This window comes from Lampetra planeri, chromosome 5, assembly GCF_965212315.1.
Source record: "Lampetra planeri chromosome 5, kcLamPlan1.2.h2, whole genome shotgun sequence".
Classification (NCBI taxonomy): Eukaryota; Metazoa; Chordata; class Hyperoartia; order Petromyzontiformes; family Petromyzontidae; genus Lampetra; species Lampetra planeri.
In genome coordinates, this window is record NC_136111.1 from 17,520,054 (window position 1) to 17,592,142 (window position 72,089).

The 72,089-nt window shown below is 50.1% G+C and overlaps 1 protein-coding gene across 1 annotated transcript; it reads left to right on the plus strand.

Annotated features, from left to right (window-relative positions):
• The first annotated feature begins 871 nt into the window (after window positions 1-871).
• On the plus strand, window positions 872-17,668 carry TAB1 (TGF-beta activated kinase 1 (MAP3K7) binding protein 1). Its single transcript, XM_078594807.1, is given in 12 exon segments — window positions 872-989; window positions 3,031-3,167; window positions 3,508-3,658; window positions 4,295-4,381; window positions 4,898-5,036; window positions 5,543-5,659; window positions 6,460-6,571; window positions 13,986-14,130; window positions 14,456-14,750; window positions 15,121-15,406; window positions 17,420-17,621; window positions 17,623-17,668. Coding segments are annotated over 12 exon segments (1,734 nt in total). The 5' UTR covers window positions 872-950; the 3' UTR covers window positions 17,647-17,668.
• The last annotated feature ends 54,421 nt before the right edge of the window (window positions 17,669-72,089 follow it).

The window sequence follows — 72,089 nt, forward strand, 5'->3', positions numbered from 1 at the left end:
TAATCAATGAACTTGAACTTAAGAGCCACATGGCTCACAGGGCTATACCTAACAAATGAACTTGAACTTAAGAGCCACACGGCTCACAGGGCTATACCTAATCAATGCACTTGAACTTAAGAGCCGAATGGCTCACAGGGCTATACCTAATAAATGAACTTGAACTTAAGAGCCACATGGCTCACAGGGCTATACCTAATCAATGAACTTGAACTTAAGAGCCACATGGCTCACAGGGCTATACCTAATCAATGAACTTGAACTTAAGAGCCACATGGCTCACAGGGCTATACCTAATCAATGAACTTGAACGACCAAGAAGCAAATGGGGAGGCTGCGGCAAGGGTGCAGAGCTACCGATCTAAAACAAACTCCGAATAACGAATCGATTACCGTTGCATGGAATCGATAGCGACAATCGATTACCGTTGCGTTCAATCCAAAACCAATCGATTACCGTTGCGTCGAATCGATAGCGGCAATCGATTACCGTTGCTTTACATCGAAAACGAATCGATTACAGTGCGTCGAATCGATAGCGGCAATCGATTTCCGTAGCGGTGCCATTGAAAACGAATCGATTACCAGTGCGTCGAACCTATCGCGGCAACCGATTTCCGTTGCGGTTCCATCCAAAACAAATCGATTACCGACACGAAGAATCGATCGCAATAATCGAATCGTCGCGTGACCTCACAATTCGGGTCTCCGAAATCCCTCCGCCGGCTGCTTCCGCTTTCCGGTTCGCCGCGGTCCCTTAAGCCCGAGCGGCTGGAGGCGCTTGTGGTTGATGTGTGTGTAGGGGGGGGGGTCTCTTATTATGAAGGGGGTCCCTTAAGCCGGGGGGCGGGGGGGGGGGCGTTCACCCGCCCACTGCATCTCCCCCCAGAACGGGGCAGGGTGGGAGGGACTTTTATTTCTGCAAAGGCTCCGCCCGGTGAAGGCGGCTCATGGCGTTGGCACGGGACCGCGCACGGCAAGGCTCGCAGGTCGGTGTGAGAGGCGGGGTCCCTGGTCTCACGTGGGGTAACTGCCCCCCCAAGACCCCCATGAGAGTGGAGCCGTGGGGTGGGGGTGGGGGGGGGGTAACCGAAGTTACCCCCCGAAGTTACCCCCCGAAGTTACCCCCCCCCCCCCCCGCCCCCCGCGGGATCAAACGTGATCCCTTGTATAAAGGTGTCAGTTTTTGTACCAGTTGAAAGGGTAAAAAAACCTATTACCAGAGGTGTGGACTCGAGTCATGTGACTTGGACTCGAGTCAGACTCGAGTCATGAATTTGATGACTTGCGACTCGACTTGGACTTGCATAACAATGACTTTGTCCCACCTCTGCCTATTACCATATGTTGCCACCGGTAAAGGAGATGTCTCTTAGTGTGTTACCCCCTCCGTTAGAAAGCAGGCCCCCGGTTGGAGCTAGCCGTGGGAGAGTTACGGAGCAAGTCGTCTGTGTTAGTGGCAGTGCTCTTAGCGGTGCGCGGTTATCATTGCTCCTTCACATCTCCGATGCGTCTGTGATTGCCCCCCACTCCCCCCCCCCCCCCATTACTGCCAATCCGTGGTGCGTGTGGACGTGTTGGGGGGCGCTGGGTGAAGGATGAGACGACACTTGCATCCTGCAGTGGATGTCACAGCGGTGTTCAATCACAGAGGTGTGGACTCGAGTCATGTGACTTGGACTCGAGTCAGACTCGAGTCATGAATTTGATGACTTGCGACTCGACTTGGACTTGCATAACAATGACTTTGTCCCACCTATGAGATGTGGACTCGAGTCATGTGACTTGGACTCGAGTCAGACTCGAGTCATGAATTTGATGACTTGCGACTCGACTTGGACTTGCATAACAATGACTTTGTCCCACCTCTGGTTCAATGCGACAAGGAACTGAGACCCCCCCCCCCCCACCACGATAATTGATGTGCGGTTCGATTCCTGACCACGACCCTTTGGGCTTTGCTCGAATTGCTAACCCCAAAGCTCCTCTCTTTGACCCCATTAATTGTTTGAATACAGCGGCTTGCCCGAAACTCCACGCGGCCAGCGATAAACCCCGACTGTTGGTGTAATCGATAATAATGTATAGGTTTCTCGAAATGAGAAATGTTGTGAGAACTTGGGGGGGGGAAGGAAACGATGGGGGGGGGGGGGGGAGTTACACATTCAAGCGGTGCGAGCGAATTGACCGACAGAGTTGTGTGTGTGATCTGAAGCGCGGTGAATCTATATACTGTATGTTGAACTTCTTTCGCACCGTACGTAGCCGACCGTGTATAATGGAGGTAGTGTATAGGTGAATGTGTACACAATATGCATTGGGGCTGAGTGACGGATATTCGTTATTCGTTCTTTGAATGAATGAAGAATTAATCATTCTGCATTATTCCATAGCTGTCAACCCATACGGTTTAACCGTATTCTTGTACAGGGAAATGTAGTTTTCAGGTCTATACGATGTACAGCCATTTCAATACATTTTGTTTGTCTTTGTTTTGTGTTTCTCCCTTGTGATGTGACTTTGTAGTATGAGCGTTGAGATTTATAAGGGTACGTGGTGCACCAATAAGGTCTGAATTGGTCTGTAATTAGATAGGCACTCATAAGTGGTTGACAGGTATCGATAACTGAAAGCCCTCTCTCGTGGCAAACAGACCTCAGCATTGGCACTTAGCTCCTGAACACGTTGCCATCGTACACAACAGTAGCATAGTGGGTGGGTGTGTTGTTGTGACCTGCATTGTGGTGGTTGAATACAGGTGTGCATGAGACGAAACGGTGGTGGACAAAGTTCCTCAACATTGATGGAGAAATCGCTGCGGGAAGTTCACCGGAGCAGTGTCCATGTTGTAGTAGTTGCGATAGAAGAGGGATTAGGAGGCGACTGAACACGATTTTCAGCGTGTGAGTAAAGGAGGGAATTTCAAAGTGGAGCAATGCGTGATAAGACCGCGACGGTGAAGCAACTCCTGGCCTTAGCCTAAACTTTTTTTCAAGCTTGACTATTTGACCTTGATTGTGACCCCCGCAGGGCCCGGAGCACAGCTGGACTGATGACCTCCCGGCGTGCCACCTCTCTGGAGTCGGGGTCATTCCCAACCGCGTGTACGGGGCCGACGGCGCTGCGAGGGAGACACATCCTTACCAGGACTGCAGCCTTCGGCTCAGGTCCGTTGTGGGGGCTGCAACAGCGATTGTGTGACATTCGCAGCAGAGGTTGACACCAGCGTCAGAAGCAGCAATCGTTGCACGAGCTGTAGTGGCACTTGGAGCAGTAGTACTGGCTGCAGCAGCATTAGTGCCAGCAGCAGCTGTCTCAAAGGTTATGGATACCAACAGAAGCGGGAGTATCAACATTGACACCAGTCGTGGCAGCAGTAGCAGTGACATCGGTACAAGAAGCAGCACATGAATGTCACGTGTGTACCATGCCTCGTGTATCATGCCGTGTGTACCGTTGCCGTATGTGCCGTGACACGCACGACATCACGTGCGCTGTGTGTACCAGGAGCGAGGAGTGCTGTCTGTATGGCGTGTGCCGTGGCTTTGAGGGCGCCCGCGTCTCGGCATTTGTGTCTCAGCGACTGGCGGCCGAGCTGCTGCTGGGACAGCTGAGTTCCAGCGACTCCGACTCCAAGGTGAAGACGGTGCTGCTGCAGGTAAGATAGTGCCACCGACACTACCACCGCCACCGGCCTTGCCGAACCCTACCTGTCAGTACCATCGCCGCCACCGCAACCGCTATCTAACCCACCAGCACCACTGTCACTGCCGCCAGCGACAACCACCGCCACAAGTCACGACTGGAATTTTCACAACCAGTTTGGGGTTCTTAACAAAGACAAAGCACCATTCCACGCTCGGTTGAGGAGGGAAACATGCATGGTGACACCAACCACAGCTCTTCCCATCACAAGCAAAGGCACCAACTCGACCATTAACAAGTCCACCACAGCCACCATATCCACTACCCAATCGAATCCGCCGGTGCCGTCATCAGGACCATTATCCAGCCGCACCTGCCAGCAGAACCACCACCAACTCTTAAGATAAACACCACCCCCATCACAACTACTACTACCGTCAGGCACATTGCCACTACATCCACTGCCACCTCCCCACCTTCTCCAGCATCACCACTTGCAAGACTACAATCAACCCCACAACTTTCATCCAAACAAAAGTCAGTTGTTGACATCTCAAGACAATAATAATAATAGACCGACAATCTCACCAGGGCAGCACTGTCTGTGAAACGAACACGTGTGCCCATGCGTGCCCATGTGTGCGTGCAGGCGTTCGATGTGGTCGAGCGGAGCTACTTTGAGTCGATTGACGACAGCCTGGCAGAGAGGGCTGACTTGCAGTCACGGCTGCCCGAGGTTTGTGACCTTTGATCTGTGACCTGCTCATGGCTGTTTAGGGTAGCCATATTCTCCAGCGCACGCACACGTGTCTTCGTGCGCACACACGTTTTCATACACACGCGTTTGCGTGTTCAAGTGTGCTGCTGTGTTAACGTGCTCACGTGCATGTCTGTGAACTCGTGCGTACATGTGCTTGTGTGTAAATATGCGTGTGCGTACATTTCTTTGCGCAAGTGCGTATATGTGTAAAATAAGCGGTTCAGTAGTTCCCGCACTACACTACAATCGCAGTTACCTGGATTTGATTCCCAGCCATGGCCAACATCTAGACCGGTCCTGCACCTCCCCTAGGTCAAATAAAGCTTAAACGCATACATGATGCAGTATGTGACCATCACCACTGTGTAAACAAATTCGACCTGGCGTGGTAATACCCACATGATCCCCCTTTGTGTGTGCCGTGCCGGCTTTCATAGGTGCTCGCTAACTGCACTTGCCCCCCAACAGTCTTTGCTTTGTTTTTGCTTGCAGGGTCTCAGCTCGTTCCAGGCAGCGCAGCAGTACCCGCAGCTGGTGGAGCGGCTGGCGGCGGTGGAGCGCGAGGTGGCGGGCGGCGCCACGGCCGTGGTGGCGTTAATCCTCAACGGCAAGCTGTACATCGCCAACGTTGGTGCGTGCGCCGTGGTGGAAAAATAACTGGATCTGATAAAGCGCCCATAAAACGAGCTTCCGGGGGCCCTCACTAAATACAGCTGCGCGTAGATGGACTCTGGGAATTTCACATCACGGCAGGACAGTTGTGAGGAAATTCGTAGATTTGAAAGAGAGCAGAGCAGGAAAGTTCTTGAGGCGTTTTCATGAAGAGAAAGTCACGGTGGGTGGGACGCGCGTGCGAGATGGAAGAGGGCAGGTTATTGAGACGGGCACTGGAGTGGCCTCCTGAGCTTGGTCACCAAGGGGAACAGACGTATGTTGAAATTCTTTCGCACCGTACCTAAGGACGTCCCTTGGAGGGTGAGTCAATCGTATCACCAAAGGAAGACCGAAAGCCCGATGTTACTGATGACAAGCATGTAAGCGCAGACCTCGGAGGTCAGGTGCCCACCGTCTTAAAGATGCAGGATCTGGCATAAGCGAGGAAGTGATGGCGCCGTGACTTGTTTTTTGTTGTTTCAGGTACCAACCGGGCTCTGCTGTGCCGCTTAGGAGGAGATTCCACACTGCAGGTGACGCAGCTGAGCATGGACCACCACGCGCAGAATGAGGCGGAGCTGCAACGGCTCGCCCAGCTAGGTGAAAACACAAACATTTGTCTCACGCGGTGGGTGACCTGTTGGATTTGGTTCATGGCATTATGCATCAGCGAGACTTCAACTGTCCAATCACTGCACCTGGGCTTATCCTCCCCATGACCCCCTCTTCTTGTCAGTGTGGCATAACCTCTCCACATGGTCTCATTAAAGTGCACCATTACAATATGATTATTACACTTGTTTACCCAGGAACGCCTAAGTCCTCCATTTTAACAGCAGGGGGCGACCTTTGCTTTGTGTTTCCCCAATCAAGTCATTTGTGGTGTAAGTTTTCAAACTTGGAATATTTAGACCATGGCGCCAGCACGCAATGGCCTGCTCTTTCTATTGACGTCAGGTGATCTTTAACGCGTCCACAGTGAAGCAGACGGCACGGTTATTACACCTGCAGTGTTAATGAGGGCGACTGCTATGGATATTGGAACTGTGAACCTGAACTATGTACCTCTGCAACAAGCGATGAACACACTTCCCTTGGGCCATGTCACCGTGCCTAGCTTGGCACAAGTACGAGTGGCATCATATTACTTAGTGGTCAGTTGTGGCTGTTGTTGTGTGTTTTGGCCGTGTGCATATCTGCATGTACATGTGTGGAGGCGTATGCGTCAAAGTTAGTACATGTGTGTACGACCCCATGCACACTCACGTGCGCATGTTAAGTGTATATAGTATGTACATGTGTGTAAACATCAGTGCTTCGAAAGACAAAGGCTAACGGCACTGGCCATAATGGTGTATGAGGCTGAACGAGATGTTTGCGTGCGTGTGGATGTGCGTTAGGCCTGGATGTCGATCGTATCCGTCGCGAGGGGCGACTGGGACACCTGGACAGCGCGCGGTGCATCGGAGACTACAGGATCAAGCTCGGTTATAAGGACATCGAGGTGCTCAGGTGAGACGGCGACATCGACACCCCCGCACACATCAACGACATCCGTCCTCGGCGCACCGACGTCATCATCGTCAGTCAACTCGACACTGTCAACAGGGGCCATCGGCAATGAATGCCGACGAATAGACATCATCGACGTCAATACGAACATCTAAACCGAAGCCATCTCCACCATCAACAACATCAACACCAAGGTCAATGTTTACATGCCAAAGCCATGGACACTGATATTGAGAGCCATAAATTATTGACACATCGTCAATATCAAAAGAAAAAGATCCCCCGTGTATAGCCTTAACAGAGTGTTGTGGAAAACGTTGTTAGCGAACAGCTATGAAGCCAGGAATGCCACACGAGGGAGTGGGTGGCTAGCACAGACGCCTTTGTCTCCCGAGTGGCGATGTTTACACACCGCACTAGGTACAGGTAGTCCCCGAGTTACGATGGTCCGACTTACGATATTTAGATCTTACGATGGCAATAGCGATACGACAAAATTGTCATCAACAACCTAACATCGTTCAAGTATGCAGACGACAGACAGAATCTTGGTGAGTACAGTACAATATGATACGTTACGATACGTTCAATGCATGTATGATTTCGATTTAAAGCTTTCGTGACTGCAGGGATTCATCTTCTTGGTTCTTTCGGTGAAGTCACGTAGAATGGAAATAATAAAATAATAAAAATAAAACATAATAAAATAATTCTCACGACGTTTCGGCCACAACGCAAGCAGCCGTCCTCAGGTGAAGAACAGGTCTGTCAGAAAGACAGCGTCTGAATGAACACCACCAGGCTTGGCAGCGTATATTTAAGCTGGGTTGGAGGGGGAAGAGCGCCTTGACAAAGGAATTTGCATATCAAGAGGAATTTGGCATATTTATGGAAAATGCAGGTATGTGATTAGTACTACTTATGCCCGTGCATTATGCAGGATTAGCAGCATCAAAGGGAGGGGATATGGGAAATGCAGGTATGTGATTAGTACTACTTATGCCCGTGCATTATGCAGGATTAGCAGCATCAAAGGGAGGGGATATGGGAAATGCAGGTATGTGATTAGTACTACTTATGCCCGTGCATTATGCAGGATTAGCAGCATCAAAGGTAGGGGGATATGGGAAATACAGGTATGTGATTAGTACTACTTATGCCCGTGCATTATGCAGGATTAGCAGCATCAAAGGGAGGGGATATGGGAAATGCAGGTATGTGATTAGTACTACTTATGCCCGTGCATTATGCAGGATTAGCAGCATCAAAGGGAGGGGATAGGGGTAGCATTAATAAAGGGAAGGAGTGTTAATAGTATGTAGCTGCAGTAACTAAAACCACCACGTAAACAACTAAAGTATAAACTACATAGTATCATCAGTATACTAAATATACTCTACAATAAGCTGAGTTACTAACAGTAAGTAATACATTACAATTCTACGTCGTAAAAAATATAATGTGCTTCCATCTAAACTTTATTCTCTTACATCACACGAGTCTACACCGTACTATATACTGCCATAGACAAACCCAACATTAAATTATATACTGTATTGCTATAAACCACCCTAAACCTTATACATTGTAATATTACACTATGTATTATTCTACCCACCCTAATGTATATCACACTGCTGTATATTCACAATACAATTACGATACTATATATTACGTTGTACATTGTATTAAGCATATAAATTTTATACTATTTGTTATTATACACTGTACCATTGACTGTCGTGTGAAAGATATTAAGAGGAAGCAACGAAATATGTCAATGGGAGAGTAGTAGGGGAAACTTAAAGCGGAGCAAACAATCCATTCCCTGCAAAGAATACAATGCCAGTGAGTGGAACGCGGTCTGAAAGTCACCGTAAACGTGAACACAATCAGTTAAGATCCGAAATGGTTTATTACGTCCTTCCAATGATTGCTAAGCCGGAATCCATCTTCTCGGTTGAAATTGTCTCTGTGTTTGTATATGTGGATCGCCTCATGAACGAATCTCTCATGGTAGCCAGATGGCTTGCAGAGAACCTTTGTCTTGGAGAAGTCAATATCATGTGAGCCCACTGAATTGTAACAGTGATCTGCCACGGCTGAGGTGTTTGTCCTACCATGTTTCAAGTCTGCTTTATGTTCACTGATGCGGTCCGAGACATGTCGTTTGGTTTCTCCAATGTAACTGCTACCACAGAGGCAACTTAGTTTGTAGACGCCAGGGTATTGTATGTCTGGAACCACATCTTTTACAGACGGGACCAGATCACGGATTTTATGTACTGTGTTGAATCGGACCTGGATCTTGTGTTTTATCAGGATTTTGGAGATATTTTTTGTGACCCCAGCAATGTAGGGTAAGGTGATGGTCTTGAAAGGCTCCTCCACAGGATCCTTCTTGATCGTTGGAGTGATGGCTTTGCGGATTGTGTAGTCGGAGTAACCATTAGCCTTAAGAGCTTGGCGTACGTGTTTGAGTTCACAGGCAATGTGTTCCTGGTCAGAGATGCATTGGGCTCTATGGTATAGAGTCTTGATGAGGGAATTCTTCTGGGATGGATGGTGGTGGGAATCCGGTTTTAGGTAAGCATCCGTATGAGTGGCTTTCCTGTAGACAGAGTGGCTCATTGAACCATCAGGTCTCCTTTTAATTAGGACATCCAAAAAGGGTAGCTTGCCATCTTTTTCGACTTCCATGGTGAATCTGATGGCTGGGTGTATGGAATTGGTGTGGTCGAGAAATTGGTCTAGAGCAGGCCGGCCATGTGGCCAGATGACAAAAGTGTCATATACGTGCCTCTTCCATAAGGTCGGGCGTAGAGTGGCAGTCTGGATGGCGTCAGTCTCAAATTTCTCCATGAAAACATTGGCTACAACCGGAGATAGGGGGGAGCCCATTGGGGTGCCCTCAGTTTGTTTGTAGAAAGTTCCATTCCAGGTGAAGTATGTATTGGTTAAGCAGTGTCTCACCAGGGGTGGTACCCCAGTATTCAGTCCTTGATGAACCAAGTCTTCAATGATTGCGATGGTGTCAGGTACAGGAACTTTGGTGAATAAGGAAACCACATCAAAACTGACAAGCAGGTCGTCTGGGGACAGGGAAATCCCCTTGATTGTCGATACCAGGTCAGTAGAGTTTAGTACCGCAGAGGTGGTTTTTCCAGTTAAAGGCCGTAGGATTTCAGACAAAAAACGAGCCAGTTTGTAGGTGGGGGATTTGATAGTAGAGACAATGGGACGAAGAGGTGTATCTTCTTTATGTATCTTTGGCAAGCCGTATAATCTTGGTGGCCTGGCTGCAGAAGGTTTCAACGAGAACTGTTTGGTCTAACCACCACTACGGGGTGGGATTCCACAAAACTTTAAGATCTTTCAACAAGCTCCGGGATAAGAAGGCTCAGCTAATCGAGTCTCTCACCTTTCTGAAGAGATGCCGCGACTCTAAGGTAATTCCAAACGCATTTACACTAACATCTGCTGTTGTAACTTCTTCTAATGCTAAACGATTCTGTCTAGAACTAGCTTAGCTCTTATCTCAGAGAAAATCAGACTTACGCGCACCGATCTAGATCGGTTAGACAAGACACTCTACAAATCACACTTATCTTTGAGTGCAACAATGTCCACATCGGATTGGGAACATGTAGACAAAATGACTGCCTCTTCAGCTGCCGCTATGTCGACCAAATGTAAGGACAACTTGATTTCCAAATTCAACCGCCTCTCAAACAAGAGACCGGACCCACACATTGAAAAGCTAGATGTTAACAAAGTCGTAATTAATCGCAGTAACAGTCTATTTCTGAAGGTCTGAAATCCGTTTAGCTAAAGGACTAAACTTTACAGTCACACCTAGGCACATACCAGTTAATGATATAATTGCCCGAGTAGATGTGGCTCTCAAGGGCCTGAGTCACATCGCTGCAGACGTAGCAAGATCTGAAATCTCTGCAACCCTCAAAAACGCTAAGATGCCAGCTAGCAACATCAGCAAAGATGAGCGTTTTGAATGAGCTCAATTAAAAAAAAAGGGATGACATTGTCATCCTCTCAGCCGACAAAGGCAATGCCACTGTCATCATGGACAAAATAGAATACAACAACAAAATTCAAGAACTACTCAACGATGGCAGCTATACAAAAATAAAAAGAGACCCCACCAACAGCCTCGTCACTAAAACCAACAAAATAATTGCTGATTCAACCGCATTAATTGATCAGACCAAACAGTTCTCGTTGAAACCTTCTGCAGCCAGGCCACCAAGATTATACGGCTTGCCAAAGATACATAAAGAAGATACACCTCTTCGTCCCATTGTCTCTACTATCAACTCCCCCACCTACAAACTGGCTCGTTTTTTGTCTGAAATCCTACGGCCTTTCACTGGAAAAACCACCTCTGCGGTACTAAACTCTACTGACCTGGTATCGACAATCAAGGGGATTTCCCTGTCCCCAGACGACCTGCTTGTCAGTTTTGATGTGGTTTCCTTATTCACCAAAGTTCCTGTACCTGACACCATCGCAATCATTGAAGACTTGGTTCATCAAGGACTGAATACTGGGGTACCCCCCCTGGTGAGACACTGCTTAACCAATACATACTTCACCTGGAATGGAACTTTCTACAAACAAACTGAGGGCACCCCAATGGGCTCCCCCCTATCTCCGGTTGTAGCCAACGTTTTCATGGAGAAATTTGAGACTGACGCCATCCAGACTGCCACTCTACGCCCGACCTTATGGAAGAGGTATGTAGATGACACTTTTGTCATCTGGCCACATGGCCGGCCAGCTCTAGACCAATTTCTCGACCACATGAATTCCATACACCCAGCCATCAGATTCACCATGGAAGTCGAAAAAGATGACAAGCTACCCTTTTTGGATGTCCTAATTAAAAGGAGACCTGATGGTTCAATGAGCCACTCTGTCTACAGGAAAGCCACTCATACGGATGCTTACCTAAAACCGGATTCCCACCACCATCCATCCCAGAAGAATTCCCTCATCAAGACTCTATACCATAGAGCCCAATGCATCTCCGACCAGGAACACATTGCCTGTGAACTCAAACACGTACGCCAAGCTCTTAAGGCTAATGGTTACTCCGACTACACAATCCGCAAAGCCATCACTCCAACCATCAAGATGGATCCTGTTGAGGACCCTTTCAAGACCATCACCTTACCCTACATTGCTGGGGTCACAAAAAAGATCTCCAAAATCCTCATAAAACACAAGATCCAGGTCCGATTCAACACTGTACATATAATCCGTGATCTGGTCCCATCTGTAAAATATGTGGTTCCAGACATACAGTACCCTGGCGTCTACAAACTAAGTTGCCTCTGTGGTAGCAGTTACATTGGAGAAACCAAACGACATGTCTCGGACCGCATCCGTGAACATAGAGCAGACTTGAAACACGGTAGGACAAACACCTCAGCCGTGGCAGATCACTGTTACAATTCAGTGGGCTCACATGATATTGACTTCTCCAAGACAGAGGTTCTCTGCAAGCCATCTGGCTACCATGAGAGATTCGTTCATGAGGCGATCCACATATACAAACACAGAGACAATTTCAACCGAGAAGATGGCTTCTGACTTAGCAATCATTGGAAGGACGTAATAAACCATTTCGGATCTTAACTGATTGTGTTCACGTTTACGGTGACTTTCAGACCGCGTTCCACTCACTGGCATTGTATTCTTTGCAGGGAATGGATTCTTTGCACCTCCGCAAGTTTCCCTCTTCTACTCTCCCATTGACATATTTCGTTGCTTCCTCTTAGTATCTTTCACACGATGGTCAATGGTACAGTGTATAATAACAAATAGTATAAAATTGATATGCTGAATACAATGTACAACGTAATATATAGTATCGTAATTGTATAGTGAATATACAGCAGTGTGATATACATTAGGGTGGGTAGAATAATACATAGTGTAATATTACAATGTGTAAGGTTTAGGGTGGTTTATAGCAATACAGTATACAATTTAATGTTGGGTTTGTCTATGGCAGTATATAGTACGGTGTAGACTCGTGTGATGTAAGAGAATAAAGTTTAGATGGAAGCATATTATATTTTTTAGGACGTAGAATTGTAATGTATTACTTACTGTTAGTAACTCAGCTTATTGTAGAGTATATTTAGTATACTGATGATACTGTGTAGTTTATACTTTAGTTGTTTACGTGGTGGTTTTAGTTACTGCAGCTACATACTATTAACACTCCTTCCCTTTATTAATGCTACCCCTATCCCCTCCCTTTGATGCTGCTAATCCTGCATAATGCACGGGCATAAGTAGTACTAATCACATACCTGCATTTCCCATATCCCCTCCCTTTGATGCTGCTAATCCTGCATAATGCACGGGCATAAGTAGTACTAATCACATACCTGCATTTCCCATAAATATGCCAAATTCCTCTTGATATGCAAATTCCTTTGTCAAGGCGCTCTTCCCCCTCCAACCCAGCTTAAATATACGCTGCCAAGCCTGGTGGTGTTCATTCAGACGCTGTCTTTCTGACAGACCTGTTCTTCACCTGAGGACGACTGCTTGCGTTGTGGCCGGAACGTCGTGAGAATTATTTTATTATGTTTTCTTTTTATTATTTTATTATTTCCATTCTATATGATATGTAGCTTTAGCGATTTCATTTTTTGGGTTACCACGATACGATACGTTCAATGCATGTTAAACGTTTTTATGCAGATAGGATTGTTTCCTGAAAAAACTTTCTATTAAATAGCTGTTCTTCATATAGGTAGGCTAAGAATTTACCTTGTTTTTTTATTTTACATTTTACTGTGCAATACAGTATTGTAATTAATAAATACATATGGTATATAGTTTATACAGTACGGTACTGTAAATTGCTCTGTTTTCATAAATTATCACATTCTTTAAGACTCCTGGGTAGGCTAGGCCATCTTCGACTTACCATATTTTTGACTTACGATGGGGTCGTTGTAACGCATCTCCATCGTAAGTAGAAGACTACCTGTACTCATTTGAGGCTGAGTCGACTTTGGGGAGGCCTGAGACCAGTTCAAATAATTGTTACTGATGTTGGCCGTGAGCGGGAATCGATCTCGGGTAGCCGGGTTCGCAGCGCAGCGCGCTAACCGCTACACTACCACTCCCACATCATCAACACCACCAACAGTGACACCAACAACACACATATCAACATCAACGCTGACATTATCACCAAAATCACTAACACTTAGATCAATGCCACCGATATCACACAACGAACATCCTCGTCAACAAACGCTGACAGTGGCAGACACTGACACGCCACCATTTACCACAAACAACAACAACAACCACAACGTCCTCTGCCACCACCGACGTCACTCCCCGCGCTTGCGGTTTTGTGCGTCAGCGCGGCAACATCGGAGCCAGTGACGGCAGAGCCCGAGATTCACGGCGGCACGTCGCTCGACGCCACCGTGGGCTTCCTGTTGCTCGTGTCGGATGGGCTGTATCGCGCGCTTGACGCCACGCTCGGCCCGGGCCATGCCAACCAGGTGCCTGCTCACTCAACTGCTCGCCCGCTCGCCCGCTCACCCGCTCGCGGAACGTGTAAACGCACGCTCACTTGTGTACACACTGGCATGCGCACTTGCTCGTACGTTCGTGCGTACGTGCTTGCACTGGCACTCGTGTACGCACGGACAAACACGCGCTTGCTCGTACACTCGTGCACACACCAGCGATGAGCCACTGCCTCCACAATGCTCATTTGAGTAGGAAATCAATGACTTTGAACAACAAAATTACACTCAGAAGCGAAGTCCTTAATTGTCTCCGCTGTGGTGTTTATGCATCTCCCGCCTTTGCGTGCGTGTGCAGGAGCTGGCGCTGATGGTGGCGCGTGAGCTGGGCGCACGCACCTCGGTGGACGTGGCGGCGCAGGCTGTGGTGAAGCGCGTGGCCTGGCTTCACCAGGAGGCGTGGGCGAGCCACGGGGAGCGAGCGCACGCTTGCGAGCATCACGACGACATGACGTTGCTCGTGCGCAACCTCGGCTTCCCGCTCGGCGGCGCTGGTGGGGCCGGCGCTGTCACCGGCGCTGCCGCGGCTGTGGCCACGGCACTGGGCACTGGGAGCCCTGGTGTTGGTGCTACGGTGAACCCACTGTCGCCAGGTACACAGTGCGGGCACATGTACGCACAGAGGAGCGGGAGCGTGTGTCTGCATGAGGGCTAATGCTATGGAAAGCGGAAGTGTATTGGTTAGTGCGCTATGAACTTGACGACCTGAGTTTGATTCCCACTCATGACCAACACCAGTGACGATTATCTGAACCGGTCCTGGACCTCCGCTAGGTGAACTCAGTTTCAAATGACTACCAGGTGCTATGCCTAAACTTCGCCACTTGGGAGACAAAGAAGGCCGGGCGTGGTGCTGGCCACCCACCCACCCACCCCGTCGTGCACCGTGTTGGCCTTCATAGGTGCTACTCGCGAATGGCACTTGCCCCTAAAAACGGGGGATCTTTGTCTTTGTGTGTGCAGGTACCCGCGTGTACCCGGTCTCCGTGCCGTACAGCAGCACCGCCCACGACGCCGCAGCCGCCACCGCCGCGGCCGCCGCTGCCGCCGCCGCCGCAGCCGCCACGGGCAAAACGAGCGTAACGCTGTCACTCGTCATGCCATCGCAGGGGCAGCTCGTGAACGGGAGCGCTGGGGGCGCGGGGGGTCTGGCCGGCGGCGTTGCCGCGGGCGGAGCCTTGGCGGCAGCCGATGTCAGCGCCGAGGGCTCCGGCAGCGACGACCTCGCGCACGGCACGCTCACCAACAGGTTGCTGCTTCGTGCCGGGATGCCTGGCCGACGACTCTCGCCACAGCGGTTTTAACGCTCGCCACACTTGTTCTACTTTCACCGCACCTTGTCGTGGAGGCCACCCGCTCAACAAAACACTTGCTTGACGCTGTTACTGTTAATTTTTTTTATTGCTGTATTGAAATTGTTGGTTACGTTCTTATTGTGTCAGTTTTGTGCTGTTAGTGTGCTTTTGTCTTTTTGTTTTCAGGTCTGTTTTCATTGTTGTGTTATTCTATTACTGTTATGCGTTATTGCTGCGTTTGTCTTCTTGGTTGTGTTGTTATTGTGTCGGTTTTGTGTTAGTATGTTATTTCTGTATTGTTCTCAGCTGTGTTGTTATTGTGGGTTGTGTTATTACTGTGTGTGTTTTGTGTTATTTGTTGGCTACTCCACACCTCCGATTAACATGATGGCTACGGACGATGCGAAAGAAGTTCAACATACGTACGTTTGCCAACACCTGTCGTGTCCACTTACACATACAGCTCACGTAATACCAACACCTTTCTGACACGCACGCATGCACCCAACAGGCGCTCGCTATACGCACACCAGAAGGTGATTCCCGATCGTGCATTGACACGTATTCGACACGCACAAGGACGCACACGCCGTGACGCTGGCTACGGAAACACATTCCCAACACCTGTGAAACTAGTATTCGGCGCACACCAACGTCCGTTCTACGCTCGGGTAATTTCGTCTGCTCGAGTATTTGAGCAATTGCGCACGGTGGTGAGATGTTAACTACCTCACCTGGTATGCAGGAGGTCGTGGGTTCGATCCTGACCCTGACGCCTGTATATTTGGAGTTTGCGTGTTCTCTCCGTTGTCCCATGGATTTTTATCCCGAGTCCCCCAATTTTTCACTCCACATTTAGAAACATGTGTTTAGAGCATTTGACTGATATCAATTTCCACGTAAAACGTCACTTAGTTGAGCAAAAAGTCACTTCTGAAAAAGAGCTATATAGTTCTTACCTGGTAAAACAAAAATGATTTAGTTTTATAGTTTAGCTCATACGCTCAACACACCAACATCCATGGAACCTGTGAGTCGGAATCGAACTCGGATCGCCAGGCTCGTAGCGCAGTGCAGACGTCTCCCACTACACCACTGCTCACCACGTACACACCTGAGCTCCCAGACTTGCTGCGAGCGTAAAAAAAATTCCACATTTAATTCCCCGGTAGCAGCGCAGATTAGCGGTCGCGGCCGCAACGAACGTGGTAACGCGGGGGGGGAGGGGTGGAATTGGGGAAGCGCCGCCTCTCTAAATGAATCGCCCTCTCGCCGCGCTGGAAGCACTGTTCACGGTTGTTTGCGTTAATACAACCGCGACGCTCGCGCGCGGCGACTCGGCGTATGGGTTTCAAAACAATCACACGGATCCTTTCAGGTGTAGAGTAACAGCTCCGGAAGCGGGACTGATTGTGGCATGAGCCTCTCCAGTTTAAAGCGGATGTCCCGCATGAATTAAATGATTAAATAATGCAGAATTTCAAGCTAATATTCACTCAGAAGACGCAATTAACACCGAATGCATGCCCGTGCCCTCCTGCGTGCATGGCCGTGCGTTCCCAAAAAGTCTTGCATCCTCCTTAAGGCGAGCTCTCCACCTTTGACCCGAAGGATGTGGCCTCAGGGGTGTGACCTCGTGTGTGGCTTCAGCCGGAGGACTTCGAGGACTCGTTTCAAACTAGTCACCTACTTGTTCTCTCTCAAAAAGACGACTTTCGTAGCATGTCCAAACTGCGACTGATTGCAAAATGTAATTGATAAAAGTCTAATGTTTTCCTACAATTAGATTCTGAGGCTCCGGCCCTTGACTTGGCCTTTCCACTGGCCTCAGCCTTGTGGCTCCCGGCCTCGACCTCAACCCCGTGGGTCGACGCCTTGAACCCACGACTGTTTCCCGTTCCTTCCCGTGCGTCTCACCGCCGCCCTGTCTTCCCTTCCCCTCTCTCTCCTCCCCTGTGGCCTCCCAGCCCCCACACGACCCTGCGCTCGGGGGGCAGCACCACCCGCACGCGCAGCTCCAGCTCCAGCTCTGGCGGCGAGGGGACGCTGTTCCAGCGGCCGCGCGCCTCCCTCGCGGCGCCCCCGGACCTGGACGGGCGCGTGGAGCCCTACGTGGACTTCTCCAACTTCTACCGACTGTGGGGTGCTGAGCACGTGGACAGCGCCACCCCCGCTCGCCACTCCCACCCCCTGAGAAAGCTCTTCACCACCACCCACCACCCACCTCCCCACCCTCACCCCACCCCACCCCCCTCACCCCCCTCCCCCTCACCCCACCCTCACCCCACCCCCCTCACCCTACCCCACCCCACCCCCCTCACCCCCCTCACCCCTCACCCCCCTCACCCTCACCCCACCCACCCCAGGCGGCGGGGGAGGGCAGTTCAGAATCAGAATATTTATTGACACTGGATGAATATCAGATGAGCCGTGAAGCTGTTTTCCCACAGTTGTCCAGTAGGTGGCGGGTGAGAACGTTACGGCAACACACCATACAAAAACACGATAGGGGTGCAAAAGTGTCGGAAAGGTAAACAAATCGCTGAACAAAAATATACAAATATAACTTTTTTATTTTACCACGTAAAGACCACCGAGCTATTAGTTTTTTTTCCGAAGCGTACTGGTTATCACTAATTATAGTTGTTGGGGGGGGGGGCGGTGGAACACCCAGAGTATCACGGGTGAGCCCTGAAACCTTGGCGAGGTCCCTGGGGAACGCTTAAGCCTGGCCTAGCAAGTCTGCCCCACGTAGACCCCTCTTTTGGTTTAGCACTTGCTTCATCGACCTCGAAGGGATGGGTGATAGGACTGTTGTAAAAACCCAGCCGCGATTTAGACTCCCACTCGTCTGATGACAAGGACAAAACACTCTGCTACGGACACGAGCCGTGCCAAGCAGGACTGTCACTGCCACCAGAGCGAGTGGTAGTGGGGGGGGGGCAAATCACCCGATTTAACCCCCCCCCCCCATTGATACGAGGTCAGAAACCAATTGAGTTGGATTCTGCAGTAAAACAGCTTACAGGCACTCGTGAAGTTTAACCGCTCGATAGGTCTCGTGTGGTTGAGTCTAGTGTCGGCGCGCCAACCTCTTAAAAAATGCCTGGCCATCATGGAAGAGTAGGCCATGTGTAATCAGCGTCTCCGACACGGGTTAACTTCTGTTGTATGTATTCTTAAGTTGCAGTACAGCACGCGTCTCTCCCTCTCTCTCTCCATCGCGGCCTGCTTCTCTCTCCTCCCCGCTGCCGGCTGACCGCGTGTCGGAGAGAGGAGAGGCTCTGCTGGTGGCGCCCGCCACGTGGCTGATGGAGCGCAGGCGGTGACGACGTTCAGACCCAGGCTCTTCACACCGACGACCTCGAGTCCTCGATTGCTTCGGCTTATAGCAGAGGTCGCAAACGGGTTTTGATTCCTTACCCGTAACCGTACCCGGCCACACCAGGGTCGCAAACGGGTACCCGTACCCGGCCGTACCCTACCCGTACCCGGCCGGGTAGGGTACGGGTATCGGGTACCTGATTGCGACCTCTGGGATGAAGCCATGTTGCAGGCGCGGGTGGGTTGATTCTAGGAACTTGAATTGTGAGAAGAGACAAGACGTTGGGAAATGAGTGACAAACGGTTAGTCACCAGTGACTCATGGTCTACCCGTACCCGTACCCGGCCGCACCAGAGTCGCAAACGGGTACCCGTACCCGGCCGAGTAGCCGGGTAGGGTACGGGTATCGGGTACCCGGTTGCGACCTCTGGCTTATATCCCTCTCGGCGGACTAAGCCCCGCCTCTAGCCACGCCCATCTCGGAACCTTCCAGAGGGCTCTCCAGGCTTCCAGCTAGCTCTGCCCATTTACCTTTCACCCAGATGGAATCCCTCTTACTGATTGGATGTGAGACAACGCAACACGTATCTGCAATAACCACCCGGTCGTCCTGTAGGTGGCGTACTCTCATTACACGCGCACTCGAGAGGGACACTTTTGCGCTCATGAAGATCCTTCTTGCTTGCAGTCGTGTGAGCAAGCAAGTGCAGGTCTGCGCCCTTTAGTAGTAAAGTAGTACGTCACAAACTTGAACATACTGTCGATGCCTCTGGTTAAAAATGGCGTCTGGACGCTGCAGCCTAAGGGATGTGTAAAATTACAATCGCTTTAAATCTGGTAAAACTTAAGCCGACGCGTGCTTTATTGCCTCGACTATCGCTCCTCCATGCAGCAGACGCTGATTCTCTTAAGTTAGAGCAGCGATGGTCAATACACCAAGCACTGTGCTGCTTTTTGGTGGATCTCAACGGGCTCTGCGATCCACCAGAAAGCTTTGACCAAAATTGACCACTCTATTCACAAAGTACCAGCGCTATCTGTTGGTGTGAACTCTTTTTTTTTTAAAACGTATGTTTTAGTTGGGGATTTTTATTTGCAATCAGGTGTCTGCTTGTGGGAGTGTTTTAATTTTGTGTTTAGATCCACAAAAAATATTTTGCGATCCATGTATTGAATCATTTTTTTACGATTAAACCTTTCCCATTCTGATGACGTATGTGTACGTCATCGGTTTTTATTTCGATTCCATTCCGATTATGTACGTTTACCTCATCGGAACGGAATCCATGCCAATTGGAATCGAATCTACTTCGAACGGAATTGGAGCTGATTTTGATTGGATCCGAATTGATTTCGAATGGAATCGGAAGTAAAACTACTGCGGGAGGGCATGTGGCACAGTTTAGCGCTAGCTATCAGAGAGTGCGGTCGTGTCACTACAGTTCTCTGTGGAGAGCAGAGTACATTGTATTTAAAAACAGCAGCGCTATGCCTCTAAATAAAATGTACCGCTTGCGCGTTTCGAGATTCAGCAGTGAACAGGACCCACCCTGCAACTTGCAGGCATCTCGGATCGGGAAAGAGTTGAGAGAAGTGGGCTAGGGCAGGAAAACGTCGCTCGATGCAAATATGGCAGATGGTCGAAAACTACGGACAAAATGTCAGCCAAAGGGGAGAAAAGTTCCTGAGAGGACGCCCACGTACACTTGACACTTGAGAAGACGGAGCAATGAATTCGGCTCTTGTAGAAATACTCGATTAAGTAGTCGATCATTAATGACAGTGGCCTTTAACCAGCAGCCGATAGCTGATGCCTGATAAAGCTTTGCAGCGTCGTCTCAACAACATCCTAACCACACACCCCACCCCATTGTGCCCCCCCACCCCCCTCTCTCCGCACTGAAATCCTTGCAAATGGTGTCATTTGCACCCCTGCTCAGCCAATTGTAACATCGCAGCATCGCCTATGAACGGACACTGTCTCAATAAATTGGCCAGTGTCTTTTATTGAACCATATCGGAGTCCTTTGTGATTGCTGTTTCGTCTCACAATGGACATATGGAAAACCTTGTGTGACGTAATTGTAAAATAGAGCGCGGCTTTGCAACTCCTGCTTTTCCAGCCGCGTAATATTTGAACGAAGCCTTGAATGCGCGCAATCTAGTCAGATATCCCAAGTTGAGCAGAATTCAGCCTGTGTCGTGCTTGCAACGGGCGCATTACTGTGGGTAAGCAGGCAGCATTGGCTGTTGCGTGGCAACTTGGAAGGCAATGCGGGAAAAGTCAATAACGTGCAGCAGAATCCTTGTCCATCGCGTTAGAGGTGACGCTCTTGAAAATAGCCGCAGTCGGCAAATCCGTGATCCGCAAACTTAAAAAGGCAAATGGAAAAACGAGGGGGTTTGGTTGACGGTCAACTGTGAATGATGAATTATACCTCAATAATAAAAATAAAAATAATTGAGAATTATTTTATTATGTTTTATTTTTATTATTTTATTACTTCCCTTCTACGTGACTTTACCGAAAGAACCAAGAAGATGAATCCCTGCAGTCACGAAAGCTTTAAATCGAAATATACCTCAATAATACATCATGGGACCTCCTTTGCCAGTACCGAAATATGAGAATAGGTTTTCCCCTTTTGTCTGGCAACAAAACAGGTGTTAAGATGTTAAAACACCAAACTGAAACCTTTTTGGCGTCCTCTGGTCTAACACCATTTGAGACAAGGCTCCAAAGAAAGCTGTCTCTGGTGTGGACCAATCAGTTTCAAAGACAATGCATATTTTATACTCTTTTGGTTTTTTCGGTAAAGTCACGTAGGTAAAACAATAAAATAAAATTAATGAAAATAACTAAATTAAATCACGACGTTTCGGAGGCAACACAAGCCTCCCTCATCAGGTGTAAAAAGGCACCGCAAAATAACTGTAGCGAGAGTTATTTGTAATGAGTGAGAATCCTTGCAGTCACGAAAGCTTCAAATCTAGAATTAATGCACTATATTATCGGAGTATGTTTTTTTGTTTGCATTCTGACCACAATCATTGTGGTTAATGCAGACATGATTCCTTGTAAAAGGTTTCAGTTTGCTGTTTTAACATCTTAACACGTGTTTTGTTGCCAGCAAAAAGGGGTAACACCTATTCTCATATATATACCTCAATAAATTTGGCGCAAAACTGCGAAAGCTAAACCCCGTGAGAGGGAAGGGTTTGCTGTACTGTACTGCTATGCTCCCATGTCTGTTCTCCCCGCCTTCAAGCCGCGCTGGACCAATGTGCAGCACAGCAAATTCAACCCCAGTAAAATGCCACGTTGTATATTTAAACGAAACTAAACTTTTTTATTTTACCAGGTAAGGCCCGCTGAGCTATATGGCTCTTTTTCAGAAGTGACCTGGCCACGTGATAGCTGAACGAGGTGGTTAACTACGTGGAAAGTTTCATCAGCCAAGTACTCTAATCGCATGTTTCTAAATGTAAAGGGGGAAAAACCGGGGGACCTGGAGAAAAATCCACACGACCAACTCAGGCGTCAGGGTCAGGATGGAACCCACGGCCTGTACACCAGGCAAAGGAGATGACATCAGATACAGACCCAACACCTTTTTTCCTTCTGCCTACGATCGTCTGGCTCTAAAATAAACATGCCTACTGCTTGTTTACGGCGTCTTCAGATGCGGTCACATTTGACAAAAAGAAATCTGTGCATGTACAAAATACAATCGGGTTTACGGAGATGCTCACCTCTTAGTTACTGACATATATTGCTGCTGCTTTGTGTTTAAGGCCTGTGACAAACCCCCAGTTGTGTCATTGCTTTGAAAAGAATGTTCGTATAATTTAAAATGTGGGATGTGGGTCGCGACGCAAATGAGAAATTGGAGTATTGACAATAACCACCATTGCCATCGTATCATCACCATCACCGCTGCCTCCAGCATCAGCAACACATATATACTGTATATAAACTACCACGATGCATCGGCGTCATATATATTTAACTTCTTTTGCACTGTGCATAGGGGCCGTCCATAAATGACGTCACGCGATTTAGGACGATTTTGGACCCCTCCCCCCCCCGTCGTCATACGGCGTCACAAAAACTCAGACCCACCCTCAAATATGACGTCACAAAGCTCTGCCCCCCCCCCCAAAAAAAAAACATGCTTCAAATCGCTTTAAACTATTGTCATTGTAGTGCGTATTTAATATGGCGCTGCACCCTGATGTTGTAGTAGAAAACATTTATTAAAAAGTCTATTTAATTTACTAGAACGTGTTGTCTACATTTATTTAAAGTTGCGCATTTTGATGTGACGTTACATTTCTCAAACCCCACCCCCCCCTTCGTCACACATCGTCACAAATGTCTGACCCCCCCCCCCACCCTAGGTGCGTGACGTCATTTATGGACGGCCCCTCAGTACTGCGTTTAGTGTTCTGCACTCTGCATCTGATGACCTGAATCCGATTCCTGGCCAAGGCTAACAGCCGTGGCAGAACCTGGGGCCACTTCTGCCCAATTCACCATGCGCCCGCAACTAACCAGTGTGGTGAACCTCGGTCAGACAACCAACTCGTGTCTATGATAGTGTTTCCCCCTCGCGCAACTTGTGTTTTCTCCAGCAGTTTCCGGTTTTCTCTCACTTGTATAATAAGCACTCAATAATTAGCTGAAAACAAAACATAAACGCCCGATGTGGCAGCAGGACCCTCCTGAAAAGTTTCCCACGACTTAGTGTGGCTCGCCTGGATAAATACGTAAATTATCATCATAAGCGACATGCCTTCTTCATCCAAAAGCGTTTTGACAACCATGCGGTAAGTTTCGATTTAAAGCTTTCGTGACTGCAGGGATTCATCTTCTTGGTTCTTTCGGTAAAGTCACGTAGAAGGGAAGTAATAAAATAATAAAAATAAAACATAATAAAACAATTCTCACGACGTTTCGGCCACAACGCAAGCAGCCATCCTCAGGCGAAGAATGAAACACCCCAAGCTTGGAGCGTATATTTAAGCTGGGTTAGAGGGGGGGGAGGTGGGAAGAAGAGCGCCTAAACAAAATAATTTGCATATCAAGAGGAATTCAGCATATGGAAAATGCGTAGGAGGTGGGCGGGGGGGGTTCCAAATCAATACTATGCCCGTGCATTATGCAGGATTAGCAGCATCAAAGGGGGGGGGGGAAGGGGGGGAGCATTAACAAAGGAAAGGAATGTTAATAGTATGTAGCTGTAGTTACTAAACAACAACGTAAAAAACTACAGTATAAACTGCATGACAAACTAAAGTATAAACTACATAGCATCATCAGTAAACTTACTATACTCTACAATAAGCTGAGTTACTAACAGTAAGTAATACATGAAAAATTCTACGTTGTAAAAAATTATATAATATGCTTCCATCTAAACTTTATTCTCTTACATCACACGCGTCTATACCGTACTATATACTTCCATAGGCAAAACCAACATTAAATTACATACTGTATTGCTATAAACCACCCTATACCTTATACATTTTTAATATAACACTATGTATTATTCTACCCACCCTAATGTGTATCAAAATGGTTTATTACGTCCTTCCAGTGATTGCTATGGATTCTGGCTTAGCAATCACTGGAAGGACGTAATAAACCATTTTGATACACATTAGGGTGGGTAGAATAATACATAGTGTTATATTAAAAATGTATAAGGTATAGGGTGGTTTATAGCAATACAGTATGTAATTTAATGTTGGTTTTGCCTATGGAAGTATATAGTACGGTATAGACGCGTGTGATGTAAGAGAATAAAGTTTAGATGGAAGCATATTATATAATTTTTTACAACGTAGAATTTTTCATGTATTACTTACTGTTAGTAACTCAGCTTATTGTAGAGTATAGTAAGTTTACTGATGATGCTATGTAGTTTATACTTTAGTTTGTCATGCAGTTTATACTGTAGTTTTTTACGTTGTTGTTTAGTAACTACAGCTACATACTATTAACATTCCTTTCCTTTGTTAATGCTCCCCCCCTTCCCCCCCCCCCTTTGATGCTGCTAATCCTGCATAATGCACGGGCATAGTATTGATTTGGAACCCCCCCCGCCCACCTCCTACGCATTTTCCATATGCTGAATTCCTCTTGATATGCAAATTATTTTGTTTAGGCGCTCTTCTTCCCACCTCCCCCCCCTCTAACCCAGCTTAAATATACGCTCCAAGCTTGGGGTGTTTCATTCTTCGCCTGAGGATGGCTGCTTGCGTTGTGGCCGAAACGTCGTGAGAATTGTTTTATTATGTTTTATTTTTATTATTTTATTACTTCCCTTCTACGTGACTTTACCGAAAGAACCAAGAACATGCGGTAAGTTATTCGTGTGATTGTTAATATTTAGTTGCTGAAAATGTTCAGTTCTGCATCGAGGAAAGCTATTCATTAACGTAAGTCATTCGCATTTTGTATTTTCGTGTGCAGGCGATTGGATTGGCTATTAACCCCGACCGTGAGTAAAAATAAAACACGTGGAGAAGGGTACGAGAAAGATCCCGTTGTATTCCACGCCATGTGACTACTGCCCTTTGCGCGTGATTATAGTAATTTCAATGTATACTATCAGTAATCAGCCCATTAGAACTAACGTGCTATTCAGCAACGTATAGTCACACACACATAACAATCCTACACACACACTGACGAACAATTTACACAAATGTAGTGGCATAGAATCGGTCACGTAGCAGCATAGCGCTGGCTGCTGGCAGGGAAGGGGATCTGCAGCTTACAGCAGCTCTGACTGACAGCAGGTCACGTGATAGAGCAGAGAGGGATCTAGGGGAAAGGTCACGGAAGGGGCACACCGAGAACCCGCTGGTAGGTTCCAGAAGGGGGGCGTGGCCGGGGGCGGAGCCAGGCCACGCTGGCAGTATATGAGGGGCCCCAGGAGATGCAGATGCCACTGGTTCTTCGTGTTCTACAGATGTAGATGCCACTGGTGGTTCATGTTCTGCAGATGTAGATGCCACCGGTTCCTCACATGGCATCTATAATACATACGGACAGGTTTGTTCGTATCTCTGAACATTCATAAGTCGAACATTCGTAAGTTGAGGAGTCCCTGCAATGGCATTTTCTTTGACACATTGAGGCAGGCATCTGGCACGATCTGGAATAAGGTTCCGTCTGATCTCAACACACCAACATGCACACATGCCCTCCCACTCCTGTCAACTCCCACTGGCTATATTGGTGAAATATGGTCATACAAACTGCCGGCGTTAGACTGAAAAATAGGTCTGTCAATAATTCGTATGTATGCACGATGATGTGACGTTGATGCGCAGTGTGGCGGCAGTGGTGTGGAGTTTGCGAGTAGAGCTACGGTGCCGGTGTGAAGATGTGACGAGACGGTTCCACGATTTACCCAGTTCCCTAGGCGACGGCTGTTCACGTTTTACTGCTAACAGGCGCAACACGCTCCATCTCGGGGCTAATGTGGGGAAACCGTGGAGCCATTCACGCGGTGAAGCATGGCGGACGGTGCCACATTTAACCGAGGTAGCAGCACTCGCTCCACGGGCGCTGCAAACGGCAGCAGTGAGAAGTTGGCAGAAACGTTTTCGTTTATTTTACCAGGTAAGGCCCCCACTGAGCTACATTGCTCTTATTCGGAAGCGACGCTGGCTATCACAAATGATAGCTCAGCGAAGTGTGGAAATGTATAGCAGCCAAATACTCTAAACGCACGTTGATTCTGAACGTGGAGGGAAAAAACGGAAGGACCCGGAGAAAATTCCATGCGACCACGGGGAGAGACACGCAAGCTCCAAATATATAGAAAGGCGTCAGGGTCGGGATAGAACCTACGACTTCCTCTATACCAGGCGAGGTAGTTAACATCTCGCCACCGCGGCACCGATCACCAGCATATTCGCCAAACGAAGTGATCCATTTAAAGTTTGGTCCAGCATGACTGGGGTAGATAGAAAAAGTATAATGCGCGTGGTAATGCACATGAGTTCCGTAACTGTTATCCACCAAACACTAAAGCGCAGAGGTGTGGACTCGAGTCATGTGACTTGGACTCGAGTCAGACTCGAGTCATGAATTTGATGACTTGCGACTCGACTTGGACTTGCATAACAATGACTTTGTCCCACCTCTGCTAAAGCGTGACTGAAGAGATGTGTAGTGACAGAGAAAGGTCACTACTGTGTCGGCCCGTACGAAGGCTGGGGGCCCCAAGGGGGTGCCTGGGGGGTCGCGTGGTGGAGGGATCCGGACCCTCCCAGAGGTGGGGGAAGTGAGGCGTGTCCTGGGAAGGGAGGCGTGGCCTGAAGAGAGCCAGCCACGCCGGGGCGGAGCCAGCCACGCGAAACCAAATATAAGCGTGGTGTGAACGCAGAGCGAGGCTGCTGTTGTACTGTACTCCAAGGTGAAGACATCTTCGGTCGTCAAGTCCCGAGTCGTCGTCCTGGGCCAGGCAGGCCGTTGCCTGCCTGGTCCAGTCTGTGTCGTGTTCCAGAGTGTTAGTGAGTTGAGGAAGGTGGTCACCACCTCATGTAGAGTGTTATATTATTTACCGTTTAATAAATAGTGTTGCCTCCAAGTTACGTGTGTGTGCACCTAATTTGAACCTACTACATTTGGCGTCAGAAGTTGTGGAAATATAAATATTGCTAGGTGTTATCCTAGGGAAGTAAAATGGGCACACGAAAAACAAAGACAAAACTCATCTGGACGCCTTCGTACGACGGGGATGGTGTGACGACCATCCTTCGGACAGCCCCGGGGATGGCAGCCCCGGTGACAGAGGGAGAGAGATGGCGCTGCACGCGGAGCGGCGGGACTGTCATCGCACCGCTGCTTCGCCGCCATCGTGAACGGAGCGATGGAGCCGCGGGGAGAGGACACCGTCGTCTCTGCGGGGGCTGGCGGGGGGAGGCCCAGGCATGCGGGCCACGCGGTGGGGCCGCCAACTCGGTGGCTGATCGTGGCGCGGTTCCCGCCAAAACGCCGCTCCCGCCAACTCGAGGGCTGGTCGGGGCGCGGTTCCCGCCAACTCGAGGGCTGGTCGGGGCGCGGTTCCCGCCAAAACGCCGCTCCTGCTGCCGAAATGCCGCTCCCGCCGACATCAACGCCTGCAGAGGGGGAGTTCCAGCCTTCTGCTCGAGCGCGAGAGGTGGATGGGTTTGCAAGAGCAGGCCGTGTTCACCATGAAAGATTCTTCGGGCCGTTCCAGTGCTCCACCTTGCCGCCCTCCGCTATTCACAGTTTGCCAGGCGAGTCGTGACATGACAAGCACCCGGCCCCAAGAAAAATAATAATAATCTTCACCCATCTTACGTGCGCCGGGTTGCGATCGCGTGTGTGTTTTTTTTAACTCGCTGGTTTGCGGAGCGTGTTCGTCCGGTTGTGTGCGTGATAAAGTGACGCGGCGACCATGCGGGTTTCTGCTTGTAACAAGTGTTGTTGTTAAATACGGCGTCGAGATCGGTATCTTCTGGGTGTAGTTAATGATTAATTCGTGTTGGTGTCCCGAGCTCCGTTGATATCCTGTATGTTGCCGTGTTAATGACTCGTGTTGTTACATCGTTTTGTTGCGAAATCGCCGTTGTTATCGTGTATACTGTATGGAGTTTCGCTCGTGATTGCCACGTGTAACTGTAAGAAACTTTGATCGTCATTGTTGCCAAGGTACAGACCGTATGGAGCTTTGCTTGGAATTGTTAACAGTGTATGGAATGTTGGGTACTTGCTTGTGATTATTTACTATGTACGGATTGTCTGGAGTATTGATTGTGTGTGTTGCCATGTGGGGACTGGATGGAGCATTGCGCCAAATGATTAACTGTACGAATTTCATATACTGCATATACTGTATTAATCAATTTGGCGATTCTTGGGGTTTGTGTATAGTTTTTTTGCTCTCAAAATTCGAATGCCCTGAGTCCCATGGTTAATGTTGAAGGAGATTTTGAAATGACAGGTTCGATTCGTTTCAAACTCACTGGTTGGTTCCTGTCCGTTGTTGCACAGATGATGTCTTTTGTGCGAGAATGCTCCTTGTGTTCTACATGGATCGGGGGTCCGTTTCCGTTAATTGCCGTCAAATTGCGTTGCTCTCCACTCGGTTGGTACAGCTGCAGGCTGCAATGCGAGTCTCGGAGATGATGTGTACGGATACGGGATGTGAGGTGTATTGTTGTGACCCATTGAATATTCGGGATCGTCACAAATTGTGCGTACCTGTTCGGCATTGGATCAGTTCTGTGGGGGATCATAATTCAAATTGTATGTGTTGTGATGGTGTTAAATTGTGATGGTGACATGCGGCCAGGGATTTGGAATTGTGCTGCTGGCTGTCACCTATCTTGGGGCGCAGGTCCTGACCAGGATGGCCCAGTGAGTGTTGCGTGTCTAACATGAACGTTGTGGTCCCGTCATGCAATGGCTGACGGCTTGACCTGACAGCCCGGAGATTGAAACACTCCGTGGCATGTCTAGCCTAGTGGGCTGTGCGCTCACAGGGCTCGGAGAGTGTGGTCCCGTCATGCAATGGCTGACGGCTTGACCTGACAGCCCGGAGATCGAGACACTCCGTGGCTTGTCTAGCCTAGTGGGCTGTGCGCTCACATGGCTCAGAGAGTGTGGTCCCGTCATGCTGTCTGACAGCTTGACCTGACAGCCCGGAGATCGAGACACTCCGTGGCTTGTCTAGCCTAGTGGGCTGTGCGCTCACATGGCTCAGAGAGTGTGGTCCCGTCATGCTGTCTGACAGCTTGACCTGACAGCCCGGAGATCGAGACACTCCGTGGCTTGTCTAGCCAAGTGGGCTGTGCGCTCACATGGCTCAGAGAGTGTGGTCCCATCATGCTGTGTCTGATGGCTTGACCTGACGGCCCGGAGAGTGAGACACTCCGAGGTGCGTTGAAACAGTGGGCTGGAGATTCGTAAGGTTCAGGTGGAGTTGTCCTGTTACGTTGAGACTGTATCCCTCAGTTGTTAGGGTGCATGTTGTGCAGTGAGTGAACGATGGGTCGTCTCGGCTTGGTCGGTACAGCTATATGCTGCGATGCGAGTCTTGGAGAGAGACTGGGTTAAAATCCCACCGATATGGCCGACGCGTGCTGCTGGTTGTGACGCCGCGTCGGAAAGGCGGTGGGGTGGTAACATGGAAATTCCCCCCCCGATATGGCCGACGTGTGCTACTGGTTGTGACGCCGCGTCGGAAAGGCGGTGGGGTGGTAACATGGAAATTCCCCCCCCGATATGGCCGACGCGTGCTACTGGTTGTGACGCCACGTCGGAAAGGCGGGGGGTGCTAACGGATGACTGTCATTGCATGCGTGATTCTAACGGGGGGGGGGGCTGTGCTGGAGCGTAAGTGGGTTAGCCAGTTTTCATGTATATTTGTTGTTAATTCCCCGTTTTCTATGCAGTTCCCTTTTACCCTCGTCGATTCTGTATATATTACGTGATTGTATTTCTTATCGGTCGCCGGTCATTTATTGATGTTGTTGGTTCGGAGGCACACCTTTTCGATGTTTCACAGTTGTGTTACAGCCGGGGACGGCTGTGTGTTTATACAGGAGGGGGTGATGTAGTGACAGAGAATGGTCACTACTGTGTCGGCCCGTACGAAGGCTGGGGGCCCCAAGGGGGTGCCTGGGGGGTCGCGTGGTGGAGGGATCCGGACCCTCCCAGAGGTGGGGGAAGTGAGGCGTGTCCTGGGAAGGGAGGCGTGGCCTGAAGAGAGCCAGCCACGCCGGGGCGGAGCCAGCCACGCGAAACCAAATATAAGCGTGGTGTGAACGCAGAGCGAGGCTGTTGTACTGTACTCCAAGGTGAAGACATCTTCGGTCGTCAAGTCCCGAGTCGTCGTCCTGGGCCAGGCAGGCCGTTGCCTGCCTGGTCCAGTCTGTGTCGTGTTCCAGAGTGTTAGTGAGTTGAGGAAGGTGGTCACCACCTCATGTAGAGTGTTATATTATTTACCGTTTAATAAATAGTGTTGCCTCCAAGTTACGTGTGTGTGCACCTAATTTGAACCTACTACAGATGTAACTCTTGAATTAAGACGGCGACTTTAAGGTTGAATTTTGACTAAGCAGGTGGTCTATGCAAACATGACTCCTTGTAAAAAAGGTGTCAGTTTTGTTGCCAGATAAAAGGGTAAAAAAACAATTATCATATTTTTTCTTCTGGCAAATGAGGTTCCAATGGTGTAAATGCTTACCCCGAGTTCTCATACTCTGATGGTACATTGTCTTTGAGTTGTGCACCTTTTGGCGTCATCTGGTCCAACACCATGTGAGGCTAGGCTCTTAGGAAAGCTGTCTCGGGTGTGGACCAATCAACTTCAAGGACAGTGCATACATTATCAGTTATGTTTTTTTGTTTGCTTACGACTGCAGGTATTGTGGTCTATGCAAACATGACTCCTTGTAAAAAAGGTGTCAGTTTTGTTGCCAGATAAAAGGGTAAAAAAACAATTATCAGGTGAGAGATCTCAAAAGAAACCCAGGACAGAGTCACAATTTGCAAGAACGACCCGCCGTAGGGCATCACTCCGCCTGGCCAACAGGGCGTGACGATTGCTGCCACGCTGTGCGTACCGTGATCGCAATCGAGTAACCCTCGGTGTGTAATCGTCGACGCGGAGCGCACAATGAATATTAACTCTTGCGAATTTCGTCCCGAAGATCTTGAACGCCAGTTCACCTGTTGTCACTGCACCCGATGTTGTGCCCTCTCCTCAAATTTCACGCCGCTTTGAGCCTCTTTATTACCATGTATACAATACATGGTAATTTAGTTTTTTGCTGTGGTTGTCCCACCTGATGACGGAAGCTTGTGTTGCTTCCGAAACTTCGTGATTTAATTTAGTTATTTTTATTTTATTCTTTATTTTTTTCTTTTTTTTCTTTTTTCTTTTCACGTACGTGACTTTACCGAAAGAACCAAAGAGTATGGATCCTTGCAGTCACGAAAACTTCAAATCTAGAATGTACACAGTAATGAACTACTGTGTACATTTTTAAATGCGCTTAAAAACGTATACGCTTCCGCTTATTAAACTTTGAGTTAATTTAGTAAATTATTCTTAAAATGTATCGATTATTTTATTTTTATGTTGAGTGTCTTCTGCTGCTGCTGTGTCCTGTACAGCGCTTTGAGATCCCTGATGAAAAGCACAAGATGAATGTAATTACAGCATTATAATTATTACAGCGAGTCCTCGATTAACGCGGTAGTAAGACGCGTTCCTGAAAAGTTCCGTGTAAATCGAAAAACAATTCCACCCCCCTCCCCTCCCCACCGTAAATAATGTAACGATAAAGTTTGGCGAGATACGATGTACTACGACTGTACTATGCACACGTGCAGTGAGATGGCGGGACAAAATAACCGGGGGTATTGCCGGTCGCGTTGCTGTATCATTCCGCGTACTGTTACCACCCGTAGCCGCTCAGCCGTGCAGCTCAAGAAAGTAGTTCGTCGTCGACCGCTCTCGGGAACCGCGTTATAACAGGGGCGCGTGTCCCGCGTTATAACAGAGGTGCGCGTCCCGCGTTATAACAGGGGCGCGTGTCCCGCGTTATAACAGAGGTGCGCATCCCGCGTTATAACAGGGGCGCGTGTCCCGCGTTATAACAGAGGTGCGCGTCCCGCGTTATAACAGGGGCGCGTGTCCCGCGTTATAACAGGGGCGCGTGTCCCGCGTTATAACAGAGGTGCGCGTCCCGCGTTATAACAGAAGTGCGTGTCCCGCGTTATGACAGAGGTGCGTGTCCCGCGTTATAACAGAGGCACGCGTCCCGCGTTATAACAGAGGCACGCGTCCCGCGTTGAATGCGAAAAGTGTCCCCCTCGTGGAAGAACCGCGTTTTCGTGAGAAAAAAAATTAACCCGTAAAAACAAAGTTTTTCACTATAAATCCTTTATATGCGTGGCATCGGTTTTATTTTATTATTCATTTCTGTTTTTCTTGAGTAAGAGTTTCATTTTTATCACATTGGTATTTTAAATTAAATATGAATTTTTTTCTTCCTAAAAAGTGGAAAATTTGGGAAAAAAATTTTCACCAAAATAAATTGTCACGCACGACGAGTCTGTGTGCAAAATGTCAGCTCGATTGGATCAGGGGAAGTGGGTTAAAAAAAACGACCGAAAGATTTGCACGGTCGTAAGCGTGCAAGCAATTGAACTTAATATAAAGGATTTTAAAAAACCGAGGCCTTACCAGAACGGTATCATTACGTCGATTTATGTTGCTGTACTGCCCTCTGCTGACCCCCACGCTGTGAGAGTAGGACGTGCGGTCGTCGTCCAAACCTCAAACCCTGCTAAGCAGAGGTGGGACAAAGTCATTGTTATGCAAGTCCAAGTCGAGTCGCAAGTCATCAAATTCATGACTCGAGTCTGACTCGAGTCCAAGTCACATGACTCGAGTCCACATCTCATAGGTGGGACAAAGTCATTGTTATGCAAGTCCAAGTCGAGTCGCAAGTCATCAAATTCATGACTCGAGTCTGACTCGAGTCCAAGTCACATGACTCGAGTCCACACCTCATAGGTGGGACAAAGTCATTGTTATGCAAGTCCAAGTCGAGTCGCAAGTCATCAAATTCATGACTCGAGTCTGACTCGAGTCCAAGTCACATGACTCGAGTCCACACCTCATAGGTGGGACAAAGTCATTGTTATGCAAGTCCAAGTCGAGTCGCAAGTCATCAAATTCATGACTCGAGTCTGACTCGAGTCCAAGTCACATGACTCGAGTCCACATCTCAGAGGTGGGACAAAGTCATTGTTATGCAAGTCCAAGTCGAGTCGCAAGTCATCAAATTCATGACTCGAGTCTGACTCGAGTCCAAGTCACATGACTCGAGTCCACATCTCATAGGTGGGACAAAGTCATTGTTATGCAAGTCCAAGTCGAGTCGCAAGTCATCAAATTCATGACTCGAGTCTGACTCGAGTCCAAGTCACATGACTCGAGTCCACATCTCATAGGTGGGACAAAGTCATTGTTATGCAAGTCCAAGTCGAGTCGCAAGTCATCAAATTCATGACTCGAGTCTGACTCGAGTCCAAGTCACATGACTCGAGTCCACATCTCATAGGTGGGACAAAGTCATTGTTATGCAAGTCCAAGTCGAGTCGCAAGTCATCAAATTCATGACTCGAGTCTGACTCGAGTCCAAGTCACATGACTCGAGTCCACACCTCTGCTGCTAAGTGTCCGAGATCTCACGGGATCCGGCGCGTTCTGGGAGCAGGTACTCAAAAGTATGGCATATATATATGTAAAAGGGAAATTTGTGAATTTGTGTGTCTGTTCGAAATGTTTAGCATACTTCCCAACATTAACTACCATCATCACCACTAACTACCATCATCACCACCACTACCATCATCACCACCACTACCATCATCACCACTAACTACCATCATCACCACCACTACCATCATCACCACCATCACCATCATCACCACTAACTACCATCATCACCACCACTACCATCATCACCACCACTACCATCATCACCACCATCACCATCATCACCACTAACTACCATCATCACCACCACTACCATCATCACCACCACTACCATCATCACCACCACCATCACCATCATCACCACTAACTAACATCATCACCACCATTACCATCATCACCACCACTACCATCATCACCACCACCATCACCATCATCACCACTAACTACCATCATCACCACCACTACCATCATCACCACCATCACCATCATCACCACTAACTACCATCATCACCACCACTACCATCATCACCACCACTACCATCATCACCACCACCATCACCATCATCACCACTAACTAACATCATCACCACCATTACCATCATCACCACCACTACCATCATCACCACCACCATCACCATCATCACCACTAACTAACATCATCACCACCACTACCATCATCACCACCATCACCATCATCACCACTAACTACCATCATCACCACCACTACCATCATCACCACCATCACCATCATCACCACTAACTACCATCATCACCACCACTACCATCATCACCACCACTACCATCATCACCACCACCACCATCACCATCATCACCACTAACTAACATCATCACCACCACTACCATCATCACCACCACTACCATCATCACCACCACCATCACCATCATCACCACTAACTACCATCATCACCACCACTACCATCATCACCACCATCACCATCATCACCACTAACTACCATCATCACCACCACTACCATCATCACCACCACTACCATCATCACCACCACCATCACCATCATCACCACTAACTAACATCATCACCACCACTACCATCATCACCACCACTACCATCATCACCACCACCATCACCATCATCACCACTAACTAACATCATCACCACCATTACCATCATCACCACCACCACCATCACCATCATCACCACTAACTACCATCATCACCACCACTACCATCATCACCGTTGTCATCCCCACCTTCTTCGACGACACCCACACCGCAACCATCACCACGACCATCGCCACAACGATGACTACACTGCCACTATACCACCACTACCATCGACACCATCACCGCCATCAACTTCTTTCACAGCCACGACCATTCACTTGCCACCATCACCGCCGCCACCACTGGAGGCCGCTGCTGACCGTCGTTTAACGATCGCTTTTCACGACTCACGAATCGATTGTTTATCGTGACAGCAGGGAAACACCGAGAAACCATTGCGAAGTCGGGCACCCCACGGTGGCTAGGAGATGTTAACAACCTCGCCTGGTATACAGGAGGTCGTGGGTTCGATCCCGACCCTGATGCCTGCTGCTGTGTATGTGTATAAGATGTTTTTATAAGATGTTTTTTTGTTCATGTTTTTGTTTTTTGTTTGTTGCGGTTGCACCCGATTCAAGAGCCGAATGGCTCACAGGGCTATACCTAATCAATGAACTTGAACTTAAGAGCCACATGGCTCACAGGGCTATACCTAATCAATGAACTTGAACTTAAGAGCCACATGGCTCACAGGGCTATACCTAATCAATAAACTTGAACTTGATGTGTAGTTTACGATGTGTCTCTCTCTCTCCCCGTGGTCGCGTGGATTTTTCTCCGGGTCCTCCGGTTTCCCCCCCTCCACATTCAGAATGAACGCGCTTTGAGAGTATTTAGCTGCTATAGATTTCCACACGATAAGCCACTTTGTTGAGCTATCATTTGCGGTGAAAAATAGCTATATAGCTCAGTTGGGGGCCTTACTTGGTAAAATAAGCAAATAGATTATAGTTTAGTTTATATTCGTGTTTGTGGCGGTGACAGCGCGTTCGCCGCTCGCCGTTGCAGATGTTTCACGGTTCGAATCCAGCGGACGTCCTAATTAACAATTCCCTCTCGTCGCGTTTTCTCCAAATTCTTATAATGTTGCTGGCCGCTCGACGTTTTAACGACTTTGTGGCGTTCGTGGCTCAGCAACCGATTGAAAAACAACAAACAAATAAATACAACTGCGCCGTTCATTGGTGACTTCCTCAAAAGTAGTACTGTACTGTTTCATTTACCGACCTCGGATGGATGATGGTCGTTGATAAGGAGGCGACCGGGAAAATAGCCGGAGGTCCCGGATACGAATGCACGCGACCACGGGGGGAGAGAGAGAAGCCGCAAACTCCCCAATATACAGCAGCAACCTTCAGGGTCGGGATCGAATCCACGATGTCCTGCACACCAGGAGAGGCAGTTGACATCTTGACACCGTCTATGGGTCACCTGACGAGGCCGGGTGGCATTGCGGGTGGGCTGGTCATCGTCGGACGATAACGCGATGATGATAAAATGACTGATGACGATAGTAGTTGTGCCAATTTGAACTGATTATGATAATAAACAACGTATCCTCCTCACTACGACCTAACTTCACCTCCTGTTCTCTCTCACCTGAGCCGTTTCAGGTTTGATTCCGACCCCGGGGGCTATTGCCTTCCCCCCCCCCCCACTCTACCCCCCCCCCCTCACCTGCCCCCTCCCCCCAGATCGATAATCATTCCGAGTGAGATAATTGCGACTGCGGATTAACCGCGTTCATCTGCTCAGAATCGCCCGCGCTCGTTATCTTACAGTCACTTTGTGATGGTTTAATGACCAGGCTTCAAATGAAAGCAAACGCAACATAAACTCCATCACGTCCGCGTCTCCACATTTTTAAATATACATGTGTGTTTAGTCCACCAGACGATTGGCTCTCCGCACCGACAATATCAAGCAGTACGAGTTTAAGCAAAACGCACTCTGGGCAGGTTTCGAACTTGTGGGTCTCATCAGCAGAGTCGGGCTTTGTTATTCAAATTGTGCTGGATTACAGAGTGCTCTTTGGCAAGAGCACTCTACACGTCCACCTCCCGTCTCTAAGCTCCCTCCCTACTAAAACACATTCCTGCGGAGGGAGCTGGTAGGAACGTTGGGTTGCTCGGTCAATGGCCAGGGTCAACGGCGGCGTGGTGTATTCCGCAAATCTGGCCGACTGTGAGGGCGGGCACAAGCCGGCGTGAGTAGGTTAAACGTTGAGTTTTAAAAGGGCACCACGGGGTGACCAGCTCCTCTCCACCCAGCCCACCCTCCCCACCCAGCCCTTCCACCCCCTCCCCGCCCCACCAAGCCCCTCCCCACCCAGCCGCTCCCCACCCTCCCCTCTCCACCCAGCCCCACTCCTCCCATTTTTGGATGCACGACGGACGGACACCATAATCCCCTGCACCACGCCCGCTACTTCAGGTGCAATCACCGTCTGGTTCAACCACCTCAATGTCAAATCAAAAGCTGTTGCTCCACATCTACGACAGAGCCCGGACGAAGACGAAGATCAATCAGCTGCTGGATGAAAATTCCCGGCTGACGGTCATGGTGACGATGGTTTTGATTGTATTGATGATGATGGTGATGTATCGGCTTTTAACCCCGATCCGGGTTCGATCTCGAGTCTCTCCGTCTGTGAGCCGAGCGCCCTGTACATTACCCCCCCCCCCGACCCTCCATTCCACCCCCCCCCCTCCCTCCCATCGGGATGATCATGACATAAATATGCATGTTGGTGTGATTATGATTATTTGCATCATAGCATGTAACAAAAGTTCCATTTGATTAAATAATTGCTTCGTTCCGGAGGGAATCAGCCTAGAGGCGTGAAATCCCAAATTTACACGCGCCCCCCCCCCCACTCTTCCCCATACTCCCACCCCTCCTTGATGTTTACTTTGTTCTGTGAGTGAAGTTTGGGTCCACTCATGCGGTCTCATCATCATCATCTAGTCATTAATGGTGGCGAGATGTTAACTACCTCGCCTGGTACACAGGAGGTTGTGGGTTCCATCCCGACCCTGACGCCTGCTGCTGAATATTTGGAGTTTGCGTCTCTCTCTCATCATCATCACGGTGGCTATGAGATGTTGACTACCTCGCCTGGTATACAGGAGGTCGTGGGTTCGATCCCGACCCTGACGCCTGCTGCTGAATATTTGGAGTTTGCGTGTCTCTCTCATCATCATCACGGTGGCTAAGAGATGTTAACTACCTCGCCTGGTACACAGGAGGTTGTGGGTTCGATCCCGACCCTGACGCCTACTGCTGTATAATCGGAGTTTGCAGTGTGTGTCTCTCTCTTTCTCTCTCCGTGGTCGCGTGGATTTTTTGTCCGGGTCCTCCGGTTTTTCCCTCCACATTTAGAATCAATATCATGCGTTTCAGAGTATTTGGCTACTTTCAATTTCCACGCGATAAGCCACTTCGTTGAGATATCATTTGTGGCCAGGTCGCTTCTGAAAAAGAGATATGTAGTTTAGAGGGCCTTAGCTGGTAAAATTAAAAACAGTTTAGTTTATTAATCACCCATCACCACTATGATCCATCACGTGTAAAATAAATCGTTATCAATCGTAAGTTGTCAATCATTCTCATAATAATCGTCAGTGATCAATAAGCTATCGTCATTAACATCGATCAATTTGTAACATTGCGACAATCATCTCATTAGTAATCAATCAATCATGATTTTAATTTATCAATCATCATAATGACGTCTAAACCATTCACTGATCACTATCATCTTCTGCACCTATGCATTAATCACATTTTAACAATAATGATCATCATCGCCAAATATAATACGTCAATCACCAGAATCATCTACTCATCAATCATCATGTATCAAATATTAGAAAGTATCATCTCATTAATCATCAATCAGCATTATCATCATTCATCACCAATAATCCACTATCACCACCACCACCACCATCATCATCATCACCGAGGGGCCGATAAAATAGCTACCAAATTGTTGAATACATGAATGCATGAGACAATGAAAATGTTTTGGAAGAGGGCGATGGAGGGGGGGGTTTAACGAAGAGATGGAGGGATTATGTGAAGGGGATGGGGAGGTGGTGGGGGGGGGGGGTGTTGGGGTTTTGGGGGTCCCCCTCTCTTGATCCCCCTCGCTCGGGGCTGGCACGTGGTTTGTGATGGAGATGAAATGGCTTCATTAAAGTGAATCTCCAGACCGCCTCGGGGATTGCGTGACCCGGTCCAGAGGAGGACGGGGAGGAGGAGGAGGGAGAGGAGAAGAAAGTTGAGGGGTGGGGGGGGGAAGAGGTGGAAGAGGAGATGGAGTGATGGGAGGAAGAAAGAAAAAAACGGGGGAGATGGGGAGCGAGAAAAGGAGGAAGAGGAGAGGGCGCAGCAGGAGTGATGGGAAGAGAAATAAAATTGGGGGGGGGGGGGGGGGGGGAAGGAATTAGAAGAGGAGGAAGAAGAAAACAACGACGGGGCGGAGGGTGGAGGAGGGGGGAGTGGGAGAAGAAAGGATACAGGAGGCGCGGGAGGAATGATGGCGGTGGTCGTGATGATGATGGTAACGATGAAGGTCGTGTAAATACACACAACGACACAATATACAGCCATTTGTCAATCACTGCTGGATGATTATGATGGCTCATTATGACGACGTGATGATGATGGTGGCTCATGATGATGATGATGTAAAATCGATATGCGCAAGCCACTGGAGGAGCTGCAATGCACCAAAAACAAATTGTGATTCTGTGCGGTATCAAGCGAGGTATTGGATTCCTGAATCGAATCTCGACGAAGACTTTCAGTTTCATTTCATTTATTTTGTATAGCACTATGAGCCATTCGGCTCTTGAATCGGGTGCAACCGCAACAAACAAAAACATGAACAAAAAAACATCTTAAAGTGACTAAGACACGCCATCATCGAGTCGCTGAAGAGGTGAATCATTACAAATAGTGTGGGGGGGGGGGGGGGGTAGCGCTTAGAACACCGCGCTACAAACTACGACCCCACTCCCCCCCCCCGAGTTAGATTCCCGATCACGGCGGTCAACAATCGATGACGAACTACTGAATCGGTCTTCATCATTGAGCTCACAGTACCCTGGGAGGACTCAGTAGATGAGGCTTATGAGCGAAAACATCTGCGCTATGCCGATCTAGCTGCCGAAGCACGGCATCATGGCTGGAACACAGAAGTCCGACCAGTGGAGGTGGGCTGCAGAGGTTTTGTGGCAACATCTACAACCAGACTGCTTAGAGACCTGGGAATTAAGGGCCAGAGCCAGCGTTCGGCAATCAGAGCTGTATCGGAGGCGGCAGAAGGCAGCAGTCAGTGGCTCTGGATGAAGAGGAAAGACCCCAGCTGGGCCCCAAAGTGAGAGGGCCAGGAGGTATGCAGTCAACAATGCTTGACTCAGGGAGGAGGACGCCCCTGCCATGCATAGTCCCATGGGATGTTGGCTACCAACAACAAGGCAACTCCTATGACTAATTGGGAATGGGACGCAAGCGTAGGATTGATCACCCTGTCGCTGGCCGCCTTTGGGGAGGGTGTATAGTATGAAAGGCCGAAACACCCTAGGAACCAAAGGGTCACTACTGACGATGCGCTCCCCAAATTTCACCAGGCTCACTGTTCATGAACTCTTGGAAGTGCTTGCACAAAGGATAGTAACATCTCATCCTGTGTTCTTTGGAATCTGAATATCTGGACTTGTCCAGTGACTGCTGAGAAAGATCAGCTGACAACAGGGGAAAGTCCTTGTGGCGGCACGGAGAGACGGCTGACAGGAGGGAATAGACCCCACTGGGACAGTCATGGGTTAGCTTCCCATTTCTGTAGTTTCCCATGCTTCGCAGTATGTTGGAAACACCCGATTTAGCTACAGAAAGTCAACATACGAGAATACCCCTAGAGTCTGCGAGAGCGGGGGCGGAAGATGACTCATCGACTGACAACATGGTAACGACTGGACCGGAAACGACTACGAGTAATGAGAGCACAGCACAAGAGAACACCACAGCAACTGTCACAAGTTCCGCTGCAACAGCAGGCCACAAACAGATGCAGGTATGTGTCTGTGGTTGGAGGAAAGTTACATCACACCATGGGTTGAGGATCCACCAGGGGAAGAAGGGGTGTTTGGGTAAAGAGAGACAGAGGCCTCGCATTGATTACTTTCTGCGAAAGCGATCAAATCAGTCGAATGAAGCACAGCAACTGGACGCAAACCATAGTTTGCAGTGCATCAGTACCACTGTCATGGAGGACGTAAACTCAAGCACCGAAGTAACAACTGAGGTGGAACCAACAACAGGAGTGGAACTCACCCAGCCTCCGAGACCTGCAATCGAGAGGAGACTACCAGGGCACAGACCGTATGTGAAGTGGCCTGGCGCCAGTGACAAGAAGTTGTGGGAAACAGTGAATACTGACCTCACCTTGACCCTCGAGAAACTTCGAGGCACAGTGGAGAAGAAGTTGGAGAGGATGGGGGACATCATCTATGAGTACGGGGCAGAAAGCTTTGGAGTGCAAGAGGCAAAAGGCGGGAGAAAGGTTCCAACCCCACCAGTTTCCAGGAGGCAACAAGAAATCAAGCGCCTCGTTCAAGAAAGGAGACAGCTTAAGAAACAGTGGAAGAAAGCCTCGGAAGTGGAAAAGGAGGGCATAGAGGCACTTCAGGCTGACATCAAAACCCGGTTGGCATCCCTCCGTAGAGCAGAGAACCTACGGAAGCGCAGAAGGAAGAAAGAACAAACTAGAACTCGATTCTATAAAGATCCCTTCAAGTTCCTTAAAAGTCTCTTCACGAAAGAAAAAAGTGGAATTCTAAAAACAACAAAGAAAGACCTAGAAGATCACCTGAGAACAACAAACTTTGACTCAAAGCGACATGAACATCTGGCCATCCCATCAGATATCCCACCCATTGAACCCCCGGAACATCATATTGAGACCAGCCCTCCGACATGGAAAGAGGTGGAAAACACAGTTCGAAGGGCAAGAACAGCATCAGCCCCGGGGCCAAATGGAGTCCCGTACAAAGTGTATAAGAACGCACCAGACGTCCTGAGGTTCCTCTGGAGGCTTATGAGAACAGCTTGGCAAAAGAAGATAATACCCAAAGTGTGGCGTAGGGCAGGCGGGGTCCTGATCCCTAAGGAGAAGGATGCAGTGAACATCAACCAATTCCGCCCAATCTCCTTACTGAATGTCGAGGGTAAAATCTTCTTTAGGATCATTGCCCAGAGGATGGCCGAGTACCTGCAAAGGAATGCCTACGTCGATACATCTGTACAGAAGGCAGGAATATCAGGGTTCTCTGGCTGCTTGGAGCATTCCAGCATGATCTGGCACCAGATCCAAATGGCCAAGGTGGAGAAAAGGGACCTCCATGTAGTCTTCCTCGACCTCGCCAATGCATTTGGCTCTGTGCCCCATGAACTCCTGTGGTCTGCCTTCAGATTTTTCCACATACCGGACACCATCACAACCCTGGTGAAGTCGTACTTTCAGGATCTGCAGTTCTGCTTCACCACCTCAGAGTTCACCACCTCATGGCAATGCCTGAATGTAGGCATAATGGCGGGATGTACCATTTCTCCATTGGCATTCATAATGGCAATGGAGGTTATCATCAGATCCTCAAAATGGGTTGCTGGTGGACAGCGAGTCGACTCTGGTTTTCGCCTCCCTCCACTCAGAGCCTACATGGACGACATTACAACATTGACCACCACTGTCCCATGCACCAGGAGACTGCTCAGAAAACTCGAGGAGAACATCAGCTGGGCCCGTATGAAGATTAAACCATCCAAGTCACGCAGCATCTCGATTGTGAAGGGAGTACTCTGTGACCTGAAATTCTTCATCGGAGATGACCAAATCCCAACAGTGTCTGAGCAGCCGGTAAAAAGCCTTGGAAGGTGGTATGATGCAAGTCTGAAGGACAAAGACCAGGTGCAACAGCTGCGCAAAGACATCAGTAGTAGCCTACAGTCCATCGATAACACCCAGCTACCTGGAAAGTTAAAGGCCTGGTGTCTGCAGTTTGGTCTCCTACCCCGGGTGTTGTGGCCCCTAGCAGTGTATGAGGTTCCAATCTCAACAGTGGAGAAGATGGAAAGAGGAGCCACGAGCTACTTAAAGAAGTGGCTCGGAGTTCCACGATGCCTTACCACCATAGGCATCTATGGAGATGGTGTCCTCAAGCTGCCCCTCACCAGTCTAACCGAGGAATTCAAGTGTGCAAAAACCAGGCTCCAGATGACACTGAATGAATCTCGAGACCCAGTGGTGAGCAACAACGCGCCGACCTTGGCAACTGGGCGCAAATGGAGGCCAGGAAAAGCAGTCCAGGAGGCAACAGCAGCCCTCAGACATGCTGACATTGTGGGTCATGTTCAGCAAGGGAGAGGAGGCCTTGGGCTAACTAGCCGTGCTGCTTGGAGTAAGGCCACTGCACCAGAGCGGCGGAAGATGGTAGTGCAGGAAGTACGCCATCAGGAGGAGGCTGCAAGGTGGGCCAAGGCAGTCTCTCTTGCCAAACAAGGACAGTGGACTCGATGGGACAGTGTGGAGAAGAGGAAGATCAGCTGGAAGGATCTGTGGGCCATGGAAGCGAGGCGGTTGAGCTTTTCCATCAGAGCAACATATGACATCCTTCCAACACCAGTTAATCTTCACCAATGGTATGGTGAAGATCCGGACTGTGCCCTCTGTTCCATGCCAGCCAACCTCAGGCACATTCTCACAGGGTGTAAAACAAGCCTCACCCAAGGACGCTACACTGGGCGTCACAACCAAGTCCTTAAAAACCTTGCGTCCGCCCTGGAGGACAAGCGAGCTGCCACCAACTCCCTACCACCCCCAGCAGCATCACACCCCTTACGGACGACCTTTGTCCGCGAAGGGGCTAAACCACCGAAGAGCGGCTCTACACCAATAGAGCGAGACCAGCTGCGCTTGGCCCGCGACTGGAAAATGCTAGCTGACATTGGCCGGCAACTTGTGTTTCCTCCGGAGATCGCAACCACCACCCTAAGACCTGACATGGTGCTCTGGTCCCGTTCGCTCAAGAAGGTCTTCATCATTGAGCTCACAGTACCCTGGGAGGACTCAGTAGATGAGGCTTATGAGCGAAAACATCTGCGCTATGCCGATCTAGCTGCCGAAGCACGGCATCATGGCTGGAACACAGAAGTCCGACCAGTGGAGGTGGGCTGCAGAGGTTTTGTGGCAACATCTACAACCAGACTGCTTAGAGACCTGGGAATTAAGGGCCAGAGCCAGCGTTCGGCAATCAGAGCTGTATCGGAGGCGGCAGAAGGCAGCAGTCAGTGGCTCTGGATGAAGAGGAAAGACCCCAGCTGGGCCCCAAAGTGAGAGGGCCAGGAGGTATGCAGTCAACAATGCTTGACTCAGGGAGGAGGACGCCCCTGCCATGCATAGTCCCATGGGATGTTGGCTACCAACAACAAGGCAACTCCTATGACTAATTGGGAATGGGACGCAAGCGTAGGATTGATCACCCTGTCGCTGGCCGCCTTTGGGGAGGGTGTATAGTATGAAAGGCCGAAACACCCTAGGAACCAAAGGGTCACTACTGACGATGCGCTCCCCAAATTTCACCAGGCTCACTGTTCATGAACTCTTGGAAGTGCTTGCACAAAGGATAGTAACATCTCATCCTGTGTTCTTTGGAATCGGGCCTTCCCCAGGTTGCCTCAGCCGCACGTGAACACCTGGTGCCGATGTGTAGGCATCATTCACTGGGGAGACAAAGGCGGTCGGGTGTGGTGTTGACCACCCACCCCCTCGTGGCACGTGTGTCCCAACAGTCTGTGAAAGGCTATGCGTGGGGGAGGGGGGCGGGTCTTCGTCTTGCGCCCATGTGTGTCCCTGTCTATCCCCAACTCTGTCTCTCTCCCCTTCGCTCCGTCTCCCTTGTGTGTGTGTCTGTCACTGTGCACCTAGCCTGGCACAAAGCGCCGTGGTGACATCACCGTCACTTAGTAGGGGAATGTCGGTTCGTTCGACTTTGTGTCTCTGTGTGTGTGTCTCTGTGAGCGTGTGTCTCTGTGTGTGTGTTTTGTGTGTGTGTGTCTCTGTGTGTGTGCGTCTCGGTGTGTGTGTCTTTGTGTGTCTCTGTGTGTGTTTGTGTCTCTGTGTGTGTGTCTCTGTGAGCGTGTGTCTCTGTGTGTGTGTTTTGTGTGTGTGTGTCTCTGTGTGTGTGCGTCTCGGTGTGTGTGTCTCTGTGTGTGTGTCTCTGTGTGTGTGTCTATGTGTGTGTGTCTCTGTGTGTATGTCTCTGTGTGTGTGTCTGTGTGTCTCTTTAACTGTCGTCTGTCTGCGCGTCTGTCTGTCTCTGTGTCTCTGTGTGTGTCTCTGTGTGTGTGTCTCTGTGTGCGTGTGTCTCTGTGTGCGTGTGTCTCTGTGTGTGTGTCTCTGTGTGTGTGTGTCGATGTGTGTGTGTGTCTCTGTGTGTGTGTCTCTGTGTGTGTGTGTCGATGTGTGTGTGGGTCTCTGTGTGTGTGTCTCTGTGTGTGTATGTCTCTTTAAGTGTCTGTCTCTGTCTCTCCGTGTCTCCGCTGCTGGGACCCCCCCCCAGCGCCCCCCCCCCCCCGCGCTCGCGGTTCTAACGAAGCGAGGCCGAGTTTCCGTGAAGAATCACTCAGCTCCCCCTTCCCTCCATCACATCCCTCCACACACACACAGACAAAGATCCCCCGCATAGCCTTTAACAGACTGTTGGGGCAAGTGCTGTTGGCGAGTAGCACCTGTGAAGGCCGGCACTGCGGCACACGAGGGGTGGGTGGCCAGCAGCACCATGGCCTCCGCCGCCTTTGTCTCCCCAGTGGCGATACTCACCGCCAAACAGGTACTCATTTGAGGCTGAGTCGACCTAGGGGAGGCCCAGGACCGATAATCGTCACTGACGTCGGCCGTGATCGGGAATTTAACTCGAGTCTCCGAGTTCGTAGCGTAGCGCGCTAAACCACTACACTGCCGCTCCCCACACTGGAGCTATGCGCTTTTAAATGTAGATGAAAAACTCATTTGCTCTAGAACTGCTTTTTTGCGTTCACTGTTAGTCCTCATTCCCTCCCCCCCCCCGCAACCTCCGATTAGCGCTGTTGGCTACGTACGTCGCGAAACAAGTTCAACGTGCAGTGTTGCATCGACACACACAGACAACATTCTCCCCGCATGGCTGTGTCAGACTGCTTGTCAGCGAGCACCTAAGAAGGCCGCAACAGCACACGAAGGGGGGCTGGGTTGGGGGGGGGGGTCTCTAAACACCACACCCGACCCACCGACCGCTTTTGTCTCCCCCAGTGCCCGATGTTTTACGCACACAAACCAATCCTTCACCAACTCCGCCACCACCCCCCACCCCAACTCCCACACCTTGAGACCCATCACTCAAACCCCCCAGACAGAGGAGCGCGCGGCACGCGACTGGTAGCGCGCCGACGGGCAGGTGAGGAGGTCCCAGCAGGCAGGTAACTCACATGTCCAGCGCCGGTGTTCCACTGCGCCGAGAGATGGAGGCGAAGCACCCCCCCCCCCCTCTTGTAAATTGCTCGGCTCGAAGCCACTGGGTGGAGGTTCCACCAAATGGGAGCTTTCGAAGGTGGGGGTAGGGGGGGTGTATTTGGCCTACTCTTCGTAGCTGTCTCAACGCACACGGGTTGACCCCCGTTATTGTTCTTCTTCTTGGTTCTTTCGGTAAAGTCGCGTAGAATGTCAAGGCGCTCTTCGCCCCCTCCATCCCAGCTTAAATAGTCGCTCCAAGCCTGGGGCTTGTCAATCAGACTCTGTCTCCTCGACAAACCTGTTCTCCACCTGAGGACGGCTGCTTGCGTTGTGGCCGAAACTTCGTGAGAATTATTTTATTATGTTTAATTTTATTATTTTATTATTTCCATTCTACGTGACTTTTCCGAAAGAACCAAGAAGATGAATCCCTGCAGTCACGAAAGCTTTACATCGAAAAATCCCCGTATTGTTGTCGAGGGAAATTGAGATTTCAGGTCCACGCGGCGCACAGCCGTTTCAACGCGGGCAACGTTTTATTTGATCTCAATTGTGTTTCTCCCTCGCGATGGGACTCTGTAGGATGAACGTTGAGGGTTATAAGGGGCACGGAGTGACCAATAGGGTCTCTGAATTGGTCTCTAATAAGGTAGGGGGCACTGATAAGGGGTTGACAGCAACGACTCTGACACGCTGACGGGACGTGTGTCGAAAATAGGTGCGCGTGCCAACGCTGTCCTCCACCGCACGTGGCCGTACCAAGGGTGGCACAGTCGGGTTTTTTTTCCAATCGGGTTTAATTGTCTTTTTATATTAAACCCGATCATCTGAGATTGGGAGAAATCCGGTTTAATTGGTTCTAATTGCAGAACCGCACTTCTCAACGATGGGCTTCATCCATTCCAAGCGAAGGAACTCACTGGCGCCCACGATTGTGGAGAAGAAGCTCCTCGTGTTCATCGAGACCAACCTGCCCGCCGCATTCTACGACTACCCCGTGCCCGACGCCCCCCCGAGTACGATGATAGCAGCACCGACGAGGAAGCAGCCTAAGCCTTGGATCAGAGTTTCGTGTTCATTAAACCAGGTTATAACTCCCCGAAATCGGGTTTAATTGTATTAAAGAAAAAACCCGATGCCTGCCGCTGGAAAAATCGGGTTTTTTCCACCCATGGGCAGTACCGATGGACCGACTCGATGGAGTGAATGTGGGTGGTGGGGGGCGGGGTGGTGGTGGGGGAGGGGGGGGGTTGATGAAACTCGCCCCCCCCCCCCAATGTTTCACCTGCCGCGCCGTGAGATGGAATCTAATAGGCGACATCTGGGCGAAATCAAATCTGCAAATGACGAGAGAGATGCCATCATAACAAACAGAAACATTTGCGCAAACGAGTTTGTATTACACGCTGTTGTTGTTGTTGTCGTATCCTAAATTCTTGTAACTCAATTTTAACCCACTTCCCAATGTGGCATCGACTGGAAACTTGGTATACTCATGTCATACTGATGACAATACTATATTCTATCATAAAAAATATAACTTTTTAAACAATCTTTTTACACGCTTTCTATTAACTCACTCTGTTGTTGTTGTATCCTCAAATCTTGTAACTTAATTTTAACCCACTTCCCAATGTGGTATCGACTGCAAACTTGGTATACTTATGTCATATTGATGACAATACTATATTCTATCATAAAAAATAAATATTTTTAAACCATCTTTTTTACATGTTATGTTTCGGCTTGGGTCTAATTGTCCACGGTCCCTTACGTTATGGCAAGCTTCGGGGCCACTTCCTGGAGTCGTGGAGTTCTGCCATACGGTACATTTCATTAAAGCGTGTTTTTAAAAACAGTATTTTTTTTATATTACTTATTTTTATTGTAACGGCTGACCTAAGAACAGAGGCTCCCAGCGAGTGCAGTTCTCCAGCAACTGCTGATCGTTGTTTGTTTGCAAAATGCGCAAAAGGCTTAGCGGCGTTTGTTGTTGTTGTTGCTGCTGTTGTTGTTGTCCGAGACCTCTGGGTTGCAAGCCCCGGTGTTGCTGACCGCGGTGGCATATCACGGCAGCGGGCAAAGCGAATGTGATGAAGCAAAGCGCCGCCGTTCCCGAGTCTCCACAACGCGAAGCACAACGGCGCGGCAACGTTGTAGTGGGGAGGGGGGGTCAAGGACAGGGTAGCAAGGAACGGGACAGCGAAGAGAGAAGAGAGAACGGGGAATGGAAAAGGAACGGAGAGAAAAAAAACGGGAGAAATCTTTGTCTTTGTGCGATTGGGATGTGGTGTGGATGGATGGGAGGTGGTGTGAATAGGTGTGTGTGTGTGGTTGGGAGGTGGTGTGAATAGGGGTGGTTGAGAGGTGGAATAGATGGGTGTGTGTGGTTTGGTTGGGAGGTGGCGTGGGATGGGTATCTGCTTGGGTGGGAGGTGGTGTGCATGGGTGTGTGTGTGTGTGGTTGGGAGGTGGAATAGATGGGTGTGTGTGTGTGGTTGGGAGGTGGTGTGGATGGGTGTGTGTGTGTGGGTGGGAGGTGGTGTGGATGGGTGTGTGTGTGTGGGTGGGAGGTGGTGTGGATGGGTGTGTGTGTGTGGTTGGGAGGTGGTGTGGATGGGTGTGTGTGTGTGGTTGGGAGGTAGTGTGGATGGGTGTGTGTGTGTGGGTGGGAGGTGGTGTGGATGGGTGTGTGTGTGTGGTTGGGAGGTGGTGTGGATGGGTGTGTGTGTGTGGGTGGGAGGTGGTGTGGATGGGTGTGTGTGGGTGGGAGGTGGTGTGGATGGGTGTGTGTGTGTGGTTGGGAGGTGGTGTGGATGGGTGTGTGTGTGTGGTTGGGAGGTGGTGTGGATGGGTGTGTGTGTGTTGTTGGGAGGTGGAATAGATGGGTGTGTGTGTGTGGTTGGGAGGTGGTGTGGATGGGTGTGTGTGTGTGGGTGGGAGGTGGTGTGGATGGGTGTGTGTGTGTGGTTGGGAGGTGGTGTGGATGGGTGTGTGTGTGTGGGTGGGAGGTGGTGTAGATGGGTGTGTGTGTGTGGGTGGGAGGTGGTGTGGATGGGTGTGTGTGTGTGGTTGGGAGGTGGTGTAGATGGGTGTGTGTGTGTGGGTGGGAGGTGGTGTGGATGGGTGTGTGTGTGTGGTTGGGAGGTGGTGTGGATGGGTGTGTGTGTGTGGGTGGGAGGTGGTGTGGATGGGTGTGTGTGTGTGGTTGGGAGGTGGTGTGGATGGGTGTGTGTGTGTGGGTGGGAGGTGGTGTGGATGGGTGTGTGTGTGTGGTTGGGAGGTGGTGTGGATGGGTGTGTGTGTGTGGTTGGGAGGTGGTGTGGATGGGTGTGTGTGTGTGGTTGGGAGGTGGTGTGGATGGGTGTGTGTGGTTGGGAGGTGGTGTGGATGGGTGTGTGTGTGTTGTTGGGAGGTGGTGTGGATGGGTGTGTGTGGTTGGGAGGTGGTGTGGATGGGTGTGTGTGTGTTGTTGGGAGGTGGTGTGGATGGGTGTGTGTGTGTGGTTGGGAGGTGGTGTGGATGGGTGTGTGTGTGTGGTTGGGAGGTGGTGTGGATGGGTGTGTGTGGTTGGGAGGTGGTGTGGATGGGTGTGTGTGTGTGGTTGGGAGGTGGTGTGGATGGGTGTGTGTGGTTGGGAGGTGGTGTGGATGGGTGTGTGTGTGTTGTTGGGAGGTGGTGTGGATGGGTGTGTGTGTGTGGTTGGGAGGTGGTGTGGATGGGTGTGTGTGTGTGGTTGGGAGGTGGTGTGGATGGGTGTGTGTGTGTTGTTGGGAGGTGGTGTGGATGGGTGTGTGTGTGTGGTTGGGAGGTGGTGTGGATGGGTGTGTGTGTGTGGTTGGGAGGTGGTGTGGATGGGTGTGTGTGGTTGGGAGGTGGTGTGGATGGGTGTGTGTGTGTGGTTGGGAGGTGGTGTGGATGGGTGTGTGTGGTTGGGAGGTGGTGTGGATGGGTGTGTGTGTGTGGGTGGGAGGTGGTGTAGATGGGTGTGTGTGTGTGGGTGGGAGGTGGTGTGGATGGGTGTGTGTGTGTGGTTGGGAGGTGGTGTAGATGGGTGTGTGTGTGTGGGTGGGAGGTGGTGTGGATGGGTGTGTGTGTGTGGTTGGGAGGTGGTGTGGATGGGTGTGTGTGTGTGGGTGGGAGGTGGTGTGGATGGGTGTGTGTGTGTGGTTGGGAGGTGGTGTGGATGGGTGTGTGTGTGTGGGTGGGAGGTGGTGTGGATGGGTGTGTGTGTGTGGTTGGGAGGTGGTGTGGATGGGTGTGTGTGTGTGGTTGGGAGGTGGTGTGGATGGGTGGGAGGGAGGGAGGGAGGGAGGGGTGGTAATTGGGTCGTTACGGATCCATCCGGTGTGGATTCGCGGGGATGATCCCACCTGGTCAGGTCACACGGGTCACGGGGGAGGGGCACGGGCGGGGGGCGCGGGGTATACCCTTGGAATGGCCAAACTGGATGTTTGATATCGAGGTGTCAATAATAAATGACAGATTATACATCGTTGTATAAGGTTTTACTCGTTACACACGAACTTCTTGCCACAGATTAACCACAGGACCTCGCTGATCTCGTCGAAGAGCATAAAACATCATCAAGCGATTCGAGATGCGCTTCGGTGGCCGTCTGGAACGCTCTTCCTTCAAATATTTGGAAGCCAAGCGAGCTATTCACTTTTAAATCATCCAGATTGCATCATTTCTTCAAAACTGCTTTTAGTCTTTCGTTTGTTGCCCTTCCCCCGCACCTCCGCGGTTGGCTATTAACGGTGCGAAATAACTTCAACATACATACATCATCATCATATAATAATAATAATAATAATGTCGTCATCCATCCATCAATGATCAATCGTATCACGTACAATGTATTTCTGTGCGTGAAGCTATCGTCACGATCACGTGCCCGGCGGCGGCGGCGGTGGTGGTGGCTACGCTGCACGTGTCTGGCTGCCATCCAGCCCCTGGTGGATGCAGCAGCGAGAGTTGGTGGACCACCGCACATACGTTCTTGTGAAACTCCCTTCCTGACGTGGGCGTCGAGGAGGATTCGTACCCCCCCCCCTCCTTGCACCTCCTGGCTCGCCAGGCGAAAGGCAGTGACGGCAAAATGTGGGACTCCACCCGTTCCATCTGTACGGGCTCGAGTGTTGCCCCCTCGCACGCGTTGTGTTTTTCTCCGGGCGATCCGGGTTTTCTGCCACACGCAATCAGCAAATGCCACTCGAATATATGTAGAGGACCGCAGAGCTTGGAGTGAGGGGGGGGGTTGGCGTCGGCTCAGCGCCTGGCTGCTGCTGCTGCTGCCTTTCCACTCTCTCTCTCTCTTTGAGAGCGCGCAATGCGGCGTGTTACGAGTTGAAATTATTGTTATTATTTGATTACTATTATTATGTTTTAGCAGCATGTGGTGTGATGGCGATGCTATGATTGACGTGCATGTGTGTACTTCCCGGCCGATAGATGATGCCGTGATGTGTTCATGCCTGGTGTAATCATGATGACGATGATGAATGCCATTATGAATGGACCTCCGATGAGCACGTTTGGCTACGTACGGTGCGAAAGAAGGTCAACATACATATGGTAGAAATAATAAAATAATAACATAAAACATTATAAAATAATTCTCACGACGTTTTGGCCACATCGCAAGCAGCCGTCCTCGGGTGAAGACCCGGTCTGTCATTCAGACGCTGTCTCCCCGACAGACCTGGTCTTCACCTGAGGACGGCTGCTTGCGTTGTGGCCAAAACGTCGTGAGAATTATTTTATTATGTTTTATTTTATTATTTTATTATTTCCATTCTACGTGACTTTACCGAAAGAACCAAGAAAATGAATCCCTGCAGTCACGAAAGCTTTAAATCGAAATTTAATACATATGGTAATTACAATGACGGCATGTAGATGGATACGTACTGGTGTGATGATGATGATGATGTTGTTAATATGATGTGTTCATGCTGGTATAATGATAATACATAGAGTAAGATGACGATGGTGTGTACATGTGTACGTGCTGATGCGATGATTATGTTATGATGTTATAATGATGTTCTGACGATGTTTCGGCTCGTAGATTGTGACCTGTAACGCTGTCTGCGTGGGAATTCTGTCTCTCGCCCCCTCCCTCCCCCACCCACGACTCCTCCCTTCTGTGATGTTGATGCGGTGATGAGACGTCACAGATTATCGGGTCGGCGAGGCCGAGGTCTGGAAACATCATCACGGCCACCCCATCTCCTTTCCCACCGAGTCAACACAGGGGCATGGGGGCGGGAGAGGGGAGGGGCGGGGTAGGCTTGGGTGGTGGTCGGGGGGACTGGGTCGGGTCGGTTAAGGAAAGGTTCGATGGGTCTCTGATCTAAACTCCAAAAAAAATCTTATTTATGAATGAATGGGTTCTCTATTTGCTATGAACGTATGCACGTTGGACTTATTTCGCACCATACGTAGAATCGTTGGTGCGGGGAAAGGACAAACAACTAAACACGAAAAGCAGTTCTCAAGAAAAGAGTTTTCAATCTAGATTTAAAAGTGCGAAGCTCCAGTGGCTTCCCAAGAATGGATGCACGTTATGGAGATGTATGTTGAACTTCTTTCACAACATCCGTGGCCAAAAATGCTAATCGGAGGCGCGGAGGGAGGATAACAACAAGACTCAACTTGATTTGAAGCTTTCGTGACTGCAGGAATGACTCTTTGGTTTTTTCGGTAAAGTCACGTAGAAAATAAATTAATTGAATAACAGAATACGACGTTTCGAATGCAACACAAGCAGTCGTCATCAGGTACAACTACAATTGAGAGATAGAGACAAAACACAGACACGGAGAGAGAGAGACAAACACAGTCTCTCTGCTTGTGTGTGTGTCTGTGCGTTGGCGGTGAGCGAGGATCGAACTCGGATGACCAGGTTTGTAGCGGGACGCACTAACTGCTACACTACCGCTCCCCAAGACTCCCACCATCACCACCACCATGACCGCTACCACCACTCTCACCACCACCACCGCCACCGCCACCACCCTCATCAGCACCACCACCAACCAGCACATTCATCACCACAACCATCACCACCACCATCACCTGCCTCCCATCCTTTTTCAAATCCATCAACCCCTGCTCTCTCACCCCCCACCCCCCGCGCCCCCCAGGTGCCCAGAGATCGTGAGAAAGCCGCACGCACATCGGGAAGTGGCGCAGATGAAGAAGCGAGCAGACGGGTGGAGGCAGGCGAGCAAATCGTCGTGAAATCGCGCGTTCCGGGGAGGCTACAGGGGACCCTTCGCGTTCCCAGGCCGCCCCCCCCCCAACCTTTCCCCTCGGCACGGGGTCTCATTCCGACTTTGGCGGAAATAAGGGAGCACTTCTCCACCACTTTGTTTTTTTTGTTGACGCCGGAAACCGCCGCTCCGGCAACGATCACGCGGATCGCGTCCCGGCCTGGCTGATGATGATGATGACGATGAGAATTCATTGATGATGATGGATTTTTATGATGATGAAAATGCATTGATGATGATAAATTTTAATCGTGATGATGATGATGATTGGAATGCATTGTTGATAATGGATTTGAAGGATGATGAGAAGCATTTATCAGTTTAACACGTAGAAGCATTTATTACGATAATGTACTGATGATGATTATGACAATAATTTCTGCATTATACGAAATATATTATTGATGATGAAAATAAGGTTTATGATGATAATAATACGGCCTTATTGATGCAATGATGATTTCTGATCATTCTGAAAAGGAAGCGTATTAATGATTGTATTGCAATATTGCAAGTAGGTTGCGTATCTCTTTGCGTTGCGTTTGAGAGCTAATTAAAGCAATGGACAAACGGATAATGATGGCAATGCTTGATGCTATCATTTCAGGGCCAGGTCGCTTCTGAAAAAATAGCTATATAGCTCAGTGGGCCTTGCCTGGTAAAATAATAAAAAAAAAGTTGAAAGTTCAGCAGTTCCACTGCTGGATGATTTTTTTCCGCCTGAGAACGACCGCTTGTGTTGCGATCGAAACGTCGTGATCTATGATTTTTTATTTGATTAATTTTCTACCTACGTGACTTTACCGAAAGAACCAAAGAGTACAGTTTAAAAATAGTTTCATAATTATATATTATGGTAATGGTGATGACTTATGGATGATGTTGATGATGATTGATCGTGATAATAGTTATGATCACCTGATCATGATAAAAAATGGTAGTGATAATCATAATGATGTATTGATGATCACGACGCTGTATAATAATCTGAAAATTATAAAGATGATGCGTGATGGTAATCGTGATAGTAATGCATGATAAATAATTGCATGATAATTATGATGTATGAAACTGATAGCAATTACTGATGACTCATTGATCATTATAATGGATGATTATGATGATTTAATATAATTATCAATAACAATGCCTATGACGCATGGCTGAATATAATTCTAGAAAATGCTAATGATGAGTATATGATAATGGCAATCGTGATATTACACATTGATAATGATGATAATGATAATTACCAATTCATCATCATGCCGACGATAATTGTTTTTCAAAATGATCATTATTACGCAATATAATCACCAATTTCTTTCTAAATGATGATGGATAGATCATCATAATGTCCCATTCATCACACTAATGATAGATGATAATGCTACTGCTGAATATAATGATCGTGACTAATTGATGATCACATTGATGATGATCTGTGGCGACCCCACCTTGACTGCGATTTTAACTTTCGACCTCTTCCCGATCTCTCCTCTCTCTCCTCTCTCTCTCTCCTCCCGTCTCTACCCCGAGCCACGTGGACTCATTCGGCCTCAACCCCAGTTGAAGGCAACTCAGAGATCTCCCAGCAACGAATCACCTCCACCTCTCGGTCACTCGCTACCGAACCCCCGTATAGTTGCATCTCGATTGGCACGGTTGGATACGTACGGTGCGAAAGAAGTTCAACATACACACATAGTCTTAGCAGACTGTTGGGGCAAGTGCTGTTAGTGAGCACCTATGAAGACCGGCACGGCACACGAGGACGAAGGCGGTCGTACGTGGTGGCCAGCACGACGCCAGACCGCCTTCGTCTCCCCAGTGACGATGCATACACACCGCACCAGGCACTCATTTGAGGCTGAGTCGACCTATAAATGTCCAACAAACTACCATTCGCCATCCAGTGGCGGTGACGTCACCACGGCGATTGTGCCAGGCGAGGTGCACTTTAATGCCCCGTGAAGTGTCGAACGCCCGCTGGCAGGAGGTACCGGGACAGACCCAGGTGGTGCTATGGGTTGACTGACTGAGACGACTGGCAGATGCACCACCACCTGTGCCTCTACTCTGCCAATTTGCTGTATTTTATCCGCCCGGCGCTCCGCTCGTTGTTGTGAGCATTTCTCCTCTGCCCTCCGTTGTTGCCGGAGGGCGACCGCCTCCAACTGCCCAGTAGCAGCAGCGTCCTTCACGAGCCTCCTCCACTGAGGCCGATCTTGACACCGCTGGTACCGGTCATCGGCAAGTCCACTCAACTCACCTTCCTCTCGGGCCACATCATTCCATCTCTTCTCTCGCCCGTCCCGCGCCCGTTTAGGCCCCCCTCTATAAATGTCGACACAGACACACACGTGTGTGCTTGCTCCCTGGCGATGAGGTGGCTCGGCGCGGGGTTGCTGGTGATAATTGGGCAGGCCACGTTCACAGCGAGGGGCGCGCTACGTGCAAATTGCGACTTAGAACGTGTCCGGGTGGGAGGCTTCGGGGGCGGGGGGGGGGGGTCTCCGGGGGGGGGGGGGGTCAAAATGGCCTTGTCATAAAGCTGGCACGATTGCGTTTCAGCATAAGTTCAAGTCCTGGGTCTAAGTGTATACATATATCTAGTCTCTATTTATGCACTCCACTACGACTCTCTCTCTCTCGCAATGGGTTCATAATGGCCAAAACAATTGAAAAGCTAAGCCGGCACTTGCTGAGTGTCTGGGTTCAATCCCCTGGGCTGGTTGTGTCTGTGCGTGTCAATCTCTCTTTCTGCGCTTGCCCCGACTCGCATTCTTTGTCGAACACCGTATTTCTCTTTCAGGGAGTTGTATAATGGCTTTGTTTGGTTCATAATGGCCGTGCCAACGTCTCAGACATGAAACTAGAGATTTTTTAAAAATTTATTTTACCAGGTAAGGCCCACGGAACTCTACAGCTCTTTTTCACACGTGACCTCGCCACAAGTGAAAGCTCAACCAAGTGGCTTACCATGTGGAAATGTATAGCAGCCAAACGCTCTGAACGCGTGACGTTGATTCTAAATGTGGAGGGGTAGACCGGAGGGCTTGGAGAAAAATCCACGCGAACCACGGCAAGAGAGAGAGAGAGAAGGGCTGCGTGCAGAACGAGAGAGAGCGAGAGAGAGAGAGAGCGAGAGAGTGACCGAGAGAGTGAGCGAGTGAGTAACTGAGAGAGTGAGCGAGTGAGTGAGTGAGAGAGTGAGAGAGTGAGTGAGTGAGCGAGAGAGTGAGTGAGAGAGTGAGAGAGTGAGTGAGTGAGCGAGAGAGTGAGCGAGTAAGTGAGTGAGAGAGTGAGCGAGAGAGTGAGCGAGTGAGTGAGTGAGAGAGTGAGAGAGTGAGTGAGTGAGTGAGAGAGTGAGAGAGCGAGAGAGTGAGCGAGAGAGTGAGAGAGTGAGAGAGTGAGCGAGTAAGTGAGTGAGAGAGTGAGCGAGAGAGTGAGCGAGTGAGTGAGTGAGAGAGTGAGAGAGTGAGTGAGTGAGAGAGTGAGCGAGAGAGTGAGCGAGTGAGTGAGTGAGAGAGTGAGAGAGTGAGTGAGTGAGTGAGAGAGTGAGAGAGTGAGTGAGTGAGCGAGAGAGTGAGCGACTAAGTGAGTGAGTGAGTGAGCGAGAGAGTGAGCGAGTAAGTGAGTGAGAGAGTGAGCGAGAGAGTGAGCGAGAGAGTGAGTGAGAGGTGGGGGTTTTACATAAAGATAAGTAAAAAAAAAATTACGAAATGATGAACGAAGCAAAGTGCCGAATACACCGAGCATCTTCTTGTTTCCACTGATCGTAAAAAAAAGAGAGTGAGCGAGAGAGTGACCAAGAGAGTGAGCGAGAGAGTGAGCGAGAGGTGGGGGTTTACATAAAGCAAAGTTTAAATAAAAAAAAGAAGCAAAGTGCCGACTACACCGAGTATCTTCTTGTTTCCACTGATCGTAAAAAAAAAAGAGAGAGAGAGACACGCAACTCGAATATACAGCAGGCGTCAGGGTCGTAATCGACCCCACCGCCTCCTGTATACCAGGTGAGGAAGCTAACATCTCGATTAGCACAGTTGGATACGTACGGTGCAAAAGAAGTTCAACATACATGCATAGCCTTAACAGACTGTTGGGGCAAGTGCTGTTCATGAGCACCTATGAAGACCGGCACGGTGCCTCGAGGAGCATACACCATCACACGAACTTCGGTCATCCTCGCAGCGGGGACTTTTGGCTATAACCATCGAACAAAGACGGCGGTCACCGCATCGCGCGCTTTCTCGCGCGCGTCTGTGGCCGTCTGGAACGTTCTTCCTCACGATATTCGCAAACCTCTTGAGCTGTGCGCTTTTAGACCATCGAGATTGCCAACTCGTGTCTTTAGAGCCGCTCTTCGTGTTATAGTTTGTTGTCCTTCCCCCGCAACTACGATTCGCACGGTTGACCAAGTACGGTGTGAAAGAAGTGCAGCACACATACGTACAATCCCCTTTGTTTAAGTGATAGCACGCGTTTGTCTTCCCGTGGGAGGAAAGCCGAGTGACCGCGGTGAAAACCAAGCACGCGTACGAGTGGATAACAACACTGCAAAGTCCGTCACACAGAGACGGCTTCACGATCTCTACTCGCTGTCACCTCCTGCCCTTCCAAAGCGCTGGGTAAGCACGCGGGCGCCCTCCGCGTCTTTAAGAGGTAGGAGACAGAGGCGCAGCCCTGCAATTGCCCGCCCCGCACGGCACTGCTGACGGAAGGGGGTACCCACGCTGTGCCCAGCAGCACGTCATCTGCCGATTGACAGACTGCGGTTAAGCCCGCTGAAGAAACGCGGCAGCCGTTGCTTCAGCTGCCGCGTCAGGAGATCGAATCCCAACGCAGCGCCACGGTGGCTAGGAGATGTTAACTACCTCGCCTGGTATGCAGGACGTCGTGGGTTCGATCCCGAACCTGACGCCTGCTGCTGTATGTGGAGTTTGCGGTGTCTCTCTTCCCGTGGTCGAGTGGGTTTTTTCTCTGGGAACTCCGGGTGTTCCCTCCGCATGAATATGTAAATTACAATTTTCCACGTGATAAGCCACTTTCGTTGAGCTATCATTTGTGATGATCAGGTGGCTTCTGGAAAAGACCTACGCAGCTCAGTGGGCCTTACCTGCCAAAAATAAAATAAAACCGGCGACTTCAGGTTTGCAAGTGCCTGGGTGCTGACCATTAACCTCACAGCGGCAATCGCTGTAAATCTCACGTGCAAGAAGACGCGTGGAAATTCCACATTCCTATGCCGGGGTGATGTGGTTGGCTCCCCACTAAAACGTCACAACGCAGTTAACACCCAGCCCATTCGTTTTATACCGCGCCGAAGTGATGATGGGCATCCTGTACGCAGTGCTGGCTCACCTGATGGGTGCATCCTACGTGTCGTGAAGGTGTGGCACAATCATGGGTGGGAGGTGGCGGGTGGGGGCGGTGATTGGAGGGGGTGAGGAGAGGGGGGGGGGGCACCACATTAATGACACTTGAAGGAATAATGTCGCCGCGGGGGGTGAGGAGGGGGTGGGGGGGCTTGGATGCCCCCACCCCTCCCCCACCCCCACCCCGCCCCTCCTCGTGCTGAGATTGGGGTTGGAGGTGAGAGGGGTTAATCAAAAGTGATGCGAGATGATACTGGCGGTCAGGTATGGATCGCGAAAGAATCGAACGCGCTTCCGCCATCTATACACGCAAACCAGCGTCTATTCACACGGGCGTCTATACAGGCCATCATTTATTCACATCATCATCATCATACACACCGGCGTCTGTACACTTCATCATCTATTCACACCATCATCTATTCACACCATCACCTATTCACACCATCTATACACGCAACCACCGTCTTTCACACGGGCGTCTATACAGACCATCATTTATTCACATCATCATCATACACACCGGCGTCTGTACACTTCATCATCTATTCACACCATCATCTATTCACACCATCACCTATTCACACCATCTATACACGCAACCAGCGTCTTTCACACGGGCGTCTATACAGACCATCATTTATTCACATCATGATCATACACACCGGCGTCTGTACACTTCATCATCTATTCACACCATCATATATACACACCATCACCTATTCACACCATTAGAAAAAGAGGGGGAGGGAGAGAGATCAATATTCCACGAGAAATGAATCCCTGAATGCACACCCCTCTACAACATTCACCAAACACGCATCATCATCATCATGGCCCCACGGTGATTCCCGATTTATCGACCACAGAAGAATGATAATGGTATCGACCATGATTCATTTCAATGACTTCAAGATAACGATTGCGACGTGTCGTTGATGATGATGACGGTGGTGGTGGTGATGTGTGATGACGGTGGTGGTGGTGATGTGTGATGACGGTGGTGGTGGTGATGTGTGATGACGGTGGTGGTGGTGATGTGTGATGACGGTGGTGGTGGTGATGTGTGATGACGGTGGTGGTGGTGATGTGTGATGACGGTGGTGGTGGTGATGTGTGATGACGGTGGTGGTGGTGATGTGTGATGACGGTGGTGGTGGTGATGTGTGATGACGGTGGTGGTGGTGATGTGTGATGACGGTGGTGGTGGTGATGTGTGATGACGGTGGTGGTGGTGGCGTGTTGATGATGATGATGATGACCACGAGCATAATTAATTGTAATTATTTCAAGTTGGCCAAGCGTTGATGATGATGATGGTGATGATAATGATGGTGATGATGATGCTGATGTGTTGTTGATGATAGCCGATCATGGTTTCGATGCCGATTTCACGGCGGCGGCGGCGACGACGGCGATGATGATGATGATGGTGATCAGGAGGATGGGGCTGTACTAAGCGAATTACATCCGGCCAATTAAAGCGAGCCCCATCAGAGAGATCACGGTAATGAAAACAATTAAAATGTAACAATCGCGGGCACTGATGTCGCTGTTCCGCCGGATTGGTTTCGGCTCGGATCAACCCAGTTATCCGTGCTCATCCGCGCCAGGGGACGAGGATCTGTGTTCATGTGGTGTGCGTCAATGCGTCTGTGTCCGTGCGTGTGTATGTGTGTATGGGGAGCGGTAGCGTAGCATTTAGCGAACTCGGGTTCGATTCCCGCTCACGGCCAACACCAAGTGATGATTATCTGAACCGGTCCTGGGCCTCCCCTAGGTCGACTCAGCCTCAAATGAGTACCTGGTGCGATGTGTAAACATCGCCACTGGAGAGGCAAAGGCGGCCGGGCGTGGTGTTGACCACCCACCCCCTCGTGTACCGTTCCGGCCTTCATAAGTGCTACTCGCTAACAACACTTGCCCCAACAGTCTGTTAAGGCTATACGGGCGATCTTTGTCTTGGTACGTGTGTGCGTGTCATTGTCCTGTTTGTACTAACCACAGTGGGGAGCGGTGGCGCAGTGGTTAGCGCACCGCGCTGATAAACCCCCCCCACCCCAGCCGCCGCCGCAAATCGAAATTCGATTCCCGATGAGGGTCAATAACAGTGGCGAATATTTGAATTGGTCCTGTATCTCTCCTGGATCGATTCGGCCTTAAATGAGTTTAAGGGGCGCTTTGTGTAAATACTTGTATCAGTAAATAAGGGAGGAGGGGGGGGGGGAAGAGACAAAAGCGGCCGGGCGTGGTGCTGGTCACGCACCCCCTCGTGTGCCGCTTTGGACTTCATGAGGTGCTCGCGAACAGCCCTTGCCCCAGCGGGCTGTACGGGGTGGGTGGCTGGGGCGATCTTTGTCTTTTGTTTGTCCACGTGAGCGCGTGATCGATCAGAGGCGTCTGGACGAGGCGACAGACGGAAATGAGAAGCGGTGGGCCGATCACTAACCACGCCATTGCACAAAGACACTAACGCAGTAGCGCGCGTACGAACGCTGACGTACGTTAAGCACAGTAGCGTACACAGAGACGGACACACACATACCAGCAGACATGCACACCAGCATACACACTCACAACGAACGCGCTCATACCCAAACACTAACGCGTACGCAGCGATACACACACACACGAATGCACACGCGTACGTGCAAACAGAAGGATCTCCCTTCTATCCTGAACAGACTTTTGGGATCAGTGCTATTAGCGAAGGCCGGCACGGTACACGAGGGGTGGGTGGGTGGCCAGCACCACACCAGGCCGCCTTTGTTTTCCTCGTGGCGAATGTTTACACACCGCACCAGGTACTATACGTATTTGAGGCTGAGTCGACCTAAAACACACGAACACACACGCTCTATCCAGCATGTCAAGTGGAATTTACAAGAACACTCAAATCTGCACTCGTCCGCCTTTTTATTTCATCACGTTGATCTCGTTCCGCTAAAGAAACACACAAGTGGTGGAAATTCCACATTTCTATGGCACGTGGCCCAGTCGATCCACATGACGACCATAGTTTTGTATACACACAAATATCCCCCGTATAGTCTCCACAGACTGTTGGGGCAAGTGCTGCTAGCGAGTCGCACCTTGGACGGCCGGCACGGCACACGAGGTGGTGGGTGGCCAACACCACGCCCGACCGCCTTTGTCTCCCTAGTGGCAATGTTTACACACCGCACCAGGTACTCATTTGAGGCTGAGTCGACCTAGGGGAGGCCCGGGACCGGTTCATATAATCGTCACTGGTGTTGGCCGTGAGCGGGAATCGAACCCGTGTCGCCGGGTTCATAGCGCAGCGCGCTAACCGGTACACTACCGCTCCCCACACACACACATGCACACACGTAGACACAGTCGCGCACACACACACACAGTCGTATATTACAACCGCACAACCGCAGCACCACGGAGTTCACTGGGTGTATAAATCAGGGGGGTACACGGGACCCCAACAGTTCCCCTTGGGGCCCCTTCCACCCCCTCCCCCGCCTACTAAAACAACCCCTGCCGACCGAGCCTGGGGTAGGAGGGCGGTCACGGACCGTCGGTGGACCGCGACCTCACCTGCGAATAGCGCTCACCTGCGCGACCCGGCACGTGCCAGGCCAGGTGCACGCACGCGCGCGTGACTCCCGTGGGGTGGGGGTGGGGGCTATGGTGGTGGGGGGCGGGGAGAGTGGGGGGGGTCAGTGTGTGTGTGTGTGTCGGTGTGTATTTGTGAGTTCGTGGGGAGCGGTGGTGTAGCGGTTAGCAAGCTGCGCTAAGAACCTGGCGACCCGGGTTTAATTCCTGCTCACGGTCAACACCGGTGACGACTATCTGAACCGGTTCGGGGTCTCCCCTAGGTCGACTCAGCCTCAAAATGAGTACCTGGTGCGGTGTGTAAACATCGCCACTGGGGAGACAAAGGCGGTCGGGCGTGGTGCTGGCCACCCACCCTCCCGTGTACCGTTCCGGCCTTCATAGGTGCTCGCTAACAGCACTTGCCCCAACAGTCTGTTGAGGCAATACCGGTGATCTTTGTCTCTTTTGTGTGTTAGTGTGTTTTAGTGTGTGCCAGTGTGGGTGGGCTAACGTGTCTCTGTGTCAGTGTTGTGTGCTCGTTAATGCGCGTGTCAGAGTGAGTGTTCGTCTGTGTGCATGCGGCGCTGTGTGGTTCTTCGCTGCGCTACGAACTAGGCGACACGAGGTCGATGCCCGCTCAAGCCCAATTACGTTCGTTAATGTCTGAACAACCGGTCCCGGGGCTCCCCTAGGTCGACTCAGCCTTAAATAGAAACCTTGTACCGTGTGTGAACATCAGCACTGGGCATGAGGGGAGACAAAGGCGGCTGGGCAGTGCCGGATTATTCTAGTAGCAAAAGTAGCTACATATGTAGCTACGGACCCCGCACTTTCAAGGGCCCCGCGCTAAATGCTTTCAAGCTATCAATTCCGGTTCAGTGATTCTGCACTTGCTCTATTACTGTAGTACTATACCGCTTTCAACTTTTACGAAGGACCGGGTATTTAAGGTTAGCCATTTGTCGTATTATCTGGCTGTATAGCAAATGAAAAAATACAATTTACTTTACTATGCAAGTAAAACAAATTTGTGTTTTAATATTTACGTATTTATTTATTGCCCCTTTATAACATGTGCTACAGGCCCGCACTAGTTTAATCCGGCACTGCGGCTGGGGGTGTGAATCTAGCTACACCTACCCCTTTGTGGGCCGTTTAGGCCCTTAATAGGTTCTCGCTAACATCACTTCGCCACAAGAGTGTTGTCATCTGTTCATGCATTCTTTGCAGTGTGAGGGAATCTCGTGTTGGGCCAGAGCAGTGATTGCGGTCCCGAGCTCATCAGTGGTTCGGGAGGGTTCTCCAGATGGCGAGATGTTACTGTAACTACCTCGCCTCGTACACAGGAGGTCGTGGGTTCGATGCCGACCGTGACGCCTGCTGCTGTATATTTTGAGTTGCATGTTCTCTTCGTGGTGGCGTGGATTTTTCTCCGGGTCTTCTGGCTTTTCTCTCCGCATTTGGAATCGACATCACGCGTTCAGAGTGTTTGACTGCTATAAATGTCCACGCGACAAGCCACTTCGTTGAGCTATCATTCGTGGCCAGGTCGCTTCTGAAAAAAGAGTTCTATAAAAAGAAGTTGCATATAATAATAACAACAACAAGAAACAATCATTTTACACTGGTCAACAAAAAAAAAACATTTTTTTCTGGCCTGGACTTTTGCAGCTGTTTTAGACTAATTCCAGGGTACTGATTCCAAATCTGATCTCAGATTTGCTCTATGCTATCGGCATACCCCATTTTCATTGATTTTACCCGAAATTAACTCTGTCACTTATGATTGCAAGTTGTTGCGAGTCAGTGATTGCTTTAGTGTTAAAATATGGTGCTGTATTTTTAGGATAGTGTGTTTATAATATCGTTTTATGTAGATATTCACATTTATTTAATATTTTTCTTCTGCAGTTTTTATTGAAAATGCAATATTTCATATCTCAAAAAACCTGATGTGATAGACAAAAACTGATGCCAGGTTTGGAATCAGCACCCCAAAATTACCTTAAACCCGTTGGAATACCTTATGCCAAAAAAGTATGTTTACCAGTGTAATCAGACATGTGCAAGTGCACTGCTGAATGAAGGCCTTCCCACGCTACCGTACGCGACGCTCACGTAGCTTGTTAGTTAGACCACACTTCACGCTGGCGAATGCAAGTGTGGTGACAGGGGGTGGCCCAACATCGGGGCCCAGCGGATGGTTAATTAAAACAAAATGTGTTCAGGAGGAGCAGCGCTATCGTGGCGTAGCTTCTGAGCCCTGGCTACACCAGGGGGTCGGCATCCAAGATCGCGTCTCTCTCTCTCTCCCCGTGGTCGCGTGGATTTTACCTACCCCCGGGTCCTCCAGGGGTTTTGCCTCCACATTTAGAATCAACTTGCGTTGAGACGATTTGGCTACTGCTATACACAGAACCAGAGACATATAGACAGACATATAAATATAGACAGATATCACAGAGATACATAGAGAGAGACACATACATGCTTATATGTCTGTCTAGATGTCTCTGGTTCTGTGTTTGATCTCTCTCTCAAATTTAGCATTCTCAGGAAGAACGTGATCAACCAGGTAGGGTGTTTACTGTTATGTTAGCCGACTCTCTGTTGTATTACATTACATTTCTAAGTATACTAGAGTTGTGTTTCTATTTCATTTATACCTGATGACGATTGCTTGTGTTGCAATCGAAACGTCGTATGCTAGTATTTCATTTATTATTTTATCTTTATGCGTGACTTTACCGAAAGAACAAAAGAGTAATTCCAGCAGTCACGAAAGCTCCAAATTAAGTGCTGCTATACATTGACACGTGATAAGCCACTTCGTTGAGCTATCATTTGTGGCCAGGTCGCTGCTGTAAAATAGCTACGTAGCTCAGTGGGCCTTACCTGCTAAAATAAAACATTGTAGAGTTTTAGATGAGATGGTCCGAAGGCTGATGCAAATGCAGGTTGATCCGGAAAAACACGACGATGTTTTTCGCTTTTGTTTCGGACATTTGTTAAAATTGGACTCACGATATTTAATAATAACAATTAAAAAATTAAGTTGGTTAAACTAACCTGATTAAACTACCCTAATCCCAAGATCAAAATGCCCCCCACCTCCTAAAAAGAAAAAAAAAACTCATAGCCGCGTTTAATAAAAAGTATTTGTATTTTTCTGTGTGATATGACTCGTTTAGTATGAGTGGTATTTAGAGAGAGAAACGAATGCGTTTCGTCACTTGGGGTTTGGTGGGGAGGCTAGAGTCAAACTTCGTGATGAAGTTGGGAAGTTGGGGTTAGGACGATGGTACGAGGGGGGGGGGGGACAGGGGTTGGCAGGGGGGACAAGGAAGTCTCTCCCCCCCCCCCAGCCCCCCCCCCTCTTCGTTAATCTAATTATCTCGTGTAGGACGTGGTGGTCGCTATGAGCGCGATATTAAAATTATGTAAATATGATTAGCACTGACACGGAGCTCTCCTGGCAACAACTCTCAGCCTCCACCGCGAACTCCTCCTCCATCAATTTATTTGCAAATGAGATGCGTGCGCGCGTGTGTGTGTGTGTATACAAGCGTGTACGTATACATTATGGGGAGCGGTAGCGCAGTGGTTGAGCGCACTGCTCTAAAAAACCCGGTGGGTTCGATTCCCGCTCGCGGCCAACACCAGTGACCATTATCGGGACCGGTGCTGGGCCTCCCCTAGGTCGACTCAGCCTCGAATGAGTACCTGGCGCGGTGTGTAGTAAACACCGCCGCTGGGGAGACAAAGGCGGTCGGGCGTGGTGCTGGCCACTGACAATCTGTTAAGGCTATGCGGGGGATCTTTGTCTTTGTTTGTCTGTGTATGCACGCATGCATCTGTTAGTTTGGGGAGTTGACTTCGTTGTGGGAGCATGAGGGGGGTGATTTGGAGGATGTTGTGGGTGGGGGGCTCTAGAGGCTCCTGGGGAGGGGGGGGGGGTAGCGAGGAGACGAGTTAGACACAGAGAGAGACAGAGAGAGAGACACACAGCGAGAGAGAGAGACACACACACAGAGAGACACAGAGAGACAAACACACACAGAGAAACAGAGAGAGACACAGAGAGACGAGAGAGAGACACACACAGAGACACACAGGCAGAGAGAGAGAGACACAGAGAGACACATACACACAGGGACACAGAGAGAGAGACGAGAGAGAGACACACACAGAGACACACAGGCAGAGAGAGACACACACAGAGACACAGAGAGAGAGACACAGAGAGAGGCACACAGAGAGAGACACACAGAGAGAGAGACACACAGAGAGAGACACACAGAGAGAGAAACACAGAGAGAGAGACACACACACACACAGACACACACACAGAGACACACAGAGAGAGACACACAGATAGAGACACACACACACAGAGACACATAGAGAGACGCACAGAGAGAGACACAGACAGAAAGAGAGAGAGAGACAGGAGTCTGGGCGTGCGAGTTGCCCGTGGCCACTAAAGCAGGATGGCCCCGGGAACGAATTAATGCCGTCGTCGTAATTGCGTCTGCGGCTCCCGAGCAGATAATCTAGAAGGGAGAGCGGGGACAGAGAGAGGCCAGGGATGGGGGGCGGCGCGGGTTTGGGTGGGGGGGTTGGTTGGGGGGGGTTGGTGGGGGGGGGGGGTTGGGGGGGTTTGGTGGGGAGGGGGGTTGGTGGGGGGGTTGTTTGGATGGGTTGGTGGGGGGGGGTTGGTGGGGGGGTTGGTGGGGGGGTTGGTGGGGGGGGTTGGGTTGGGGGGGATTGGTGGGGGGGGAGTTGGGGGGGGGGGGTTTGGTGGGGGGGGGTTGGTGAGGGGGTTGGGGGGGGGTTGGTGGGGGGGTTGGGGGGGGGGGTTGGTGGGGGGGTTGTTTGGATGAGTTGGTGGGGGGGGTTTGGTGGGGGGGTTGGTGGGGGGGTTGGTGGGGGGGGTTGGGTTGGGGGGGATTGGTGGGGGGGGAGTTGGGGGGGGGGGTTTGGTGGGGGGGGTTGGGGGGGGGGTTGGGTTGGGGGGGATTGGTGGGGGGGGGGTTGGGGGGGGGTTTGGTGGGGGGGGTTGGTGGGGGGGGTTGGGTTGGGGGGGATTGGTGGGGGGGGTTGGGGGGGGGGTTTGGTGGGGGGGTTGGGTGGGGGGGGTTGAGGGGGGGGGGTTTGGTGGGGGGGGGGGGGATTTGGTGGGGGGGGGGGGGGGTTGCAGCGGAGTCGGGGGACGTAGCTGGGGAGGGGAATTCACGAAGGTGTTCAGACGGGGGGCGCGAACGAGTTTGTTCGGGTTGGTTAAATGTATCGTACACGCTGTAGAGGCAATCTTAATATGTAGCACACACACACACAGATATAACAATTATATATGCTTAGACGAGTTTGTAAATGCTGTATGTGTAGGTGTGTGGAGAGCGGTAGTGTAGCGGTTACTGCGCTGCACTACGAACTTCGCGACCCGAGTTGGAACCGGTCATGGGCCTCCCCTAGGTCGACCCAGCCTCAAATTGGTACCTGGTTGCGGTGCGCAGTAAACATCGCCACTGGGGGAGACAAAGGCGGCCGGGCGTGGTGCTGGCCACCCCCCCCCCCCCCCCTCGTGCACCGTGGCGGCCTTCAGTGTTGCTACTCGCTGACATCACTTGCACCGACAGTCTGTCAAGGCTACACGGGGGATCTTTGTCTTTGGCTGTGAGTCTATAAGAGAGGAGATTGTTGAGTCGCCGTTCAATGGGCGATAATCACTGCCTGGGGAAGGCGGTGCGGGAGTTTGGGGCGGGGGGTAAAAAGGGGATGTTTGGGGGGAGGGGGGGGTCACAAGAGAACTCGGGGACACGAGGGGGTCCCAAGATCCAGACTCAGGACCCCCCCCCCAGCCCCCTAATTGGGGGGGTTGGGGGGGGGATCCCGCAGGGGCCGCGGCTTAGAAACGAGTTTAGGGGAGACGTGTCACGTGCGTGATTGTCTAAGAAAGTGTGTGCGCATGGACTTGCCCCAACAGTCTGTTGAGGCTACACGGGGGATCTTTTTCTTTGTGTGCACGTTGAACTTCTTTCGCACCGTACGTAGCCAACCGGTCTCACTCCGAATCATTGTCATCACTATCAACACCAGTGGCCATTGTCATCGCGACCAACGCCAGTGGCCATTGTCATCACGACCAACACCAGTGGCCATTGTCATCACGACCAACACCAGTGGCCATTGTCATCACGACCAACACCAGTGGCCATTGTCATCACGACCAACACCAGTGGCCATTGTCATCGCGACCAACACCAGTGTCCATTGTCATCGCGACCAACACCAGTGGCCATTGTCATCGCGACCAACGCCAGTGGCCATTGTCATCACGACCAACACCAGTGGCCATTGTCATCACGACCAACACCAGTGGCCATTGTCATCACGACCAACACCAGTGGCCATTGTCATCGCGACCAACACCAGTGGCCATTGTCATCACGACCAACACCAGTGGCCATTGTCATCGCGACCAACACCAGTGGCCATTGTCATCACGACCAACACCAGTGGCCATTGTCATCACGACCAACACCAGTGACCATTGTCATCGCGACCAACACCAGTGGCCATTGTCATCACGACCAACACCAGTGTCCATTGTCATCGCGACCAACACCAGTGGCCATTGTCATCACGACCAACACCAGTGGCCATTGTCATCACGACCAACACCAGTGGCCATTGTCATCACGACCAACACCAGTGTCCATTGTCATCACTATCAACACCAGTGACCATTGTCATCACGACCAACACCAGTGACCATTGTCATCACGACCAACACCAGTGGCCATTGTCATCACTATCAACACCAGTGGCCATTGTCATCACGACCAACACCAGTGACCATTGTCATCACGACCAACACCAGTGACCATTGTCATCACTATCAACACCAGTGGCCATTGTCATCACGACCAACACCAGTGACCATTGTCATCACGACCAACACCAGTGACCATTGTCATCACGACCAACACCAGTGACCATTGTCATCACTATCAACACCAGTGACCATTGTCATCACGACCAACACCAGTGACCATTGTCATCACTATCAACACCAGTGGCCATTGTCATCACGACCAACACCAGTGACCATTGTCATCACTATCAACACCAGTGGCCATTGTCATCACGACCAACACCAGTGACCATTGTCATCACTATCAACACCAGTGGCCATTGTCATCACTATCAACACCAGTGGCCATTGTCATCACGACCAACACCAGTGACCATTGTCATCACGACCAACACCAGTGACCATTGTCATCACTATCAACACCAGTGGCCATTGTCATCACGACCAACACCAGTGACCATTGTCATCACTATCAACACCAGTGGCCATTGTCATCGCGACCAACACCAGTGGCCATTGTCATCACGACCAACACCAGTGACCATTGTCATCACGACCAACACCAGTGGCCATTGTCATCGCGACCAACGCCAGTGGCCATTGTCATCACGACCAACACCAGTGGCCATTGTCATCACGACCAACACCAGTGGCCATTGTCATCACGACCAACACCAGTGGCCATTGTCATCGCGACCAACACCAGTGGCCATTGTCATCGCGACCAACACCAGTGGCCATTGTCATCACGACCAACACCAGTGGCCATTGTCATCACGACCAACACCAGTGTCCATTGTCATCGCGACCAACACCAGTGGCCATTGTCATCACGACCAACACCAGTGGCCATTGTCATCACGACCAACACCAGTGGCCATTGTCATCACGACCAACACCAGTGTCCATTGTCATCGCGACCAACACCAGTGGCCATTGTCATCGCGACCAACACCAGTGGCCATTGTCATCGCGACCAACACCAGTGGCCATTGTCATCACGACCAACACCAGTGGCCATTGTCATCGCGACCAACACCAGTGCCCATTGTCATCACGACCAACACCAGTGTCCATTGTCATCGCGACCAACACCAGTGGCCATTGTCATCACGACCAACACCAGTGGCCATTGTCATCACGACCAACACCAGTGGCCATTGTCATCACGACCAACACCAGTGGCCATTGTCATCGCGACCAACACCAGTGGCCATTGTCATCGCGACCAACACCAGTGGCCATTGTCATCACGACCAACACCAGTGGCCATTGTCATCACGACCAACACCAGTGTCCATTGTCATCGCGACCAACACCAGTGGCCATTGTCATCACGACCAACACCAGTGGCCATTGTCATCACGACCAACACCAGTGGCCATTGTCATCACGACCAACACCAGTGTCCATTGTCATCGCGACCAACACCAGTGGCCATTGTCATCGCGACCAACACCAGTGGCCATTGTCATCGCGACCAACACCAGTGGCCATTGTCATCACGACCAACACCAGTGGCCATTGTCATCGCGACCAACACCAGTGCCCATTGTCATCACGACCAACACCAGTGTCCATTGTCATCGCGACCAACACCAGTGGCCATTGTCATCACGACCAACACCAGTGTCCATTGTCATCACGACCAACGCCAGTGGCCATTGTCATCACGACCAACACCAGTGGCCATTGTCATCACGACCAACACCAGTGTCCATTGTCATCACGACCAACACCAGTGGCCATTGTCATCACGACCAACACCAGTGTCCATTGTCATCACGACCAACACCAGTGTCCATTGTCATCACGACCAACACCAGTGGCCATTGTCATCACGACCAACACCAGTGGCCATTGTCATCACGACCAACACCAGTGGCCATTGTCATCACGACCAACGCCAGTGGCCATTGTTATCACGACCAACACCAGTGGCCATTGTCATCGCGACCAACACCAGTGGCCATTGTCATCACGACCAACGCCAGTGGCCATTGTTATCACGACCAACACCAGTGGCCATTGTCATCGCGACCAACACCAGTGACCATTGTCATCACGACCAACACCAGTGGCCATTGTCATCACGACCAACGCCAGTGGCCATTGTCATCACGACCAACACCAGTGGCCATTGTCATCACGACCAACACCAGTGGCCATTGTCATCGCGACCAACACCAGTGGCCATTGTCATCACGACCAACACGCACGTGGACCGATCCGGCTTTGTAAATGGGCGTTCGTACACTGCCAGTGGCGCCTGCTGATGCTGCA